The sequence below is a fragment of the Rhinopithecus roxellana genome, chromosome 15, assembly GCF_007565055.1.
Source record: "Rhinopithecus roxellana isolate Shanxi Qingling chromosome 15, ASM756505v1, whole genome shotgun sequence".
Lineage (NCBI taxonomy): Eukaryota > Metazoa > Chordata > Mammalia > Primates > Cercopithecidae > Rhinopithecus > Rhinopithecus roxellana.
In genome coordinates, this window is record NC_044563.1 from 53983701 (window position 1) to 54045334 (window position 61634).

The 61634-nt window shown below is 43.2% G+C and overlaps 1 protein-coding gene across 2 annotated transcripts; it reads left to right on the plus strand.

The window, feature by feature from the left end:
• Positions 1-20853: 20853 nt before the first annotated feature.
• ALG8 (ALG8 alpha-1,3-glucosyltransferase) lies at positions 20854-58886 on the plus strand. Of its 2 annotated transcripts, none has more exons than XM_010365770.2 (13): positions 20854-21020; positions 33521-33599; positions 36431-36624; positions 39454-39563; positions 41378-41445; positions 46590-46716; positions 46993-47096; positions 48213-48333; positions 51381-51520; positions 54023-54162; positions 56519-56616; positions 56922-56994; positions 58637-58886. In XM_010365770.2, exons 1-13 carry the CDS (start codon positions 20926-20928, stop codon positions 58866-58868), a joined length of 1581 nt encoding a protein of 526 aa, XP_010364072.2. In that variant the 5' UTR covers positions 20854-20925; the 3' UTR covers positions 58869-58886. The 2 variants fall into 2 exon arrangements, with proteins under 2 accessions (XP_010364072.2, XP_030774271.1); XM_030918411.1 differs by lacking the exon at positions 20854-21020 and adding an exon at positions 21102-21790.
• Positions 58887-61634: the final 2748 nt, after the last annotated feature.

A 61634-nucleotide genomic window follows, 5' to 3' on the forward strand; every position in this document is an offset into this window, starting at 1 on the left:
CCAGGAGGCTGAGGTGGGAATGAGCCGTGATTGTGCCACTGCACTCCAGCCTGGGTGATAGAGCAAGTCCCTGTCAAAAAGAAAGAAAAAGAAGAAAAAGGGCCAGGCACAGTGGCTCAAGCCTGTAATCCCAGCACTTTGGAAGGCCAATGCAGGTGGATCACCTGAGGTCAGGAGTTCGAGACCAGCCTGGCAACATAGTAAAACCCCATCTCTACTAAAAATACGAAAATTAGCCAGGTGTGGTGGTGCACGCCTGTAATCCCAGCTACTCGGGAGGCTGAGGCAGGAGAAGAGCTTGAACCCAGGAGGTGGAGGTTGCAGCGAGCTGAGACTGCACTACTGCACTCTAGCCTCGGGAGCAGAGTGGCACTCTGTCTCAAAAAAAAAAAAAAAAAAAAAAAAAAAAAAAAGAAAAGAAAAGAAAGAAAAAGAAAAGAAAAAAGAAGAAAATTCAGACAAACCAGAAAACACTTCCTCTCCAAAGGCCCCACCATTTTAAGCAAAAGGGAGGAGGACCCCCTTGGTGAATTCTGTCCAGCTTCACTCAGTGCCCTGCTGGCTAGCAGCCCCAGCTTGAGTGTGGAGTGTTTTGTTCTGCTGTTTTGAGGACCGGGTAAAACACATCTCAGGATTGTTTTTCTGTTTTTCCCTGTTGCCTCATGACTTCAGACAAGATGAGCCAAAATTCACTCTCCCACAGCACTCTCAAAGAAGTCCTCTTTGGGATGAAATAAATGTAAGACAGAATTAAGAAAGGCTCAAAGATGCATGAAGCCTTTTCCAAACGTTCCACACACATTTGGGATGATGTGAGAGAGAGCAGGGCTGGGTGTCAGGAGCCCAGGAGTCTGGCCTCAGCTCTTTCTCTCACTGGCTGTGATGTGGACAGGTCCCTCTGCCTCTCTGGATTTGTTTCCTTGTGTGTGAAGCAGTGGAGTCAATTACTCATTCAACTCATTCATGTTTGTTGAAAACACGAAGGAAAGACATTCCACAGACAAAGCACTGTGCTGAGGGCTGGGGATACGGAGCCGTGAGTCAGGGTCCTGTTTCAGATGACCTCCCCGTCCAGGACTGGGAGCAACTTGTAAGGGGAACAAAGTGGAGACAGGGACAACCTCCTTCCCCTGGTTGGAGAAGCAGGTGGGGTCAGGGATGCAGTATCTGAACTGGGTTTCAAAGGGCAAGTAGAGTTTGCTAGAGCCAGAAGTTGGGGAAGGGCATTGCAGCAGAGCAGAGGCTCAGCGACTTGAAAGAGCAAAGCCACTCTGCAACAGAGGCAGCAGAGAGGAGTGGCTGGGAATGGTTCAGCGTCCAGGCAGACCACCTGGCTTCAAGTCCTTGCTCTATCAGGAAGTTGTTTCACCTTTCTGGCTCAATTTTCTCACCAGACCAATGAAGATAATAATAATACTTAACTGATAGGGTTCTGTGAGGATTCGGTGAATTAATGCACATAAAGTGCTAGAACAATGACGGGCACACACTCAGTGAACGATGATGATCAATATTACCATTTTTCTTTTGTTTGTTTTGTTTTTGTTTTTTGAGAGAGAGTCTCACTCTGTTGCCCAGGCAGGAGTGCAGTGGTGCGATCTTGGCTCACTGCAACCTCCACCTCCTGGGTTCAAGCTATTCTCCTGCCTCAGCCTTCCAAGTAGCTGGGACTATAGGCATGCACCACCACACCTGGCTAATTTTTGTATTTTTAGTAGAGACGGGGTTTCACCACATTGGCCAGGTTGGTCTTGAGCTCCTGGCCTCAAGTGATCCGCCCACCTCGGCCTCCCAAAGTGCTGAGATTACAGGCATGAGCTACCACACCCAGCCCAATATTACCATTATTCTATGTAGTTAGTCTGTGCTAGAGACTAGCTGGAGTCTAGACTAAGAGAATGGCTAAAAAGAAGTACTGAACCCAGATTATGAAGAGTTTTGTATGTTATATTGATTCAATCCCATCACTGTCTATCTGGCCCTGGGGATAATGGTGCTAAATTGGAGCCATACCCTGCCTCTAAGTAACACCCCAGAGTAGGGATGCCAGGCCTTGCTGAAGGAGGGAGGCAGCCGAGGTGGAATAGAGTGGAGCAAACCCATGCAGGCATGTGCCTTTCATCATCATGCAGAATTTTAACAGTAAAGAGGTCTGCCCTGATGGAGCCTGCATTCAAATGTGGATGGAGGCTGGGCATAGTGGCTCACACCTGTAATCCCAGAACTTTGGGAGGCTGAGACAGGAGGATATGGGGATGAATTTGGACCCCAGATGTCATTGTAGATGCCATTTAAGCAAGGACTGACATGTTCTGCAGTGGAATTATCCCCTACCTATACTCACCCTCCTCTGCAGTGGTCTACTGCTGAGACCCCAGCATGCCTCCTGGTTAGGCCAGGAGAGACACCAGAAGAGAACCTTTACACAGGAACTTCATCCCCTTAATCATTCTAATTACCAAATCTTCCAAATTCTTCAAGGTCTAGTGCAGATGGACTCTCCTTAGTCCCCACTCCTGATATCCTATTGTTTGTTAATAACAATATAGGCCAGGTGTGGTGGCTCACACCTGCAATCTTAGTACTTTGAGAGGCCAAGGTCAGTGCATCACTTGAGCTCAGGAGTTCGAGACCAGCCCTGCCAACGTGGCGAAACCTCATCTCTACTAAAAACACAAAAAATTTGCTGGGCATGCTAGTGCACATGTGTAATCCCAGCTACTTGGAAGGTTGAGACTGGAGAATCACTTAAACCCAGGAGGATTCAAGCCTAGATAGTGCCACTGCACTCCAGCCTGGGTGACAGAGGGAGACTCTGTCTCAAAAAAAAAATTAATATTAATAATTACAACCTTACAAAAAGCCAGTTGCCATGCTAAATTATTTACAAACATAATTATTCAGTTAAATCTTCACAATGACCTGCTGAGATAGGTGTTATTATCTTCATTCTATAGATGAGAAAACTGAGGCTGAGAGTGGTGAAGCAATGTGTCCAAGGTCAGAGAGCTGGTAAGGGACCGAGTCAGGATTTGAGCCCACGTGTAGCCACTAACCACTGCCCTGCACTATCTCACCAAAGTGAGCATTTCCTTCTTGGAACTCCCTTGATTCTTTGCCTGGACTCTCTCAGGGCAGGATGATTTTCCAGATCTACTCTGGCTCCAACAGCCTAGGGTTCTGGGATCATCAGAGGGTGTGGTGATGGGACCAAGGGCCTTCTTGGTGGCTCTCTAAGAAGCAGCGCCAGGGCTTCTGGTGCTGGGTTCTTTTCTAAAAGCACATCCTCCCCCACTCAGCCCTTTGTGCAGGATGCATCGTTAGCATTCCTGGACCACGCTTCTGAATATTGATTGTTTGCAGGAGCAAGTCAGCAATTTGTGGTTTCCCGGCAATAGCTCTGTGTTCTATTATAGAACTTGACTTGTTTGCATTTCCATCATCTGGCTGGGCACAGGCCCGGGTCTGGCCTACCCTTTTGCCTGGTGACCTGGAGCTATTCTGATTGAGTCCTGTGGAGAGGTCATCTGCCCCAACTCCTCAGAGTTGGGACCACAGGACAGGGCACAAGGCCTAGCTCTGCCATCAGAAAGATCAGACTCAAACAAAATACAGCTCTTGCCAAGGAAAAAATCATGTTTATTTTTTTCAAATGCCCATTTTGGTATTTTAAAGGAAAACAAGTAGGTTTAAATCCAAGGTGGCAGTGTTGATAAGGGCATGGGGAAACAGCACTCTCGTATACTATTGGTTGGGTATAAACTAATGCAATCTCTTTGAAAGATAAATTGGCAGTATATATTGACATTTTAAATGTGCAGACCCTCTAATGCAGTACTTCTAGTTCTAGAAATTTATCTCTTCTTACACATTATGCAAACATGTATGTATGTACAAAGATGTTTACCCTTGTATTATTTATAATAGCAAAAAAGTTAGTAATCTAAATTACCATTAGTTGAGAACTTATTAAATAAGTAAATTAGTATTTAATGACACAATGGAATACTTTGCAGCCATTTTTTTTACTCTAAGAGACAGAGTCTTGCTCTGTCACCCAGGCTGGAGTGCAGTGGCGCGATCTCAGCTCACTACAACCTCCACCTCCTGGGTTCAAGCAGTTCTCCTGCCTCAGCCTCCCAAGTGGGTGGGACTACAGACACCTGCTGCCACACCTGGCTAATTTTTTTTTGTATTTTAGTAGAGATGGGATTTCACTGTGCTGCCCAGACTGGTCTCCAACTCCTGAGCTCAGGCAATCTGCCTGCCTTGGCCTCCCAAAGTGCCAGGATTACAGGCGTGAGCCACCATGTCCAGCCCTTTGCAGCCGTTTTTTAAAAGAAGTAGATTTGTACATGGTGACATGGAACATTCTCCAAGACATACCATTAAAATTTAAAAAGCAAGGTGCAAGGGGACAAAAGGCTGAGTGTGATTAGGCATTGAGCGTGCATGCATATAGAACAAAATTCTGGAAAAATAATCAGAAACTATCAGCAATGATTACTTTTGAGAGAAAGACCTAGAGTAACACAGACTAACTCTTCATTGACTGCCAGTTTGAACTGTTTCCCCATCCCCCATGTGCGTATATTACAAAGTATCCAGGTTGGAAAAATACATTCTTATTCAAACCAAACCCTGCTCTTCCAAAGTGTTGCAAAGGCCTCCCCACTGATTCCTACAGACTGAGAGCTAAGACCTATTAAGCCCTGTTGCTCTGCTTCATGGAAAGTTCTGCTACCTTATGTGCATTTTCATATAGGAGGTAAGGATCAGTATCTTGATTTTATAGCTGAGGAAACAAACTTGAAGAAATTAAGTGAAGGTTAGTTTAGTTTAGTTTTTTGATTGTTTGTTTTTGAGACAGGGTCTCACTCTGTCACCCAGGCTGGAGTGCAGTGGCACGATCTTGGCTCACTGCAATTCAAGAGCCAGGACTAAAGCTTCCTGGGTAGCTGGGATTACAGGCTCCCACCACCGCACCTGGCTAGTTTTTAAAATGTTTTGTAGTGACAGGGTTTCACCATGTTGCTCAGGCTGGTCTCCGATTCCTGGACTCAAGCAATCCACCTGTCTTGGCCTCCAAAAGTGCTAGGGATTACAGGTGTGAGCCACCAAGCCTGGCCGTGAAGTTTAGTTTTATGTGCCTACATGGCTAGGATATAGTACCCACTTCATTAATCAAACACGAATCTAGGTGTTGCTATGAAGGTATTTTGTAGATGTGGTTAACATGTACAGTCAGTTGACTTTTGAATAAAAGAGACTATCTTCAATAATCTTGGTGTGCCTCATCCAATCAGTGTAAAGGCCTAAAAAGCCAACTGAAGTCTTTCTTGGGGAAGAAACTTACTGTGGATTGCTGCTTCCACTCCTGCCTGAGTGTCCAGCCTGCTAGCCTGCCTTGCAGATTTTTAACTTGCCAAGCCAGCCCCAACGAGCACAAAAGCCCATTCATTGCAATAAATAAGTAAATATATACATATTTAGTACCAGTTATTTTTCTCAGGTAGAATCCTGACTGACACATTTCTTAAGGTCACAGGGTGAACAAATTTTAAGCGACAGAGTCTCGTTCTGTCGCCCAGGCTGCTGGCCTGGCCTGCTGGCCTGCCCTGCAGATTTCTGAATAAATTACACCGGTGGGGTTTGAATCTAAGGCCATCTGGCTGCAGAGGACTGGTCTCCCTACCAGATGCCAGAGTGAGCCTGATAAAACACACCTCCCCCAAGTGAATCCCTTCATCGAATTCAACACCTGCAGCAGAAAGTAAAAATTCCCAGCATGACTGTATTTTTTAAATCTCTTTTAGTTGCTCCATCCTAAAAATGTTACCTTTCTGAGATGGAGCAGGGATCCCCTTTTTTAGGGGCCTGCAGACTACTCCAGGCATGGAAATAAACTCCTGAGTTCCTTCAAGAGAAATTCTAAGCACATAGCTAGCCCTGGGCAGTAAATAAGTAACTTGTTAAAGTGTGCGGATTGTTTGAGCCCAGGATTTGGCTTCCCAAAGTGCTGGGATTACAGGTGTGAGCCACCATGCCTGGCCTAATGTTATTATTAATTGGCCAACACTACCACCTAGAGTTTCTTACTAGCTGGCTTTTTTTCCCCCCATCTGTTGCTTGGCTACATATATCTCCCCTCTCCCTCTTCTCTTTCTCCTTCCAAATCATAAAAGGTTACAGCCTGCTGGTGGCCATTCTGACAGGCTGGGAAGCGTAGGCTCCAGTTAGAAGCCAGAAACAGGCTCTTCCTCTCCTTCCAAATCATACCTGGGGACTCAGCTTTTCTGGAAAACATAGTAATAGAAACATTTACCCAGCACTTCCTCAGTGCATTGTCCTAAATTCTTTCCATGAATGAACTCTTAATTTTCAAAACAATCTTATGAGGTAGATATAAATATTATACCCACTTTATAGACAGGGAAAATTGCCGTTCAGAGAGACATAACAACTTACCTAAGGTCACGTTCTGGGAATTGGTAGAGTTGGGATTTGAGCCCACGTTTGTGAGATTCCCTAGCCTATTCCAACCATAGGAATATGGCATTGCATTGTAGTAAATTTGTGCACTCTAGCATCAGACTGTGTTCACATGCTGGACTCACAGCTGTGACTTACTACTGCCTTGCCTACCTAAGTGGCTCCTGAAAATACTTGGCCTTTCCATTGGAGGAGGAGACAAATGTGGGCAGTAATGTTTTTAAATAGAGTTTCCCCAATACCCAACATAGAACCTGCCGCAGAGCAGATGCCTCATAAACATTGGCTCAAAAAATAAAGATATTCAAGACACTATTGTAGGCACTGTGTGGGTTACAAAGGCAGTTGATTGATTGATTGTCCCTGCCTTCAAGAATTTGCAGACACGGAGAAGCTGATGCATACCATTTAATCTTCACAAAAACCCTATGTGATAAGAACTGTCACCCCCATTTTTATTTATTTATTTATTTTCTGAGATGGATTCTTGCTCTTTTGCCCAGGCTGGAGTAAAGTGGCACAATCTCAGCTCACTGCAACCTCCCCCTCCCAGGTTCAAGGGATTCTCCTGCCTCAGCCTCCTGCGAAGCTGGGACCACAGGTGGCTGCCACCACGCCTGGCTAATGTCTGTATTTTTAATGGAGACAGAGTTTCACATTGTTGGCCAGGATGAGTCTTGAACTCCTTACCTCAGATGATCCACACACCTCAGCCTCCAAAAGTGCTGGAATTACAGGTGTGAGGCATGCGGCCCCCCATTTTTAGATGATGAATTTGAATGATGAAAGCCAGGTGATAAAATGACTTCTAGCCCAAGTGCACTTCACATTGGTTCTATGCATTCACGGACCCACCCTGTGGCCAGTTTCTGGAAGTAGAGATCGGCAGATATATATTTAGCAGATATTAGAATTCTTGTGTTGTTTTACTGACCTGAGGAGGAAGAGTCTTTTTTTTTTTTTTTTTTTTTTTTTTGAGACAAGAGTCTGGCTCTGTCACCCAGGCTGGATGGAGTACAATGGCTTGATCCCAGCTCACTGTAACCTCTGCCTCCCGGGTTCAAGCGATTCTCCTGCCTCGGCCTCCCGAGTGGCTGGAATTACAGGCATGCCACTACCACACACAGCTAATTTTTGTAGTCTCTAATTTGAGTAGACATGGGGTTTCACCACATTGGCCAGGCTGGTCTCGAACTGCTGACCTCAAGTGATCTGCCCACTTTGGCCTCCCAAAGTGCTGGAATTACAGGCATGAGCCACCGTTCCTGGCCGAGTAAGAGTCTGTAGTAGAAAGGGCCAAGTGGAAGCCCTTGAAGTTACCCAGACACTTCACTGACCCCATCAGTAGAAATAATATTGCATCCCGGAAAGAACTGCAGAGATTAACACCATCAGAACAGACTTAGAGGATGCAAGCCTGTTTATGCCCATTTTATCTCTATTCAGATCACCTCTATGGCTTCTGCAGTAAAACAGACCCTGGCAGATGATGGTGGAATGTTCTGGAAAGGCTCAGTTAAGCATCAGCTCAGGAACAAATCCAGTGGTAATGATGAATAGACTATTTGTAGTAACCATGATCATATCAAGGGTAAGGCAATCATAAGGACTTCAGGGACAGTCCCACCACCAAGCAAGAAATCCAGGCCAGTCAAAGTGCTAGATGAGAATAAGAGAAATGTAGATTGAGTGGTAGAAGAAGCAGATAATGAATATCAATTACAGCTTTGGGATCAACTGCAGCAGCAAGTATTATAATTTGTTTCACTAATTTGCTTGGATTATTAAGTGTTTGCAGAGAATGCAGCCAGCTGCCACACTGAAGACGACCATATGACAAATTAAACTTAGACAAGGGCATAAGTGGGCTTGAATGGTGCAAGGGTTGGACTATGTCAAACACCTCTCGTGTCCCACTCCAAATCTTGTCAGTCTCACCTCTTATTGCAGCCATTGTGCAGCAATGACCACCTTCATGAAGATGTAACCTGAAAATGCCCAGCCTCAGGCCCATCTCATGCCTTTCATTTCCTGACTTCTAGTCTCTTTGAGCTGCCATGTGTGATGTCTGTGGAGTCCACTTAGCACTCATTTACAGGAAACAGAAACGTTCCCTAAGGTCAGTCTTGACCAATGGGAGAGGGAAGCTGATGGATAACCTTTTCTTCCTTTCTTCCCCTGAGCAAGACAGTCCTTAAATGCATTTTATGTGGTTTCTCAGAAGGTCTCTCATGCTTGAGTAATCAGTTGTCCTTAGTAGTAGTTAATATCTTATCCTTATATTTGTGCTCCCTATTTCATTCTCTGCAAGCATAGCTCCTGCTTCCTGAGATCACCACAGCAAATTAAACTACTCACACATAAGCCTTTGTCTCAGGCCCTGCTTTGGGGAGAATATAGGCTAAGACCATCCATAAACAGAATTGAGAGGGAATTTTAGACTTCTGCCTTCAGGGACTGGGGGTTGGAGTCAAAAGTTTTCCTCTATTGTGCATCAAGGTTAAATAAACAATGCTGTTGGTCATAAAATGTCATCCACATTTTCTTCCTATGAAATAGGGTCACTTGATGATAATCAGCAGTCCCTTTGCTTTTAGAACATTTTGCTTTCATCCTTCTCCTGGCTGATATTAATGGTCTATATAAAATTTAGATTGATATGATCTGATGCCGATAAAGAGGGATTCAGGCTGCGCACAGTAGCTCATGACTGTAATCTCAGCACTTTGGGAGGCCGAGGCAGGCAGATTGCTTGAGCCCAGGAGTTTGAGACCAGCCTGGGCAACACGGTGAAACCTCAATTCTATAAAAAATACAAAAACTAGCCAGGTGTGCTGGTGCCCTATAGTCCTAGCTACTCCGGAGGCTGAGGTGGGAGAATGATTTAAGCCTGTGAGGTCAAGGCTGCAGTGAGCTGTGCCCCCTGCACTTTGGCCTGGGCAACAGAGACTCTGTCTCCCCGACCGTCCCCCCTGGCAAAAAAAGAGAGAGAGTGGGATTCAAATACCAAGGTGCACCTCAATAAAGTCTAGATTCCTCTGGGCTTCTGATCAGCGCACCACAAAATTCTGAACACTCATGAAGACAAGATAGGAGGCTGGGTGCAGTGGCTCAGGCCTGTAATCCTAGCACTTTGGGACACCGAGGGGGGCAGATCACTTGAGGTCAGGAGTTCCAGACCAACACAGTGAAATCCTGTCTCTACTAAAAATACAAAAATTAGCCAGGTGTGAGGGCGGGAGCCTGTAATCCCAGCTACTTGGGAGACTGAGGCAGGAGAATCGCTTGGGCCCGGAAGTGAGCAGAGATCATGCCACTGTACTCCAGCCTGGGTGACAGAGCAAGACTCCATCTCAAAAAAAAAAAAAAAAAAAGACAAAATAGGAGACGCCACAGCAAACACTTCCAAGTCATGGGCAAAGGTCTGGAGGCTAAATAGGAGAAGAGATTTTTTTCTTTTCCTTATTTAGTCTCTCCTCAGAACACAAATTGGGAGCTTGAAGAAAGAAATAGTGTAATGGTTACAGATGCAGATGCTGGCATCTGATGGGCTGGGTTGAATCCTGGCCACATCACTCACCAGCAGTGAATACCCGAGTGAGTTCCTTAACTCTCCAGTGCTTTATTTCCTCATAATGTTTACATAAATGAGATGACTTACGTATCACACTTCACCCAGTGTTTGGTATCTAGTAAGTGTATGCTATTAATAATAATTGAATCATTGTTACTATTCATATCCTAGTTCACATGGAGCTTGGCAACAATGAAATCTAAGGTTGTGTGAGTTATATCTGGTTTTTTTGTTTTTTTGTGTGTTTTTTTTGCCATCCTTTAAGTTACCTCAGAACCCCTAAAAGCAAAGATTACTAAAATGTGTGTCCTGGCCCCACCCCAATAACAAAATATAGGAAAGGAGCTGTGGAACATCCTTTGGCACTCAAATTAAGATCTTAGTTTTCCAGCCTGGCCAACATGGTAAAACCCTGTCTCTCTTAAAAATACAAAAATTTGGCCGGGCGCGGTGGCTCACACCTGTAATCCCAGCATTTCAGGAGGCCGAGGTGGGCGGATCAGGAGGTCAGGAGATCCAGACCATCCTGGCTAACACGGTGAAACCCCGTCTCTACTAAAAATACAAAAAATTAGCCGGGCGAGGTGGCAGGTGCCTGGAGTCCCAGCTACTTGGGAGGCTGAGGCAGGAGAATGGCATGAACCCGGGAGGCGGAACTTGCAGTGAGCTGAAATCGAGGCACTGCACTCCAGCCTGGGAGACAGCAAGACTCCATCTCAAAAAAAAAAAAACAAAAACAAAAATTAGCCGGGCGTGGTAGCGCGCACCTGTAGTCCCAGCTACTTGGGAGGCTGAGGGAGAATCGCTTGAACCTGGGAGGCAGAGGTTGAAGTAAGCCAAGATCACGCCACTGCACTCCAGCCGGGTTGACAGAGCGAGACTCTGTCTCGAGTAGGGGCGGGGTAGGGGAAGAATTATCTTAGTTGTGCCGGGTGCGGTGGCTCACGCCTATAATCCCAGCACTTTGGGAGGCTGAGGCGGGCAGATCACTTGAGGTCAGGAGTTCAAGACCAGCCTGGCCAACAAGGTGAAACCTCGTCTCTACTAAAAACACAAAAAATTAGCTGGGTGTGGTGGTGCGCACCTGTAATCCAGCTACTCGGGAGGCTGAGGCAGGAGAATCACTTGAACTCCAGAGGCAGAAAGTTACAGTGAGCAATGATCATGCCACTGAACTCCAGCCTGGGCTACAGAGCGACATTCTGTCTCAAAAAAACAAACAAAAAAAAAAAACCCAAAAAAAAAACAACAGAGATCTTAGATGTTGGCTAGGCACACTGGCTTACACTTGTAATCCCAGCACTTTGGGAGGCCAAGGAGGAAGGATTGCTTGAGGCTGGGAGTTCAAGACCAGCCTGCGTAACATGACAAGACCCATCTCTATAAAAAAAATTGAAAAATTAGCCAGGTGTGGTGGCACGTACCTGTGGTCCCAGCTACTCAGGAGACTGAGGTGGGAGGATAACCTGAGCCTAGGAGTTTGAGGCTGCAGTGAGCTATGATCATACCACTGCACATACATACATACATACTTACATTAGTTGTTGACACAGAGGCTTAGTGATACCAATGAGCTAAGAACGAATGAAAACTGATCAGTCAGTCCTTGGAAATCCTGGCCTCTGAGGACTCATGGCAGATAGCTCCAGCTGAAGGCCTCAGTGAAAAAGCAGTTATGACCAAAGCCTTGCTAAGAATACTACACGGGGAGCCGAGATCACGCCACTGCACTCCAGCCTGGACAACAGAGTGAGACCCTGTCTTAAAAAAAACAAACAAATACTGCATGAGGTTTCTACTTCCTTCAGAAAGCCTATACAAAGTTTCGGAAAATTTCAGACACAATAAACCTGGTTAAGGAAGCGGGTGTCCATATGCATGCAAGTGAATGCAGGTACACGCATTCACACACACAAACACATAGACACACACTCCTGCATGAGGGCCCAGCATAGGAAAAGATTGATGGGATTTCATTTGTAAATTGGATGGAGGGAGAATGAAGGAGCTTATTCAACGTGCAGTTTTACTAGGCATTAAAGGAGGGTGAGGAATGCAATGGTGTGGCTGAATAAGAATCATGAGCTAGAACAATTCCAGGTGGGCCCTCTGCTTTGAAAGCACTTCTTAACCAGGCAGGTGGGTTTTAATAATAAGCTACCCAGCAGGCCAGCCAGGTCCCCAGCATGAAGCATCAGGTGGCAAGCAGGTGGGGATTAGAATGAGGTGTGGTTGGCAGAACAAAAAGGAATAACAAGAAACCTCCTTCTTATTTTTCAGCTGAGGTACAGAGAGGAAAAGTGACCTGCCCATGGTTACATGCAAGTGAGAGGCAGAACTGGGACTAGAATTAGGACTAGAACTTCAGTCAGCTTCTTTCTTTTGCAGAACAAAGATCCCTGGGAACCATCAGGTCAATTAATATCAACTGATTCTTTTTTTTTTTTTTTTTTTGAGACAAAGTTTTGCTCTTGTTGCCCAGGCTGGAGTGCAATGGCGTGATCTCAGCTCACTACAACCTCTGCCTCCCAGGTTCAAGTGATTCTCCTGCCTCAGCCTGCCAAGTAACTGGGATTACAGGCACCCGCCACCATGCCCGGCTAATTTTTTCTATTTTTAGTAGAGTTGGGTTTTCACCATGTTGGCCAGACTGGTCTCAAACTCCTGACCTCAGGTGATCCGCCTGCCTCGGCCTCCCAAAGTGCTGGGATTATAGGTGTGAGCCACCTATGCCTAACTGATTCATTATTTTATTCAGTATTTTTAAATCAATCATTCTCATTTATCACAAATTCATGTATTCAACAAATGTTACTGAAGGCCCACTATATCCCAAGCTCTGTGCAGGGATCTGGGACAACCAACTCAGACCAGACCTGATTCAGACCCATAGGTGAGGCACACTCTGTTATAGACCGAATGTTTGAGCCCCCTACCCCAATTGATATGTTGAAATCTTAACCTCCAATGTGATGGTATAGGGAGGTGGGGGCTTGTCGAAAGTAATTAGGTTATGAGGGTGGAGTCCTCAAGAGTAGAATTAGTGCTCTTATAAAAGAGAGCCCACCTGGCTGGGCACGGTGGCTCACACCTGTAATCTCAGCACTTTGGGAGGCTGAGGCAGGTGGATTGCTTGAGGTCGGGGTTCAAGACCAGCCTGACCAACATGGTGAAACTCCATCTCTATGAAAAATACAAAAATTACCCAGGCATTGTGGTGGGCATCTGTAATCCCAGCTACTTGGGAGGCTAAAGCAGGAGAATCACTTGAACCCTGGAGGCAGAGGCGGCAGTGAGCTGAGATTGTGCCATTGCATTATAGCCTGGGTGACACAGCGAGACTCTGTCTCAAAAATAAATAAGTAAATAAAAATGAAAGAGAGCCCAGAGAGCTCTTTCACTCTCTTTCTGCTATGTGAGGATACAAGAAGTTGGCAGTCTGCAACCTGGAAGACAGCCTTCACCAGACCCTCTTCCTGGACCTGGATCTCAGACTTCCAGCCTCCAGAACTGTAAGGAATAATGTCTGTTTGTTGTTTACAAATCATCCAGTCTGTGGTACTTTGGTATAGCAGCCTGAACTAAGACATGCTTATAAACATACAAGATGACTGGAAAATTATTTTCCTGTTGGTCTAAGAACTCCTCTTGGGAAAGGAATTGTCTTGTTTGGAATAACACCTTCATAAGGTCTTGGGTAGAAGGAGAGGCCAAGAACAGAAAGTGCCCTGGAACCTACTCTACATGAGAAAAGCTTTTGAAGAGGTTTGTTGCTTCAGAGAGTGAGTGAAGACCAGAGAAATGGGGAGACTGGAACTGCACCAGGAAAGGGCAACAGGGAGACACCACATGACCAAAGAGTCAAAGAGGACTGGGGAGGGCCAGCCTGATGCCTAGAGATTTAAAGGATTTGCTGGGTGTGCTGTGCTCTTCAGTAAAGTCTCTGTACTCATAAATACTGTGTATGAGCAGGTTTTGCCTGGAAAGCAGTGAAGGAGCTGAATCTCCCATCTGTGTTATAAGGTAAGAACACAGACCACAACTGAGGAAGTAGGGAGTCCAGGAGAAAAGAGGTGATGTGAAAACGTATGCCTCTGAGACTCTGCAGAAATACAAGGGAAAGCCTTGGCTTCCACAGGCTGTCAAATTGAGACTAAATGGTTGGGCAAAGTCAGTTTTATTTAGATTTGAAGAATCTTGGAGGGCTTAGCTGTCACTGGGGTTACAATTATAAATTCTGAAAAGAAACCCGCACAAAATGCTTTGGGAAAATTTCATAGATCATTTGAACTGGGTCATGCAGGATTTGTCATAGGATAGGAGGAGCCTGTCATACAATAAAGGAAAAGGGCATTTGGAGCCGGGGGCGGTGGCTCACGCCTGTAATCCCAGCACTTTGGGAGGCCGAGGCGCGTGGATTATGTGACAAGGAACGGAGGGCTTCTGTTGGTCTTGGAAGTGGATACTACAGCTCCAGTGGAGCCTTCAGTTGACTATAGCCCCTGATGTCATCTTGGCTGCAACCTCAAGAGACACCCTGAGCCAGAACCACCCAGTTAAGCCACTCTAATTCCTGACCACAGAAACTCTGAAATAATAAATGTTTCTAGGTTGCTAAGTTTTGGGTAACTTGTTATGCAGCAATAAATAGCTAGGATGGCATATAAATGCAATACTACTCTTTTTTTTTTTTTTTTGAGACGGAGTCTTGCTCTGTCGCCCAGGCTGGAGTGCAGTGGCCGGCTCTCAGCTCACTGCAAGCTCCGCCTCCCGGGTTCACGCCATTCTCCTGCCTCAGCCTCCCGAGTAGCTGGGACTACAGGCGCCCACCACTTCGCCCAGCTAGTTTTTTGCATTTTTTAGTAGAGACGGGGTTTCATTGTGTTAGCCAGGATGGTCTCGATCTCCTGACCTCGTGATCCACCCGTCTCGGCCTCCCAAAGTGCTGGGATTACAGGCTTGAGCCACCGCGCCCGGCAATGCTACTCATTTTTAATTTTAAACTTGGAACTGGACTGTTTCTTTCTCTTTTTTCCTTTTTTGAGACAGGGGCTCACTCTCTTGCCAAGGCTGGAATGCAGTGGCGCACGATCACAGCTCACTACAGCCTCTATCTCCCAGGCTTAAACAATGCCCCCACCTCAGCCTCCCCAGTAGCTGGAACTACAGGCATGTACCATCATGCCTGGCTAATTTTTAAATTTTATTTTTATTTTTAGTAGAGAAGTTTTTGCTATTTTGGCCAGACTGGTGTCATACTCCTGAGCTCAAGTGATCTTCCCACCTCAGCCTCCCAAAATGCTGGGATTACAGGCATGAGCCACCACACTGGGCCCATTTCTTTGAGTTTAATTACCCTCCAAGTGACATTATAAACAATCACCCCAAAGTCTAAAAACATATAACTTATTCAACTAATCATAATCTTGAAGACCCTATAAAACTGACATCGGCCCCTTTCTGCAGTTTCTCCCCATGTCTCAAATATACTCATTGCAGAAAAGGGCCAATGTCAGTTTTATAGGGGTCTTCAAGCTGAAAAATCTGAGCAGATTGTTGAAGTGTTTCATAAACCATCTGATCTGGCCTCTTTTTTTTCTGTGAAATCAGTCCATTCTACTCCAGTTCCTGGCCATTGCTGGTGACTGGAAAGCTTTCCTGACCACAAGTTTCTCTGAAAGGGAGAGTGTCCAGATTTTGATGATCTCACAATCTACCACCACTCTGTGGGTTCTGATTGTCTAGAGACTTGTTTTCATTCTTAATTCTTTTTTTTTTTTTTTTTGAGAAGGAGTTTTGCTTTCACCCAGGCTGGAGTCCAGTGGCACGATCTTGGCTCACTGCAACCTCTGCCTTCCGGTTTCAAGCAATTTTCCCGTCTCAGCCTCCTAAGTAGCTGGGATTACAGGTGCCCACCACCACGTCTGGCTAATTTTTGTATTTTTAGTAGAGAGGGGGTTTTGCCATGTTGGCCAGGCTGGTCTCGAACTCCTGACCTTGTGATCCACCCGCCTCAGCCTCCCAAAGTGCTAGGATTACAGGTGTGAGCCACCGCACGCAGCCAATTCTTTTATTTTTTAAAGCTGAACCAAAGAGGCATGGTGGCACATGACATGCCTGTAGTCCCAGCTACTGGGGATAAGCAGAGACTCAAGTAGGAGAAAACTGGGTTGGAATCCTGTTTTAGACATTCATGCCATTCAACAAACATAGAGCATATCTGTTGTGTCAGCTGCTATGTGGGTTGCTGCTACTACAATAATGAATAAAACAGAAAAGGTCCCTGTCCTCATGGAGTGACTAACTAGTGAGATAATTAGATAATCACACACGTAGTATAATTGCATCCAGCTGACAGGTGCCCAGGGTAGGATAAGGGGAGGTTGGGGAAGGTTGTCTTGGGGAAGCAGTGCTTGCTATAAGAGCTAAAGGATGAAGAGCTAACTAGCCTAAAGGGAGAAGGAAGAACATTACAGAGGGAAGGTCGTGTATAAAGGGCAGTGACAGGAGGGAACATGGCATGTACCAAAGGCTGAAAGCAGGTCATTGTGCCTAGAGTGGCAAAGGTGGAAGAGGAAGGCATGAATGTGAGAGACAACTAGGAGGTTAATAGACAGGACCTGGCAAGAGCAGTGAGAAATACTTTTGCTGGAAGAAGAGGCAACCTGACCAACTGTGGCTTAAACACCTAAGGGTGGTGTGGGCATGTGTGAACCGGACCCAATAGTACCTTAGTTTTTTTTTTTTGGACAAAGATAGAAATTGACCCTTCTGGTCTTAAAGCTGGAAAGTTATATTTATCTGAGTTCCTTCCTCAGGAAATGACCTTCAGGTCTCTCAAAAAAAAAAGTATCAAAGAACTGAAACTCAACAGATCACAGCATCCAGACAATGAGATTCCAAGCCCCTCATTCATCATGATTGCTTCCTTATTCCTCCCTAGTTCCTTTTTTTTTTTTTTTTTAATACATTATTACATTCCTTCCCTGCTATATAAACCTAGTTTCAGTCAGTCAGGGACCCAAGTTTGAGATTTATCTCCCATCTGTTTCTCTGCAGCACCTGATTAAAGCCTTATTCCTTGGCAATAATTATCTCAGTGATTGGCTTTCTGTGAAGCAAGCAACAGGAACTAGATCGGAACCCCTGGTGTTTTGGTAACACGTGTGTGTGTGTGTGTTCTCACATAGTAAGTCTGGAGGTAGAGGGATTTGTTTATTAGCTCAGTGATGTCAGGGTCAGCATGAGGCAGTTTTTCCTTACAGCTGAGTCTAGCTTTATGCCTCATGTTCAAGTCTAAAGCAGAAAGAATGAGAAAAGGGGTACAATTCATGACAACTGTCTCTACCATTTTTTGTTAGAACTCAGAAAATTCACTAGAAATGAAGTTAGGGAAAAAAACCCTAGAAAAATAAGATTCCTGTTTATTGTTGGATAACATTGTTTCACACATATATCAAACAGGTTGAAAAAATAAGATTTGTTGCTTTTGCATTTATTTATTTTTGAGACAGAGTCTTACTCTGTCACCCAGGCTGCAGTGCAATGATCTCTGCTCACTGCAACCTCTGCCTCCTGAGTTCAAGCAATTCTCATGCCTCAGCCTCCCCTGTAGCTGGGATTACAGGCACCCGCCACCATGCCTGGCTAATTTTTGTATTTTCAGTAGAAACGGGTTTTCACCATGTTGGCTAGGCTGGTCTCAAACCCCTGACCTCAGGTGATCTACCTGCCTAGGCCTACCAAAGTGCTGGGATCATAGCATGAGCCACCATGCCTGGCCTGTTTTTGCTTTTTTTGAGACAGTCTCACTCTGTCGCCCAGGCTGGAGTACACTGGTGTGATCTCGGCTCACTGCAACCTCTGCCTCCAGGTTCCAGCAGTTCTCCTGCCTCAGCCTCCTGAGTAGCTGGGACTATAGGTCCCGCCACCATGCCCGACTAATTTTTGTATTTTTAGTAGAGATGGAGGTTCACCATCTTGCCCAGGCTGGTCTTAAACTCCTGACCTCAGGTGATGCACCCACCTAAGCCTCTCAAAGTGCTGGGCTTACAGCCATGAACCACCTCACCTGATCTATTTTTGCATTTTTTTATGCATTTGTTTGTTTTTCTTCCTCCTTTGAGATTCTAATGAAGGTCACACTACAAGTAAAGTCAGAAGTTGGGTGAAGAACACTCTGAAAGCTGTTTTGGTCATCCAAGATCGTTAAAAATGCCTGACCTCTAAAAATATGTACAAAGATATAAAGTAGAAACAAAAAATATAGACCAATTTTCCTTTTAAAAAATGCTTTTGGCTGGGTGTGGTGGCTCACGCCTGTAATCCCAGCACTTTGGGAAGGCCAAGGCAGGTGGATCATGAGGTCAGGAGTTCAAGACTAGCCTGGCCAACATGGTGAAACTCCATCTCTCCTAAAAATACAAAAATTAGCCGAGTGTGGTGGCATGCGCCTGTAACCCCAGCTACTTGGGAGGCTGAGGCAGAGAATTGCTTAAACCCAGGAGGCAGAGGCTGCAGAGAGCCGAGATTGTGCCACTACACTCCAGGCAATAGAGTGAGACTCCATCTCCAGGAAAATAGAAATGCTTTGAAGAAAAAATGCAAGGCCTTGGAAGTTTTGGTTCTTTTTTCCTCTCCTGTTACAATTTCACATTACAGTTTTAGATGGGTGGTAGAAAGTGCATGTCACCTTCGGTGGCACTGTCTGCAGTGGGTGGGCCTCTCTACTGGTAGGTGACCACCTTTAGATACTGAGACAGCAAGTATGAGTAGCCTTCTTTTAACTTTTCCTTTTTTGCTGTCTGGTCATCCTCATTGGTCTTCTGCTTCTTGGTGTCAAGATCATCTTCATCATCATTTTCAGCTGCCCATTTGACCGTAGCTATTACAGGAAAGTAATCGATTGTAAGGATGGAAGGAGGTTGGAGTGATGTGAGGAAGGGGCCAAGGAATACAGGCAACTTCTAAAAGCTGAAAAAGGCAAGAAAAACCATCTCCCTGCAGAGCCTCTGGAAGCAACCGATCCAAGTGACACCTTGACTTTAGCCCAGTGAGACTGATTTTAAATTTCTGGTTTACAGAACTGTAAGAGAATAAATTTGTGTTGTTTTAAGCTACTAAGTTTATGGTAATTTATTACAGCAGAAATAGAAAATTAATGCAAAGTGCCTTTAAAACATCTAAGTAGCTGGGCATGGTGGCACACAACTGTAATCCCAATACTTTGGGAGGCTAAGGCAGGAATATCACTTGAGCCCAGGAGTTTGAGACCAGCAAGGACAACATAGGGAGATGCCATCTCTACACACACACACACACACACACACACACACACACACGTTGCCACATCCCTGTGGTCCCAGTTACTCAAGAGGCTGAGGTGGGGAGGACTGCTTGAGCCCAGGAGGTCAAGGTGGCAGTGATCTGTGTTTGCACTATTGCCCTCCAACCTGGGCCACAGAATGAGACCCTGTCTCTCAAAAACAAAACGAAAACATCTACATGAGGTCAGGTAGCCAACTGGAGATCAGGGTCTGGAAGTGAGAGGAAGCTAAGCTATAAATCTGTGCATCATATTCACATGGGCGGCGGTTGAAGCTGTGGGAGGGCATAAACTCATATTAGGGAGGTGACACTGTCACCTACTTGTTGTGCATCTTTCAGCAAGATAATTAACTGATCTGACACATTATTGGGCATTTATTCTGTCCTGGAATCATATCAGGCAATTTACATGCATCCTTATTTAATCCTCACAACCACTTTATGAGGCTGAAACTTTTTTTGAGACGGAGTTTCCGCTCTGGTCTCCCAGGCTGGAGTGCAATGGCGCCATCTCAGCTCACTGCAACCTCTGCCTCCCAGGTTCAAGCGATTCTCTAGCTTCAGCCTCTTGAGTAAGTGGAATTACAGGCGCCCGCCACCATGCTAGGCTAATTTTTAAAAAATTTTTTAATTAAATGTTGGCCAGGCTGATCTCAAACTCCTGAACTCAGGTGATTCGCCCGCCTCGGCCTCCCAGTGTTGGGATTACAGGCGTGAGCACCGCGTCCGGCCAGAAACCATTTTTATCTATTTTCAAAAAAACAATAATAATAAAAATAAAAAAAGAAACTGAGGTTTAGAGAATTTGTCCAAGATCACACAGTAAAATAATGAGACAAGTCTAATTCCATTGCATGTGCCTCAGTCTTTACGAAATCTGCGACTTCGTTGGGACTACTGAATCAGAATCTGAATTTTAACATGAACCGTAGGTTATTTGTACATTAAGCGTTAGGACTAGCCTCTACCCTGCTTCCAGAATGGGTTCCGCTCAAGGAGGAGCTGAGCCAAGAGCCTCGCTCAGAGTTCTAAAAACAATGTTTCTCACCTCTGTATCTTTGCACATGCCATTCTCTAGCTGGATTTAATACTCCGGTGCAGGCATCCAGGTTAGGAGCCCCCGCAGTGCTCTATTGTACTTTTATCTACTGTAACTCTGGGGCAACAATCCTGGCTTCTCCACTAGTGCGTGCACGTCTCTAGCGTTTTTTTTTTTTTTCTCACCTAAGTATCCCCAATACTACACAGTGATGACCCAGACCAAACGACCACTCTTTCTATGCAAGTATGAACTAGACGATAAAACTTAAAAGTGGGTACAAAGGCCAATGCAAAAACCCTTCCTGCCCGGGGTGAAACGCGGCTGTAAAGAAAAAGTGGGCGGGAGGTTTAAATAGCTGAGCAGTCCTCTGACTGGCTGCGCGGCTCGCCGCATGCGCGCAGCTCGCAGGCTCCGCTTCAGAGGGCCTTCTCCGCATGCGCGGGATCCCGGATGTGGATCAAGTTGGTAGGAAGCGTGCGGTGCCGCTACAATGGCGGCGCTCACAATTGCCGCGGGTACTGGCAATTGGTTTTCGGCTTTGGCGCTCGGGGTGACTCTCCTCAAATGCCTTCTCATCCCCACCTAGTAAGGGACTCGCACGGCCAGGGGCTGGGCGGGGAGGCCCCGCGGTCGGTCAGGGCGGGAGAGAGAGGTATGGATATCCCTAGGTATAAAGAGAAGGAACTTCAGGTCGTGTTTGTCGCTATCCTGCCTTTGCTAAGCTTTCCGTTTCGCCGTTTGTTACTTGACTTAGCCTCAGCTGGCTAGGTTCAGACCTGGCGCTGTCGGATTTGGAACAAGTCACTTTAATGTTTCTGAACCTCAGGGTCCTCATCCTTAATATGCATTTAAGAGCCATTCAGCCAGTATTAACAGGTGCCTGAGGTGCCAGGTACCCTTCTAACTCCCGGGAGATGCGGTGGTGAGCAAGACATTACTGGTCCTTGCCCTTGAAGTTGGTGGGTGGAACTAGACAAACAGGAACGTTTCAGATTGTGATAAAGGAAATAGAGGGTTACTAAGTGGCTGGGCGCCACTCCTTTAGAAGGTGATGTTTGAGTTGAAATTCAAAAAATGAAAAAGAATAAGTGATGTGGAAAGCAGTTCAGGCATAGTAAAGAGTAAGTTCAATGGCCCTGTGGCAGGAAAGAAGTCAGAGCATTCTGGGAACACAAAGTGCCTCTTGTGGCTGCAGAGCATTGAGGAAGAGGAGTGGCACAGGGTGGGGTGCCCAGGGGACAGATAACACAGGGTTTCGAAGACCACAGTTAGACTGCTGTGTAAAAAATGGATGTAGGGCCAAGACTGAAAGCATGGAAACCAAGAAGCAACCATCAAATGGTGGTGTGTATACAGTAGGTACTCAATATTTGTTAATATTAGCTTCCACCCTCCCTTCATCCTTCCTCTTTTTACTTTTTCTCCCTCATCCTTTTCTCCTTTCCCTCCCACTTCCTAGTTTAGGGTTTGTTTTATTGGTATCCTTTGATTCAGGCTCTTGGTGATTTCTTGTTGAGTATGGGAGAGTCATATGTATTGAATGTAAGTCCATACTGATGTGTATATGTAATCATATAAGTGGAATGTGTATGTAGATTCAGTAAAATGATTAACTGTAGGTCTGTGCATTAAGAAGATATTTCTTGCTTTAGTTGCCTCAGGCTAGAAATGTATCCTCAGAGTTGTTTTTTTGTTTGTTTGTTAATTATTTTGTTTTTGAGACAGGCTTGTCCCACCTTGTCACCTAGGCTGGAGTGCAGTGGCACGATCTCAGCTTACTGCAACCTCTGCCTCCTGGGTTCAAATGATTCTCCTGCCTCAGCCTCCTGAGTACCTGGGATTACAGGCGTGCACCACTGCGCCAGGCTAATTTTTGTATTTTTAGTAGAGATGGGGTTTCACCATGATGGCCAGGGGCTGGTCTCAAACTCCTGACCTCAAGTGGTCCACCTGCCTCAGCCTCCCATAATGTTGGGATTACAGGCGTGAGCCACCATGCCTGGCCAGAGTTGTTATTTTGAATACTGCTCTTGGTCCAGTTTAAGAATGTATATAGCACTCACTTTGGCAGCACATGTACAGGAATACCTCATTTTTTGCACTTTGCTTTATTGCACTTCACAGATACTGCATTTTCACTTTTTTTTTTTTTTTTTACAAATTGAAGGCTGTGGTAACTCTCCATTGAGCAACTCTATCAACGCCATTTTTCTAACATCATGTGCTCATTTTGTGTCTGTGTAACATTTTGGTAAATCTTGAAATATTTCACACTTTTTCATTACTATTATATTTGTTATGATGATCTGTAATCAGTGATCTTTGATATTACTATTCTGATTGCTTTGGGGCAACACTATGGTGAATTTAATAAATGCTGTGTGTTCCGACTGCTCTAACAACCAGCTGCTCCACCATCTCTCTCCCTGTCCTCAGGCCTCCCTATTGACTGAGATACTAATAATAAAGTTAGGCCAATTAATAGCCCTACAGTGGCCTCTAAGTTTTCAAGTGAGAGGAAGAGTCACATATCTGTGACTTTAAATCAAAAGCTCGAAATGATTGAGCTTGATGAGGAAGGCATCCTGAAAGCCAAGACAGGCTGAAAGGCCCATTGTGCCAAACAGCCAAATTGTGAGTGCAGAGGAAAAGTTCTTGAAGGAAACTAAAAGTGCTACTCCAGTGAATACACAAGTGATAAGAAACTGAAACAATCTTGATGATATGGAGAACATTTTAGTGGTCTGGATAGATCAAACCAGCCATAACATTCCCTTAACCAAAACCTTATCCACATCAAGTCCCTAACGCTTCAATTCTTTGAAGCCTAAGGGAGGTAAGGAAGTTGCAGAAGAAAAGTTGGAAGCTAGCAGAGGTGGGTTCATGAGGTTTAAGAAAAGAAGCCATCGACTGGGCACGGTGGCTCATGCCTGTAATCTTAGCACTTTGGGAGGCCAAGATGGGCGGATCACCAGAGGACCAACATGGAGAAACCCTGTCTCTACTAAAAATACAAAATTAGCCGGGTGTGGTGGAGCATGCCTGTAATCCCAGCTACTCGGGAGGCTGAGGCAGGAGAATCACTTGAACCCGGAGGTTGCAGTGAGCTGAGATCGCACTATTGCACTCCAGCCTGGACAACAAGAGCGAAACTCCATCTCAAAAAAAAGAAAGAAAAGAAGCCATCTCCATAATAAAGTACAAGGTGAAGCAGCAAGTGTTGATGCAGAAGCTGCAGTAAGTTTTCTAGATCTAGCTAAGATCACTGATTAAGGTGGCTACACTAAACAATAGATTTTCAAGGTAGAAGAAACAGACTTACATTGGAAGATGCCATCTGGGACATCTAGTTGAAACCAGTTCTCATTTACTGTTCTGAAAATCTGATGGCCCTTAAGACTTACGCTAAATCTACTCTGCCTATGCACTATAAATGGAACCACAAAGCCCTGGATGGCAGCACATCTATTTACAGCATGGTTTACTGAATAAGCCCACTGTTGAGACCTACTGCTCAGAAACCATTTTTTTTTTTTTTCTAGAGACACGGTCTTGCTCTTATCTCCCAGGGTGAAGTACAGTGGCACCATCATGGCGCACTGCAGCCTTAATCTCCTGCGCTTGAGCAATCCTCCTCCCTCAGCCTCCTGAATAGCTGGAATGAAGACAGATGCCACCGTGCCCAGCTAATTTTTTTTCTCTATTTGTCTGTCATCTATCTATCTATGTGTGTGTGTTTTGGTTTGGTTTGTTTGTTGTTGTTGTTGTGTTCTTTTTGGTAGAGACAAGGTGTCACTGTGTTACCAGGCTGATCTCGAACTCCTGGGCTCAAGTGAGCCCTTCCAAAGTGCTGGGATTACAGACCTGAGCCACCTCATTGGTCAATATTTTTCCTTTTTCTTTTCTTTTTTGAGGCAGGATTTCACTTTGTCAGGCTGGAGTGCACTGGTGTGATCTCAGCTCACTGCTGCCTCTACCTCCTGGGCTCAAACAATCCTCCCATCTCGGCTTCCCAAGTAATTTGAACTACAGGTGCACACACTATGCCCAGCTAACTTTTTGTATTTTTTGCAGAGATGGGGCTTCACCAACTTCCCCAGGCTGGTCTCAAATTCCTGACCTCAAGTGATCCACCTGTCTTGGCCTCCCAAAGTGCTAGGATTACAGACATGAGCCACCACACCCAGCCATTATTTTTCTTTTTTTTTTTTCTTATTTATTTATTTTTGAGATGGAGTTTCGCTCTGTTTCCCACACTGGAGTGTAGTGGCACGATCTCAGCTCACTGCAACCTCAGCTTCCCGGGTTCAAGCAATTCTCCTGCCTCAGCCACCCAAGTAGCTGGGGTTACAGGTGCACACCATCATGCCCTGCTAATTTTTATATTTTTAGTAGAGATGGGGTTTTGCCATGTTGGCCAGGCTGGTCTTGAACTCCTGGCCTCAAGTGATCTGCTCTCTTTGACCTCCCAGAGTGCTGGGATTACAGGCATGAGCACCATGCCTGGCCTTTTTTTGAAATTTATTTTTGGAGAGATGGGGTCACTGCGTTGCCCAGGCCAGCCTGGAATTCCTAGGCTTAAGCGATCCTCCTACCTTTGCTTCCCAAAGTTCTGGGATTATAGACATGAGCCACTGTGCCCAGCCTTAATGTTGTTTTCATGCCTGCTGATGTAATATCTATTCTGCAGTCAGTTGACTAGTTGCTTTTTTTTTTTTTTTTTTTTTTTTTTTTGAAACAGGGTCTCACTCTGCCACTCAGGCTGGAGTGCAGTGGCATGATCTCAGCTCACTGCAACCTCCACCTTTTGGGCTCAAGCAATCCTCCTACCTCAGCCTACCAAGTAGCTGGGACTTAAGGTGTGTGCTACCATACCCTGCTGATTTTTGTATTTTTAGTAGAGATGGGTTTTCCCAATGTTGCCCAGGCTGTTCTTGAACTCCTGTGCTCAAGCGATCTGCCTGCCATGGCCTCCCAAAGTGCTGGGATTATAGGCATAAGCCACCATGCCCAATCAGTTTTGACTTTTAAGTCTTGTTATTTAAGAAATACATTTCATGGCCAGGTGCGGTGGCTCAAGCCTGTAATCCCAGCACTTTGGGAGGCCGAGACGGGCGGATCACGAGGTCAGGAGATCGAGACCATCTTGGCTAACCCGGTGAAACCCCGTCTCTACTAAAAAATACAAAAAACTAGCCGGGCGAGGTGGCGGGCGCCTGTAGTCCCAGCTACCCAGGAGGCTGAGGCAGGAGAATGACGTGAACCCGGGGAGGCGGAGCTTACAGTGAGCTGAGATCCGGCCACTGCACTCCGGCCTGGGCGACAGAGCGAGACTCCGTCTCAAAAAAAAAAAAAAAAAGAAAGAAATACATTTCATAAGGCTATATCTGCCATAGATAGTGATTCCTCTGATGGATCTGGGCAAAGTAAATTGAAACCTGGAAAGGATACACCATTCTAGATGCCATTAAGAACATTCATGATTCATGGGAGGAGGTTGAGATATCAACATTAACAAGAGTTTGGAAGAATTAGATTCCAACTCCAGTGGATGACTTTAAGGGGTTCACGACTTTGGTAGAAGAAGTAACTACAGATGTCATGGAAATAGCAAGAGAACTAGAAGTGGAGCCTGAGCGTGTGATTGAATGGCTGCATGATATGTCATGATAAAACTTGAGTGGATGAGGAGTTGCTTCTCATGAATGAGCAGAGAAAGTGGTTTCTTTTGAGATGCACTGTGCTAATGAAGATGCTGTGAATATTGTTGAAATGACAACAAAGGGTTTAGAATATTATATAAACTTAATAATCCGTGGCAGGGTTTAAGAAGAAGGATTGACTCCAATTTTGAAAGTTTTACTGTGGGTTAAATGCTATCAAACAGCAGTGCATACTAGAGGAATCTTTTGTGAAAGGAAGAGCCCATCAATGTGGCAAGCTTCATTGTTGTTTTAAGAAATTGCCACAGTCTTGCCAGGCACGGTGGCTCATGCCTGTAATTCCAGCATTTGGGGAGACCGAGGCGGGCAGGTCACCTGAGGTCAGGAGTTCAAGACCAGCCTGGCCAACATGGTGAAATCCTATCTCTACTAAATATACAAAAATTAGCCAGGTGTGGTGGTAGGCACCTGTAATCCCAGCCACTCAGGAGACTGAGGCAGGAGAATCACTTGAACCCAGGAGGCAGAAGTTACAGTGAGCCGAGATGATGCCATTGCACTCCAGCCTGGGTGACAAGAGTGAGACTCCATCTCAAAAAAAAAAAAAAAAACTGTTTGCCACAATCACCCCAGTCTTCAGCACCCATAACCCTGATCAATCAACAGCCATCAACATTGAGGCAAAACTCTCCATCAGCAAAAAGATTAGGACTTGCCAAAGGCGCAGATGATCATTAGCTTTGTTTTAGCAATAAAGTATTTTAAAATGAAGGTGTGCACTGTCTTTTTAGACATAATAATATTGCAGACTTTATAGTATAGTGTAAACATTTTTTTTTTGAGACGGAGTCTTGCTGTCGCCCAGGCTAGAGGGCAGTGGCATGATCTCAGCTCACTGCAAGCTCCGCCTCCCGGGTTTATGCCATTCTCCTGCCTCAGCCTCCCTAGTAGCTGGGACTGCAGGTGCCCGCCACCACACCCGACTAATTTTTTTTTGTATTTTTAGTAGAGATGGGGTTTCACTGTGTTAGCCAGGATGGTCTCGGTCTCCTGACCTCGTGATCCCACAACATCTCTAAGGTATGCCTGCACTAAAATTGAATGATACAGGAAGCTTAGCATGGTCCGTGTAGAAGGATAAGCAAATTTATGAAACACTTAATATATTTTAAAAAGAATGTTTTTAATTGTAGTTAATGCTCTGCTTCTCAAATCGGAAACTGCTGGGATGTGAGAGGGAAGCTATAGGGTAAATGCAGATATGTTCAACAAAACATTTGCTAACTGCTTTATTATGTGCCAGGTATTGTTGCTAGGCTAGAAGCCAGGACAAAATAGATATGATCCCTGGCCCCGTGAAGTGTGTAGTTCAGTAAGTATAACAGTACCAGAAACAAATCAATGCAAATATATAGTTAAATAACCACAATTTGGATTAAGTATTAGGAAGAAGAGGCTGGGCATGGTGACTCATGCCTGTAATACCAGCACTTTGGGAGGCCGAGGCGGGCGGATCATGAGGTCAGGAGAGCGAGACCATCCTGGCTAACACGGTGAAACCCCGTCTCTCTAAAAATACAAAAAATTAGCCAGGTGTGGTGGTGGCCGTGTGTAGTCCCAGCTACTCGGGAGGCTGAGACAGGAGAATGGTGTGAACCCGGGAGGCGGAGCTTTCAGTGAGCCAAGATCGTGCCAATGCACTCCATCCAGCCTGGGTGACAGCGCAAGACTCCGTCAAAAAAAAAAAAAAAGGAAGAAGAAGGACAACAGGATCCTATTGGGACCAAGAAGGAAGACATACTTTCGATTAGGTGTCAGAGAATGTCTCTGAGGAACTGAATTAACTGGAGGCCTAAAGTATGAATGAGAGGGCCATCCATGCAGAGTTTGTGGTGTGTGCACGTGTGTAGAACTTACCCGAAAGAGCACACTATAAATATAGGCCCTGTGGTGTGAAAGTATTGGCCTATTTGGGCAACTGTGATAAGGCCAGTGTAGTTGGCATGGAATAAGCAACAGAGACAGAAACATGCACAGTGAAATTGGAAAGATAGGCACCAAATCATGCCGGATCTTAAAAAGCCAGGATGAAAAATTTAGATTTTGATTGTATAAACTCAGTGGAAATGATTTGCATTTATAAAATATTTTTTGACTGCCATATAAATGATTGGAGGAGGCAGGAGAGTCACGAAGGCTAGGTGCCCTTTGAGAAAGTCTACATGAGAGAAGATGCTGACTTGAATTGGAGTGGTGGCATTAGAGATAGAAAAAAACAAAGATTTATTTTGCCTTGAGGTTAGGAAGGATTTGCAGAGAAAATAACAACTAACTTGGGAAGTATTTGGTGGTTTCAGAGCCATAGCTAGGGAGTCAGACAGCCCTGGTTAGAATCTGGCTCTGCTACATACTGGCTAAATGACAGGGCAAGCTGCTTCTCTAAGCCACTGGTGAAATGGTAAGAGTTAAAGAACCTACCTCAAATGGAGTGTTGCAGGCAGAGGGAAAAGGTGAATGTAGAGTAAGACAAAAACAAGTGAGAGGATAGTGAGAAATGGGCTGAAAAGGTGAATAAGCGAGATCCAAAAAGATCTTTTAGGCTATGTTAAGTACTTTAGATTTTATCTGGAGGGCAGAGGTCAATTAAAAGGGAAATATGACATTCGTGATTTAGAAATACTATTTTGACTGCAGTGTGAAAGCTAGATTAATGAAGGGCCTGAGTGAAGATGCGGAGTTCCATTTAAGAAGCTATCATAGGACAAGTAAGAGATGGTAGGTTTTTGTTTGTTTTAATTTTTAGAGACAGGGATGGGTGCAGTGGCTCACACCTGTAATCCCAGCACTGTGGAAGGCCAAGGCAGGCAGATTGCTTGAGCTCAGGAGTTTGAGACCAGCATGGGCAACATAGTGAAACCCCATCTCTACAAAAAAAATACAAAGAATTAGCTGGAGATGGTGGTCAAAAATTTTAGAGACAGGGTCTAACTCTGTTACTCAGGCTAGAGTACAGTGGCACGATCATAGCTCACTGCAGCCTCAAATTCCTGGGCTCAAGCCATCCTCTGGCTTCAGCCTCCTGAGTAGCTGGGACTACAGGTGCACACCACCATACCAGCTAATCATTAAGTTTTTTGTAGAGATGGGGATCTCATTATGTTGCCCAGGCTGGTCTTGAACTTCCAACCTCAAGCTATCCTCCCACCATGGCCTCCCAAAATACTGGGATTATAGGCATGAACCACTGTGCTCAGCTGATGGTAGATTTTTTTAATGCAATTAAAAAAATAGTTGTTTGCTATTTATCATTATGTCTCTAGTCTTAGTTTTGCTTTTTTTTTCAAGTGTCATTTCAGCAATTAAGATTACTTTTACAGATGGGTGCAGTGGCTCACACCTGTAATCCCAGCACTCCAACAAAAGTGAAGCTCCAACAGTTTTGAATAGGAAACAACAAAATAACTAAAGTAACCAAAAAAGAGACTGAAAAAAATCTATATAGTACAACTATATAGGAAAAGAAAGTGTCCCCAAACTCACTCAGATGTTGTAAGTGCTACTCCAAAGAGAGTAAAAACGACATATTTATAAAACAAGAACAGATGCTATGAAACAGGAATTATCAGAGAAACTGTAGTTAATAGAAAATGTTATTGCCAAAATTAAGGACAAATTGAGTAAATCTTTCAAAAATATGAGAGAAAAGATAAAAATTATAAGTTCAATCTAGGGTATCTAGCATCCATCTAAAGTTTCAGGAAAAAAACACAGGGGAGGAGATGAGCAAATAATAAATTTCCCAGAGCTAAAGGCACTACATACTCAGCATAATTAATGAAAAAAGACCCTCACGAAGACATTAATCACTAGACATTTCATACTGCTATGGATGAAAAGGAGAAACAGGAAACTTCCAGAGATGAAGGGAAAACCATAAAGGAAAGAGACTTAACCAACATCAGCATTTTATACTAAAAACCAATGGAATAAGCTTGCAAAGATCAGTGGAAACAAATTTCAACCTACAATTCCATACAAAATCCAGTATAAAATACCAGAAGTGCAAATCATAAATGTACAGCTCACTGAATTTTTGCAAAGTGAATACATCTGTAAATAGTGTACAGATCAATAAGCAGAATATTATCCCTCGTGTGTCTTTCTAGCCACTCCCTGCAACCCCACCCCACCAAGGGTATTGATATTCTCACCTTTTTTCTTTTTGAGACCAGGCCTTGCTCTGTCTCCCATGGCTCCAAACTTGGCTCACTGTAGCCTCAGCCTCTTGGCCTCGAGGAGTCCTCCTACCTCAGCCTCTTGAGTAGCTGGGACTACAGGGGTGTGCCGCCTTGCCTAGCTAATTTTTAAATTTTTTGTAGATATGGGGTCTCACTGTGTTACCAGGCTGGTCTCGAACTCCTGAGCTCAAGTGATCCACCCGCCTTGGCCTCCCAAAGTATTGGGATTACAGGTGTGAGCCATCTTGCCTGGCCTCTGATGTTGACTTTTAACTGCATAGGTTAAATTTTGCCTGTTTTTGAATTTTTGTTTGGGTTTTTTGGTTTGTTTTTGAATTTTATACAAATGTAATCATACAACCTGTTCTCTTGAGTCTGGCTTTCACTCAACATTAAGTTTGTGCATTGTTGTGTAATTATAGTTTTTTCATTCTTTTTTTTTTGAGACGGAGTCTCGCTCTGTCGCCCAGGCTGGAGTGCAGTGGCCGGATCTCAGCTCACTGCAAGCTCCGCCTCCCGGGTTTACGCCATTCTCCTGCCTCAGCCTCCCGAGTAGCTGGGACTACAGGCGCCCGCCACCTTGCCCGGCTAGTTTTTTGTATGTTTTAGTAGAGATGGGGTTTCACTGTGTTAGCCAAGATGGTCTCAATCTCCTGACCTCGTGATCCGCCCGTCTCGGCCTCCCAAAGTGCTGGGATTACAGGCTTGCGCCACCGCGCCCGGCCATAGTTTTTTCATTCTTATCAGTAGATATCACTGGTTCTCAAACTTTTTAGTCAGAATCACTTCTTAAAAATAATTGAGGGTCACAAAGAGCTATATGTTTATGTGGGCTGTATAATAGATAATTACCATTTTACAAGTTAAATTGTTCAAGCACAAGAATATACAAGCACAAATGTCACTGGCCATCAGAGTGATGACGTCATATTATGTAGCCTCTAGAACATCACTGTATACTTGTGAGAGAATGAGTGAAAGTAGGACAAATCACATCTGAATATTATTATGAAAATAGTACATATTTCAAACTCCCTGAAAGGGTCTCCCTGCGAATTCCTGAATCACACTTTGAGAACTGCTGCCTTACAGTATTCCATTGTGTGAAAACACCACAATTTATTTAGCCATTCTGCTGTTTGTGGACATTTGAATTATCTCCACTTTTTGCCTGTTGCAAATAGTTTTACTTTGAACATTCCTTTTTTTTTTTTTTTTGAGACAGAATCTCGCTCTGTCGCCCAGACTGGAGTACAGTGGTGCGATCTAAGCTCACTGCAAGCTCCCCTCCCGGCTTCATGCCATTCTCCTGCCTCAGCCTCCCAAGTAGCTGGGACTACACGTGTCCGCCACCACGCCCGGGTAATTTTTGTATTTTTAGTAGAGACGGGGTTTCACCATGTTAGCCAGGATGGTCTCAATCTCCTGACCTCATGATCTGCCCGCCTCGAACTGCCAAAGTGCTGGGATTATAGGCGTGAGCCACTGCGCCTGGCCCCATTTTGCACATTCTTATAGTATATGTCTTTTAGTGAACATACTATGCATTTCTGTTGGGTATACATACTTAGACTTGAGATTGATGGGTCATCAATTCAGTTTTGATTGGAGATTTTGAAAAATCTATAGGAAATGCAAGTGAGATTGTTAACAGGAAATTGGAGGTGTCTGTCTCTACAACTTAGGAAAGAAGCCAATATTGCATATTGAAATTTGGGAGTAGGCCGGGCGTGGTGGCTCCTGCCTGTAATCCCAGCACTTTGGGAGGCCGAGGCTGGCTGATCACGAGGTCAGGAGATCGAGACCATCCTGGCCAACATGGTGAAACCCCATCTCTACTAAAATACAAAAAAAAAAATTAGCCAGGCGTGGTGCCCTGTGCTTGTAGTCCCAGCTACTCAGGAGGCTGAGGCAGGGGAGTCGCTTGAACCGGAGAGATGGAGGTTGCAGTGAGCTAAGATCACGCTACTGTACTGCAGCCTGGCGACGGAGTGAGACTCGGTCTCAAAAAAAAAAAAAAAAAATTGGGGAGTCATCATTATACAATTGACAATGGAACCAGAAAGTTTGCATAAGATTGTCTAGAGCAGAATAAGTTGCGTAAAAAGGGGACCAAGAACTGAACCTAGGGGAATATCAACATGTCCCTGGTGAATATAGGAAGGGAAAACCATGATTGAGACAGAAGGGGTTAGCTGGAGGTAGGAGAAAGTTGTCATTGTGGAAAGGTTGTGTAAAACATTGGAAAGCGTAAATTGGGCTTTGCTGTGGAACTCATTGTTGACTTTGGTGAGGGGATATTCAGCAAGAACGTGTTGAGCCTGTCCATGTGTCAGGTGCTGTTCTAAATGTGGAGGGGCAGTACGGCAGTGGACAAAAAGGAAAACATTTTTACTGAAGATGGGTGATCCTTAGATCTATATAGTGACGGGCAGAGGGAGAATTTGGAGAAATGGGAAAGGCAAGGCAAGGATCTTTTCCCACCTTCTCTGTCAGATGAACTCCTACTCAAACTTACGTGTTGGTATACAGGTAACGAATTTTGTTAGAATTATTTGTGAGCAAGAGGAAGTCACTTCTGAGCAAAGGCCTGAGGGCCGCCTGTAAGAAAAAGGTTGGGCTAGATGAGGGGCAGTGGCTCACGCCTGTAATCCCAGCACTTTGGGAGACTGAGGCAGGTGGATCACCTGAGGTCAGGAGTTTGAGACCAGCCTGGCCAACATGACGAAACCCCATCTCTACTAAAAATTAGCCAGGATTGGTGGTACACACCTGTAGTCTCAGCTGCTTGGGAGGCTGAGACAGAAGACTTGCGTGAACCCAGGAGGCGGTGGTTGCAGTGAGCTGAGACGGGCCCACTACACTCCAACCTGGGTGACAGAAGGAGACTCTGTTTCAAAAAAGAAAAAGAAAAAGTCTGGGCTTCTTGTCAGCCCTTTAGATAGTTCTGAAACCCTTTTCACTGACTTGTAGATTGCTCAACAACTTTCCAGAAGATCTGACTTCCAGATAAGTGAAGTTAAGGATTATGTAATGTAATACGTAACACAAATAGAGTGTCTCTATAGGACAGTGAACTGTGACTACTTAGGGAATGTCAGTCCATTTAAAAGCATAGCTATGGGAATTAGAAATGGATAAATATTGCAAAATCTCATTTTATTCATCTAATTGTTTTGAGTAGCCATTCCACAGATTTTGAAGTACACCGCAACTGGCTTGCTATCACTCACAGTTTGCCAATATCACAGTGGTATTATGAGGTAAGTTTTAATTTTCACTTTTTTTTTAAGATTCATATATAAACTAGGTAAATATTACTGATATTAAAAATGTTTTCTGGCTGCGTACAGTGGCTCAAACTTGTAATCCCAGCACTTTGGGAGGCCGAGGTGGGTGGATCATGAGGTCAGGGGTTTGAGACCAGCTGGCCAACACAGTGAAACCCCGTTTCTACTAAAAATACAAAAATTAGCTGGGCGTGGTGGTGGGTGCCTGTAATCCCAGCTACTCAGGAGGCTGAGGCAGGAGAATCGCTTGAACCTGGGAGGCGGAGGTTGCATTGAGCCGAAATCATGCCACTGCACTCCAGCGTGGGTGACAGAGTTAGATTCCGTCTCAAAAAAAAAAAAAAGTTTTTTCTGCAACCATAGATCTAATTAATCTTTATAAAAATTGTGATCTCTTCTCAGTTCTGTCCTCTTGCACTACTAGTGAATCCCCTTACTTCAAAATGAGTTTCTCAGTCTATAAATTGGGAGGTATAGTATCTACCACACTTTTTGAAAGAACAATGGACTGGGAAATAGGAAGAATTGGATTCTTAGGCCTGGCTCTGCCACTATCTAGTTACACAGAGAAAAGATACTTCATGTCTCTGGGCCTTAGTGTCTCATCTGGCACATGAGGATTTGGAGTGAATTATTTCTAAGATCCTGTCTGTTGCTAATGTTTTGTGATTTTATGAGGAAAGGAATAATCAAATGTGATGTGTAGACATCAGGTAATATACAATTCATATATATGTATTATATATGAATATATTATTTATAAAACTACACCTGTATTTTTATTTCTTTTTCTTTTCCTTTTTTTTCTTTTCTTTTTTTTGAGACAGAGTCTCGCTCTGTCACCCAGGCTGGAGTACAGTGGCACAATCTCAACTCACTGCAACCTCCGCCTCCCGGATTCAAGCGATTCTCCTGCCTCAGCCTCCCAAATAGCTGGGACTACAGGCGCCCACCACCACGCCTCAGCTAATTTTTATATTTTTAGTAGAGATGGGGTTTCACCATGTTGGCCAGGCTGGTCTCGAACTCCGGACCTCAGGTGAGCCACCCACCTTGGCCTCCCAAAGTGCTGGGATTACAGGCGTGAGCCACTGCACCCAGCTTGTATTTTTGTTTCTGGTAAGAATTACTAAACTGTGTGTAATACTTTATGAAAAAGAGACATCACCAGAAATTTCCTGATCAAAAGCAGTACTCTGCTGACAGGGAGTTGGTTTTTTGTTTGTTTGTTTTCTTTTGAGATGAAGTCTCACTCTCACCCAGGCTGGAGTGAAATGGCACGATCTCAGCTCACTGCGACCTCTGCCTCCTGGGTTCAAGCGATTCTCCTGCCTTAGCCTCCTGAGTAGCTGGGATTACAGGCACCCACGACCACACCCAGCTAATTATTATTATTATTATTTTGTATTTTTAGTAGAGACAGGGTTTCACTGTGTTGGTCAAGCTGGTTTTGAACTTCTGACTTCAGGTGATCCACCTGCCTTTTCCTTCCGAAGTGCTGAGATTACAGGTGTGAGCCGCTGTGCCCGGCCCACGGAGTTTTTTTTAAGGCAAATTTTGTGCGAGTTTTCTGTGAGTTTCAATACCATATATACAGTATTTTATATGTACATATAAAATGGAATAGCATAACCCATGAGGTAGATCCTACTATCCTTGTTGTATAGGTGCGAAAACTGAGACTCAGGCCGGGCACAGTGGCTCACTCCTGTAATCCCAGCACTTAGGGAGGCCAAGGCAGGTGGATCACGAAGTCAGGAGATTGAGACCATCCTGGCTAACATGGTGAAACCCTGTCTCTACTAAAACTACAAAAAGTTGGCCGAGCATAGCGGCGGGTGCCTGTTTTCCCAGCTACTCCAGAGGCTGAGGCAGGCGAATGGCTCGAACCCGGGAGGTGGAGCTTGCAGTGAGCCAAGATCGTGCCACTGCACTCCAGCCTGGGCAACAGAGCAAGACTCTGTCTCAAAAAAAAAAAAAAAGAAAACTGAGACTTACATAAATCTAACAAAATATACGATTCTAAAGCTTGTATATTTTCATATGATTTCTGTTTTCATTTACTTATTAGCAACTGTTCATTTAGCTAATGGTTATTTGATCCCAAACAATATGTCAGGCACTTACTAAATGCTGAGGATACAAAATGAAAAGGATAGTTTCTATTCTCCAGGATCATATAACTTAGTGAAACAAAATATAATAGCATTTGTGTACCATTTTGTTGTTTATAAATATGTTTCATATGTATTATCTCATTTAATCTTCATAATACCTCATTTTACAAATAGGGAAATTGTGTCTCTAAGGCAGAATTTGAACCTAAGTTAGTGAATTATTTGTTATTTAGATGAGTAGAACTATGTCATAACCAAGTTTGTCAACTCCAGGTTTCAAATTAATTTCCTTTAAGTATAGTTGACTCTATTTAAGGAAATTGAAGACCATGTTAAATAATTTAGAAGACAGGTTTTAGTGTTCTGTTCAGTCTTACATAGGAATTGTTCTGTTAATTTAGGGCACATTTTAAGTGCAACTGCATTTCACTGTGGTTTTTTTTTTTTTTTTTTTAATTAAAAATAGAGACAGGGTTTCACCATGTTGCCCAGACTGGTCTTGAACTCCTGGACTCAAGTGATCCGCCTGCCTAGTCCTCCCAAAGTGCTGGGATTATAGGCATGAGCTACCACGCCCAGCCTCATTGTGCTGTTTTAAAGACCAGAGAATGAAAAATTTTAAATCTTTGCACCATCCTTGTTTATTCAGTTACTTAGGATATGTTTGGTCTTCTTTTTTTATCACAGGCAACTTCAGAGTGGACATTGGATTACCCCCCTTTCTTTGCATGGTTTGAGTATATCCTGTCACATGTCGCCAAATATTTTGATCAAGAGATGCTGAATGTTCGTAATTTGAATTACTCCAGCTCAAGGACCTTACTTTTCCAGAGATTTTCCGTCATCTTTATGGATGTACTCTTTGTGTATGCTGTCCATGAGTAAGTCTGGAGCATGTCATTTTGTATGGAAGATATTGAAGAAATACTACAGTGTTAAGTAGTATTAACTTATTCCTGATTTAGGAGGAGCAAAGTTTATATGATAGCAAATGCTAGAACATTGAAAAATTGTATTGTGCTTTAAACTACATGTTTAAATCTCTCTAGCTGAATCTTGTGGAAGAAATGGGGATAAGGTGGAGTTACAAGGCAGAGGTGGAACAAGAGATTATGAATGTTGTGAAAAGAAGTAGTCCCAAGTATAGTTCTAGGGCCATTTCTCCCACCCAGAATAGCTCCATATGTTTTTCTTTGCTTCCTTGCAGCAGGCCCCCAGAGGCTTCCGTCACCTACATTATCTTGGGGGATGCACACGGTACATGCACAGTAGCGCACACGTATGCATTGTGCTAACCACCAAAGCCTTCCTTTCCGGAGCTTTCATTCTAGTAAATGCAAGAAATTTCACTGAGTGCTTTTAGTTGTTTCTGTATGCTTTCCTTCATGAAGACTCTTTATTATTTTCAATTATGCTTATGTTTTAAATTTTTATGTTTTATAACTTCTACTTATAAGTTAATTTTAAGTATTGAATACACATATATAGAATGTCTTGCACAGTGACTTCCAAGTACTAAGTTTCAGTTTCAGTTAATGTCAGTTTCCATTCTTTCCTAATTTTTTTTTTTTTTTTTCCCAAGATGGAATCTTGCTCTGTCACCCAGGCTGGAGTGCTGTGGCACGATCTTGGCTCACTATAAAACTCCGCCTTCTGGGTTCAAGCAATTCTCTTGCCTCAGCCTCCTGAGTAGCTGGGATTACAGGTGCACACCACCATGGCCGGCTAATTTTTGTATTTTTAGTAGAGACAGGGTTTCCCCATGTTGGCCAGGCTGGTCTTGAACTCCTGACTTCGTGATCCACCCACCTCAGCCTCCCAAAGTGCTGGGATTACAGGCATGAGCTACTGTGCCGGTCTCATTCTTTCCTAACTCTTAAGCTTGCTGATGTGATTGTGACAGAACAGTGACTAGTGTTCATTTAATGACCCTTGTCATAAATGGATCGTTTCTGTTTGTGAGGCCCTCTACACTGAACCCTTGCCCCAGTCAGTAAAGAGTCCCTTGGGAATGTCTTAACCCTTGCACATTCTCATTGAATAATCCCGTTTGAAATCCTTCCTTTCAATCTGTTTATGACCTGGCAAGAGTTGAAAGGGAAAGTAATTTTTAGTATACTCTTTTTAACTCAAAATGTTTGAATTCAAGCTTCCAGGGAAAGAGTATACCAGCACAAAGGGAGAGAAAATAGAATTCATTTCCATCTGCAAAGTAGAGGGAATAGTTAAAAAGGTTGTTGAAAGGCCAGGCATAGTGGCTTATGCCTGTAACCCCAGCACTTTGGGAGGCCAAGGCTAGTGTATTGCTTGAGCTCAGGAGTTTGAGACCAGCCTGGGTACCACGGTGAAACCCTGCCTCTACTAAAAATACAAAAATTAGCCGGCTCTGGTTGCCAGGAACTGTTGTCCCAGCTACTTGGGAGGCTGAGGCAGAGGATCTCTTGAACCTGAGAGGTCAAGGCTGCGGTGAGCTGTGATTATGCCACTGCACTCCATCCTGGGCAGTAGGCTGAGACCCTGTCTAAAAAAAAAAAAAAAAAAAATTGAAATCTGTGTGTCAGTTCCCAGAACCAAGCATGATATACAGATTATTAACTTACTGAATTTTCTCAATGACCCTGTAAGTTTATTGCCTCTTCATGAGGGAACTGAGGCTCCATACGGGAAAAGGAGGATACCTTTGCTAGTCCCCCTTTAATTGCATCTATTATTTGTTTTAGGTTTATAATGTTAGAATTTGCCACTATTCAAATGTAACACATTTTAAATATCGTCTTTTTATAGAATAATACATCCCCATTGTGAAAACTTTGGAAAAGCACACACACGCAAAGTAAAAATGATTCATACTCCCCCACCTGTACTAACCACTATTAACATTTTGGTGTATGTTAGTTTAGTCTCTTTTCTGTGTTCGAATATAATTTTCATAAAATAAAAATAGGATCTTACTGTTTTGTCACCTGCTGTTGTCACTTAGTAATATATCTCAACATTTAAATGACATGCATTTTTACATAAGGGTTTTTAAATTATCATTTGGACCGTCAGGAGCTGCACATTTGCAGTTCTGTTCTTAATTTGGCTGGTATTATGATACATAATTTAGAGTGCTAAATCAGCCTGGTCTGCAGTTTCTACTCTTAAGGACTGAAATAATATATGCTCTCTCAATTTTCAAAATCCTTACTTTGGGGTTTACGTGACTTTTTATTTTTAATTTTATTAAATGAAGACTTTGTTTTAGATCAGCATAGCTTAGAAAAAGACATGGAATAGGCCCTGAGGTCCTTGTTTGTGCTACCCCCCCTTTTTTTTTTCCAGTGACAAGGTCTTACTATATCTCCCAGGCTGGCCTCAGACTCCCAAGCTCAAGTGGTCCTCTCACTTCATCTTCCTGAGTAGCCAGGCACCTGCCACCCTGCTCAGCTTGCTGTGACCTTTTTAAGAAATCAAGAATGGCATGGACTTTGGGATGCCAGGGCAGGAGGATCGCTCGAGCCCAGGAGTTCAAGATCAGCCTGGGCAACATAGTGATACCCCATCCCTTCCAAAAAAAGAAAAAGAAAAATTGGAAGAAAAAAAAAAAAAAAAAAAAAGAATGGCATGTAATTTGCCAGGAATGACTAATGTATCATAGCTTACTCTGCAGCAGTGATGTTCCAATGGAGAGCAAAGTTGTTTGTGTCTTTCCTAATGTCTCACTGTAGGTGCTGTAAATGCATTGACGGAAAAAAAGTGGGTAAAGAACTTACAGAAAAGCCAAAATTTATTCTATCGGTATTACTTCTGTGGAACTTTGGGTTATTAATTGTGGATCGTATCCTTGATATTCTATGTACTATTCCCTTACTTATTCTGATATATACTAATATAAGATTAATGTTTTCTGTAATAATGATTGGAGATGTGAGCTGCTTCTGAAAATGGGTGTGGGGTGGGTTAGTAGGCTCACTTAACTGTGTGGTCTCTGCCCAACTTCACTGGACTCTGAGGTTAGAGTATTTCATTTCTGAAAAATTAGTGGGATATGTGAGAACCAGCTAAATCATCAATAAAACAATGTACTGAGATTGTGAACTATTTTTAGATTAATCTGATATGTATATTAAATAGTTTTATAACATGTTATTCCAAATACCTTTAATTGGAAAAGGCATATCACAGTGTGCATGTGGGAATGGTCAGGCATTCGTGCTTTTCTACCATCTTGGCTTACCACATATTAAAAGGCAAATTTTTAAATTCAAGGCTTCTGAATGTAATTAAAATCCTCATAATGGATGCTGATAGTTGCAATTTTCATAAAGGTAGCCTGGTGTGGAGGAAAGCACCCAGACTCTGGTTTCAATGTAACCTGAACTCAAATCTTAGTTGCCATTAGCAGCTTTAGGACCATGAGTGGATGAATGTCTCTGAGGCTTAATCTCTTAATCTCTAAAGTATCTCTAAAGAGGATAATTCTAAATACCTCACAGGTTCATTGTGAGGCTTAATACATAAGATGGTATATGTCCTATAAACGATGCAATGCTGCATGCAGGTGGCCTTACTAGCAGTTAGGCCCCTTCCCTTCTCATCCCTAATTGTAAAAAACAAATAAAAAAACGTCTTGCCTCTTAGCTGTGGGGCCTTTAAGGTAGAAAAGGTAGGAAAAACCTGGGAAAGTTTTGTTTTTCTTCTTAAACATAAATTTCTTTTTAAATGAAAAAAATGTGTATATTTTAAATCATCATCTAGTCTAAGATATCATTAAACATAAGTTTCTTTCCTTTTTTTTTTTTTTCTGAGACAGTCTTGCTCTGTCACCCAGACTGGAGTGCAGTGGCACAATCTCAGCTCACTGCAATGTCCGCCTCCTGTGTTCAAGTGATTCTTGTGCTTCAGCCTCCCAAGTGGCTGGGACTACAGTTGTGTGCCACAACATCTAAGTTTTGTATTTTTGGTAGAGATGGGGGTTTGCCATGTTATCCAGGCTGGTCTTGAATGCCTGCTCTCACGTGATCTACCCATGTCAGCCTCCCAAAGTGCTGGGATTGCAGGTGTGAGCCACCACGCTTCCAAATGTAAGTTTCAACTGAAGATTTGACTATGGTGTTTGCTTTGGCAAAATGGGAATGATACAGAGATTAGCAAAACTAAAAATATGTATTTAGGCCGGGTGCAGTGGCTCATGCCTGTAATACCAGCACTTTGGGAGGCCAAGGTGGAGGGATCACAAGGCCAGGAGTTCGAGACCAGCCTGGCCAACATAGTGAAAGCCCGTCTCTACTAAAAATACAAAAAAATTAGCCAGGTGTGGTGGTATGCGCCTGTAGTCCCAGCTACTCAGGAGGCTGAGGCAGGAGAATCGCTTGAACCCAGGAGGAGACGGAGACTGCAGTGAGCCGAGACTGCGCCATTGCACTCCAGCCTGGGTGACAGTGAGACTCCATCTCAAAAAAAAAAAATGTATTTAAAAAAAAATTTGACTCTGTTTATAGAAAACTTATTTATGAGCAGTCCACATTAGTAGTAGTATTTTTTTGTCTTTAATTTTGCTGTTAAAGCATTTGGAATTTCTATACTCCATCAGCTGGTATAGTTCATTATGAATTTGGTATCCTCTGTTGTCTTTCCTTGACCTAAGTCCAGATATTCATTTTCAGTACAATGGCTTTTTATTTGGATTAATGCTACTCTCCATTGCACGATTATTTCAGGTAAACATAATTGTTAAATTAGATTTTTTCTCTTTTAGATAAGTTTTTAGATTGTAAAAGGAACAGTGTAGTGGGTGATGGGTAAATTTATTTGACTGTTTTGAGTTGCCAAGTGCTATAGACACTTTTATTGGGTATTTCTTACAAATTCCATCTTCACTTTTGACTGTGATTTTCTTCATTTAACAGATGAGAAAATTTTACTCCAAAAACTTATTAGCATGTGGCAGGCCTGAATTAAATTGAGTTTTTGTTTGTGTTTTGAGACAGTCCCACTCTGTCGTCCAGACTGGAGTACAGTGGCGCAATCTTAGCTCACTGCAACCTCTGTCTCTTGGGTTCAAGCCTCATGAGTAGCTGGGATTACAGGTGCGCACTACCACACCTGGCTAATTTTTGTATTTTTAGTAGAGACAGGGTCTCGCCATGTTGGCTCGAACTGCTGACCTCAAGTGATCCTCCTGCCTCGGCCTCCCATAGTGCTGGGATTACAGGCATGAGCCCCTGCCCTAAATTACATTTTCTTTCTTGTCTTTTTTTTTTTTTTTTTTTTTTTTTTGAGACTGAGTCTCACTCTATCGCCCAGGCTGGAGTGCGGTGGCGCGATCTCGGGTCACTGCAACCTCTGCCTCCCAGGTTCAAGCGATTCTTGTTCCTCAGCCTCCAAGTAGCTGGAATTACAGGCACCCATCACCATGCCCGGCTAATTTTTGTATTTTTAGCAGAGATGGGGTTTCACCATGTTGACCAGGCTGGTCTCAAACTCCTGACCTCAAGTGATCTGCCCGCCTCAGCCTCCCAAAGTGCTGGGATTGCAGGCATGAGCCACCATGCCCGGCCCCTAAATTACATTTTCTTTGTCTGGTTGGGATCATTTATGTATGAATGAAATCTCTAGCAGCAGTCTTTACAATATAATAACTATGATGGTGGTACTTTACTATCAGCAGCATTAAGATTAATGTAATAGAAGGGGATTTGGAATCAGAAGAACTGTGTGTAATCCTGACTAATGTTAATGAGCTATGCAACTCAGGGCTTACTCGAATACATGGCTACTTAAGATTACATACATTCCATATGTCTTTTTTTTTCCAACGTCTTGCTCTGTCACCCAGGCTGGAGTGCAGTGGCGCTATCATGGCTCACTGCCTCCTCAAACTCCTGGGCTCAAGCAGTCCTCTCACCTTAGCCTCTTGAGTAGCTAAAACTACAGGTGCACGCCACCATACATGGCTAATTTTTTTTTTTTTTTTTTTTTTTTTTTTTTGGTAGAGAAGGGGGTTTCACTATCCAGGCTGGTCTTAAACTGCTGACCACAAGTGATCCTCCCACTCTGGCCTCCCAAAGTGCTGGGATTACAGGCAGGTCTTGAACTCCTGGCCTTGAACAATCCTCCTACCTCTGCTTCCTGAGTCTCTGAGATTACATATGTGTGCCACCACACCTGGCTTACATATATCTTATTGAGTAAATTTTAGAACCATTCTGTGAAGTTGTTAGAATTATTATTCCTCCTATAGAGGAGGAAATCAGAAATTCAGATTTCGGGGCCATCCCTTTGTACATGGAATCAAAGTCTTTGGGAATGGGGCTTAAGAATCTCTAAGGAATTTTGATACACCGTCAGGCTTGGGAACTATTAACTGAAGGCAAGTTATTTAACCCTCCTAGCTTCATTTTCTCCATAAAATGAAATTTACCGTACATTCTTAGTTGTAAAATGGGACTACTTACTTCACAGGGACATTGGAAAGATCAAATTTGATAATCTAAAGTTCTTTGTCAACTATAAATGTCTGGATAAACTTTTCTCTTTGAACCATAAAAAGCCATATAACAATTAGAATATAATTGGTGTTCAGTGAATATTTGTTGGTTGCTTGTTGAACAAATAAAATTTGACTATGGAATCAGCTAGACCTTACCCAGATCTTTAAAAAGTTATAAAATTGAAGAGAGACCTGGAAGCATTCCCACTCTTTTTTGTTATTACTCCTAAAGCTACCTATTCTAGACCGTACCTGATGAGAGAAGGAACCTGGCCTTTCATGGTCCCTGTGGCAGTTTCCTCTGCAGAACATCAGGACTGTTATCTCATTTAATCTTTCCAAAATTCCTGTGAGGTGGGTAGATTTCATTCAGACTTTCTTCTTCTTCTTCTTTTTTTTTTTTTGGAGACAGTGTCATGCTGTGTCACCCAGGCTGGAGAATGCAGGTGGTGCAGTCACAGCACACTGTAACCTCAACCTCCTGGGCTCAAACAGTCATCCTGCCTCAACCCCCAGTTAGCTGGGACCACAGGTGCACACCACCACACCAGGCTAATTTTTGTACTTTTTCAGTAGAGATGGGGTTTCGCCATTTTGCTCAGGCTGGTCTTGAACTTCTGGGCTCAAGCAGTCTGCGCATCTCAGCCTCCCAAAGTGCTGGGATTTATAGGCGTCAGCCACCGCACCCAGCCAAAGTCTTACTATAACTTCTTAGTTATAGTAAGCAGCTGGTTTTGTTTTGTTTGTTCTTTTTTTTTTTTTTGGAGACAGAGTCTTGCATTGTCACCCAGGCTGGAGTGCAGTGGCTGTGATCTCAGCTCACTGCAACCTCCACCTCACACGATTCTCCTGTCTCAGCCTCCTGAGTAGCTGGGATTACAGGCGCCCCACCACCACGCCTGGCTAATTTTTTGTATTTTTAGTAGAGACAGGGTTTCACTATGTTGGCCAGGCTGGTCTCGAACTCCTGACCTCAAGTGATCCACCCGCCTCGGCCTCCCAAAGTGCTGGGATTACAGGCGTGGGCCACCGTGGCTGGCCTTTGTTCTTTTTCCATCACAATACCTTTAGTTTTCCTAAGTAGTGTTAGGATCAAGTGCAGTAACTGGTGCCTTCAGCCTGATAGTGCTATATGTTACCTAATCTACAATATAAAATTTAATTGATATTTTTGGTAGCATAGCATCATATATATTTGTTCATGTTCTCATTCCCAGCCTTCTTTGGAAATCAACTCCAGCTATTCTGAAACTGTGAGGGGTGAAGGTGATTTAATTCTCTGGGTTCTAATTCCTAAGTGAGAATTTGCAGTCTGTTATTACTGATGACATGTAGGATATGATCTCAGCATAAGGCTTAGTACTTGATAAGTCTTTGTTGGAATAATGAATTTATGAACACACTATGCTCAGTATAAAACCTAGCTGGGCTGGCGCAGTGGCTCATGCCTGTAATCCCAGTACTTTGGGAGGCTGAGACTGGTGGATCACTTGAGGTCAGGAGTTTGAGACCAACCTGGCCAACATGGTGAAACCCCGTTTCTACTAAAAATACAAAAAAATTAGCCAGGTGTGGTGGTAGGCACCTATAATCCCAGCTACTTGGGAGGCTGAGGCAGGAGAGTTACTTGAACCTGGGAAGTAGAGGTTGCAGTAAGATGAGACCACGCCATTGCAGTCCAGCCTGGGCAACAAGAACAAAACTCCGTCTCAAAAAAAAAGCTAGCTGGAATCACTTGCCTATGTTTTTCCTTATATTGGTTATAGGATATTTACCTTGGGCCAGGCATGGCGGTTCACGCCTGTAATCCCAGCACTTTGGGAGGCCAAGGCGGAAGGATCACTTGAGGCCAGGGTTTGAGACCAGTCTAGGCAACAAAATGAGATCCCATCTCTACAGAAAATGAAAGAATTAGCCAGGTGTGCTGGTATGTACCTGTGGTCCCAGCTACACAGGAGGCTGAGGCAGGAGGATCTCTTGACCCCAGGAGGTCAAGGCTGAAGTAAACCAAGATCAGGCTGTTACACTCCAGCCTGGATGACAGTGAGAAGAAAAAAAATTTTTTTTTTTTTTTTGAGACACAGGCTTGCTCAGTTGCCCAGGCTGGAATGCAGTGGCAAGATCATGGCTCACTGTAGTCTCAACCTGGGTTCAAGCAGTGCTCCCACCTCAGCCTCCCAAGTAGCAGAGACTACAGGCACATGCCACCATGCTTAGCTAATATTTGTATTTTTTTGTAGAGACAGAGTCTCACCTGTATTGCCCAGGCTGTTCTCAACTCCTGACCTCAAGTGAGCCTCCTGCCTTGGCCTCCCAAAATGCTGGGATTCCAGGTGTGACTTTAAAACATCTTATTATAGAACATTTAAATCATACAAAAGTAGAGAAAATAGTACAATGATCCACACACACACGGATTATTTTAAAACACATCCCAGATACTATATTTGTATTTCAGAATACATCTTTAAAAGTAGGTATTTGGCTGGGTGCAGTGGCTCATGCCTGTAATTCCAGCACTTTGGAAGGCTGAGGTGGGTGGATCACCTGAGGTCAGGAGTTTGAGACCAGCCTGGCCAACATGGTGAAACCCTGCCTCTACTAAAAAATACAAAAATTAGCCGGGTGTGTTGGCACACGCCTGTAGTCTCAGCTACTCAGGAGGCTGAGATAGGAGAATTGCTCGAACCGAGGAGGCGGAGGCTGCAGTGAGTCAGGATTGTGCCACTGTACTTCCGCCTAGGCAAGACAGAGCGAGACTCCATCTCAAAAATAAAAATAAAAATAAAAGTAGGTATTGTTTATTTTTATTATTTATTTATTCATTTTGGAGATAGGGCCTCACTCTGTCACCCAAGTTGGAGTGCAATGGTGTCATCATGGCTCATTGCAGCCTCAGCCTCCAGAGTAGCTGGTGCTACAGGTGTAAGCCATCGTGCCTAGCTAATTTTTTAATTTTTTTGTAGAGACAGGGCCTCCCTATTTTGTCCAGGCTGGTCTTGAACTCCTGGGGTCAAGCAATCCTTCCTCCCTGGCTTACCAAAGTGCTGGGATTACAGGTGTGAGCCACCACGCTCAGCCTAATTTTAGTTTTTTTAATAACCTTTTTGTAGAATAATTTTAGCGTTCCAGAAAAGTTGTAGAAATAGTACAGAGGGTTCCTATATACCCCTCACCCATTTTCCCCCATTACCACCTTACATAACCATGGTACATTCATCAAGACTAAGAAAGCAGTATTGGTGCATTTGAATTTCACCCGTTTTTCTTTTAATGTCGTTTTTCTGTTCCAGGATTCAATCCAGGATACCACATTATTGCATTTCATTTACCCTGAATTTTAAAGTGATATTTCCCTTTTAAATCTCCTAGAAAAGGCATATGGAAGGAGCATTTCTCTTTGCTGTTCTCCTACATTTCAAGCACATCTACCTCTATGTAGCACCAGCTTATGGTGTATATCTGCTGCGATCCTACTGTTTCACTGCAAATAAACCAGGCAAGTTTTGGTGATAATAGCAAAAACATTTTTGATTTTTTCCTTACTGTGTTGACTTGGTGGCTTGCTTGATAAGAAGGTTTTATGGAGCACAGCAGATACCTCGGCGGCTGATCTCGTAAGCCCTTTACCCATTCTCGCTTTTCTTTGCTCTTGCCACATCATGAATAGGTTGCTGTACTATTGTGGGATACTTCTAGTTTTAGCACATGATATAGGTTATGGTTAATGTTCCTTTCCATCTTCCTGGTTACTGATAATGTTCCTTTTCTGTAGATGGATCTATTCGATGGAACAGTTTCAGCTTTGTTCGTGTTATTTCCCTGGGACTGGTTGTTTTCCTAGTTTCTGCTCTTTCATTGGGTCCTTTCCTAGCCTTGGTGAGCCTTTTTTTTTTCTATTAATACATGTTCTTTGTTGGTGTTTAGAAAACATAATAAAGCCAGGAATATATAAAATAAGTAAAAGCTACTTTTTTCCTAGTCTTCCTACCCAACTTGACTCCCCAAAGATAGGGTAGTATTCCCTTTTTTTTTTTTAAAGATGGAGTCTCGCTGTATCGCCCAGGCTGGAATGCAGTGGCGTGATCTCAGCTCACTGCAACCTCCACCTCCTGGATTCAAGCAATTCTCCTGTCTCAGCCTCCTGAATAGCTGGGATTACAGGCGCATGCCACCACGCCTGGCTACTTTTTGTATTTTTAGTAGAGACAGGGTTTCACCGTGTTCGTCAGGCTGGTCTCGAACTCCTGACCTCAGGTGATCCACCCGCCTCAGCCTCCCAAAGTGCTGGGATTACAGGTGTGAGCCACCGCTCCTGGCCCAATAGGGTAGTATTCTTTCAGACATTTTTGTGCACATTCAAATATGTATATATGTATACATATATATGTTTATACGTTACACATACACACACACAGAATTGATCTTCATTATTTGTATATTCTGTACTTGTAAGTTTACCTACTTGATAAAATGTATTTGTAACAAAATCAATAATTTTGTAGTCTTACATGGACAGCAAACATTCTGAAGTGCATAGAATTTAACAGATGTTCAGATATTTTATTTTTTCCTCTTCTTCCTTGCCCTGAAATCAGCTAATTAATTTTAATTCTTACTAAAACTGAAATGCATCACATCTTTTGTAGTCTTCCCAGCTCTCCCCTTCACCCTAGTAGACATGGATAAGCTGCAGTCTGTGTTTTGCTTTATAGCTTGTAAATTCTTCCATTATTATACTTACAATAGTATGGACTGGTATTCAAAGTATTTTTATGTATATTGTCCCACTGGACAGTGGACAAAGTGAGACCAAAAAAGGTTCTGTGAACTTACATTGTGGTGAGTATACAACCACTTACCTGAAGGAATAGAGACTAGAACCCAGACCCCATAACTTTCTACACACTATACCATAGAGAGTTCCCTAGTTCTCTTTTTGAATTTGAAAAAGATTGATGACTGTTTAATTAGTTTCATTTCTCTTTTCAACAGAATCAGCTGCCTCAAGTCTTTTCCCGACTCTTTCCTTTCAAGAGGGGCCTCTGTCATGCATATTGGGCTCCAAACTTCTGGGCTTTGTACAATGCGTTGGACAAAGTGCTGTCTGTCATCGGTATGGTAGCAAGCATTTTTAACTCAGACTCTGAATATTGAAAGAACTAGGCACATGGAGAAATGGAAGAACCTTTGTGTTTTGAATGTGGCCGAATTGTTTGTTCTCCAGTCCTGCATTTCAGCCTTCAGGATGAACAGGGGGAGCAGTTCTTGGGACTGAGGCTTTAGTGCAATAAACAGACTGTTTTCCTTATAAAAGCTCCTTGTGGTAATGAGGTTACTGATCCTTTCCTGTGGAAAAAGTAAAATATTTAGACACTCTATAAAGGTAATTTTTGCCTTAATTAAAAAATTATTTGGCAGCAGCAGTTAACCCTACTTTTTTCCCCCTTTCTCACCATTGCTATTCAAACCCGTACTTATTTTTAGAGACAGGGTCTCACTGTGTCACCCAGGGTGGAGTGCTGTGGTGTTGAGATCATAGCGCACTGCAGCCTTAAATTCCTGTGCTCCAACAATCCTCTTGACTCAGCCCCCTGAGTTGCTGGGACCACAGGTGCATACCACCACACCTGGCTGATTTTTAAATTTTTGTTTTTTAGAGATGAGGGTCTCACTGTGTTGCCCGGAGTGGGATCAAACTTCTAGTCTCAAGTGATCCTCCCACCTTGGCTTCCCAAAGTGCTGGGATTACCAGCACAAGCCACCATGCCCAGCCCACCCCACTTTTAAACCTAAACATATAAGAACAAGAAAGAAGAATATGTTAAGTTGTGACTCTGGGTATTAAACCAATAAGGAAAATAACCCTGCATTTTAACATGAGATGAGAAGAAATGAAAAACCCAGGCTATGCTTTTTAAAATTTGAGTTATAATGAAAAATAAGTTATGCTTTGAGATGGTTCTACTAAAAATAACTCACTCTGGGTAACACAGTCTTTCATTTGTGAATACAACCTAGCTTGGTGAGAAAATGTCATGATCAAGAGTGGTGGTCAGCAAACTTTTTCTGTAACTGGCCAAATAATATTTTGAGCTGTGCAGGCCACACCCAGTGTGTGTATATATGTGTGTCTGTGTCTGTATTTGTGTATGCACACATTTGTTTAAAACCACATAAAAGTAAAAACCATTCATAGCTTCAGTGCTGTGCAAAAACTGGGCACAGGCTAGATTCGGCCCTTGGACTCCAGATCTGGAATCTGATGACTTGGTTTGGAGGCTCACCTGCGTAAATGGCTATTGCAATGTGTGGCATTGACAAGTCATTTGCTTTCTTTCGTCTTACTTTCCTCACTGTACGAAAGGCATGCTAGTACTTTACCTGTTCCCATACGGTGTGTTGTGAGGAACAGAAGCAAAATTTTAAAATTTTAGGTTTAAAACTAGGTTATCAGCAGCAGGGACTTTGGAGCCAGACAAACCTGAGTTCAGTTTTACCACCTGTTAGTTGTGTGACTTTGGGCAGGTTACTTCATCTCTGTACCTCGGGGCTAAAAGTAGTAAGTGCAGAGCCCTGGGCGCATGATAGACACTCCATGCATGGTGGCCACTCTTACTGTTTTTGATAAGTACTTGGAGGAAATCATACACTGTGTATGTGATGACCTATACATTGTGTCACCATGTTGCTCACTGTGAATCTAGCCTTGATGTACATGGCATTCTTACAGAGTAATTCCTAACATTTATATTTCAAAAACAGCTTTAGACAGCCAGCACAGTATGAGGTACAAGGGTCAGTTGCCTTGTCTGAGTCTGGAAGCTACACTGTACCTCACTTGTGTGTTTGTCTCTTTGAAGATGTTTTACATGGAAAGTCAGTGTCAGAGTTAGACAACTTTGTTTTAGGGAGATAGTTAATAGCTGTAAGAGAATCAGCAGGCCAAAGGGGAAAGGGGAAGAGGTTAGTAAGTAGAAAATATTTTGGTAGTCTACATCTTTCCCACATTGCACTCATTTTCACTGGCATTTGACAGGGCCCTATAGGGACTCAGACTGTCGCTGTCTGTCCTATTATCCGGAGCTTGTTGAGGCTTGTATTGTCATTCTCTGATTTGATTTATTTAATAGCCAAGTATTTATTGAGCTCCTATGTACTGGGGATAGAAATGAACTCATCATCATTCCTGCCTTCAAGGAATACAGTATAGTAGAGGAAATGAGCACATAAACAAGTGCAGTGCCTTGTGGTGAACACTGCTAGAGTGAGCTCACTCGGCTGGGCGCGTTGGCTCAGGCATGTAATCCTAGCACTTTGGGAGGCCGAGGTGGGCGGATCACCTGAAGTCAGGAGTTCGAGACCAGTCTGGCCAACATGGTGACACCCTGTCTCTACTAAAAATACAAAAATTAGCCAGGCATGGTGGCACATGCCTCTAATCTCAGTTACTGGGGAGGCTGAGGCAGGAGAATCACTGCAACCTGGAACGTGGGAGGCAGAGGCTGCAGTGAGCCTAGATGGTGCCACTGCTTTCCAGCCTCTGTCTCTTGGTGACAGAGTGAGACTCCAGCTCAAAAAAAAAAAAAAGTACACTCACAAGAAAATCAGTTCTGCTTATTGATTTAGGAACTTTCTCAGATGATTGAATTGGAAGTTAATGAGCAGAGGGATACAGGTGTTAAGAGTGGTATATTGAGGACCCACAGTTATTTCATTGTGGCCAAGCTGCATTTAACAAAGTAGAGATGAGATTGGACAGGTGGGAAGGGGCAACAAGACCATGGAAGACACTGGATACTATGTTTAGGAATACAGGGTTTCTCCTATAGAGACGAAGGATTCAAAGTTCCTTCATGACATGCTCAGACTGTTCTAGAAGCTTGCTTTCAGAGGTGAGAGCAGATTACCATTTGTGCCACCTGCTGGCAAGTTTCCTATAAGCTGCTCAAATTCCCTGTTCCAATGCAAAGAGCTGCTTTATGTATTATAATCTTGAGACCAGAGGCATTTTGGGTAGAATAGTATAGGACTAAATTGATGAAAGCTTAGCTTAGAAGCATCAATAAGTTAGTAGCTTACTTTTTTCCTCAAGGAATTACTTGTTAATATATGGTATCTCGCTGATAAAGATAAAAATAAAACAAAATGTCTGTTTAATAGGTTTGAAATTGAAATTTCTTGATCCCAACAATATTCCCAAGGCCTCAATGACAAGTGGTTTGGTTCAGCAGTTTCAACACACAGTCCTTCCCTCAGTGACTCCCTTGGCAACCCTCATCTGCACACTGATTGCCATATTGGTAAGAACTCAACAGATGGTACTCATTTCTTAAGTTTTCTCTGCTTTCCTTTTGTCTGGCTGATTAAATTTCAACTTTCAAGCTCTTCCAACTGTAGGATAAATTTCATGCCTGTAATCCTTCTGCAGACTGAAGCATTTCCTAGCAATTCTTAGAGTAACTTGGAACACCATAAGGAAGGATTACCAGTAAAGCCTCTGTGAGAGATTCTTGCCAGTGGCTGTTAGACCATCTGTTCACCGTGGGGGAAGGGAAAAAGAAAAGCCCAGGGAGGAAGAGGCATGGATCATGCTGCGAAGAAAGAAGGAAATGTTTGTGGCAGGGACATCCAGATTTGGTTTGTTTTTCTCATCCTTAGCTAAATCATCAAAATTCCAAATGTATCTGGACAGCGTGGATGTTTTGTCTTGATGGTGATAATGAGTTGAGAGAGTCGACAATGGCTTTTTGAGCCTAAGATGAGTCTAATATGAGTAAGATGCTCTTAGAGGCCTCATTCTAAGTACTTTAGAAATTTTCGTTTATAAAATTTCATTAGTGATTGCAGTGACTTCAATTTCATGGTATAATTTTAGTAGAATTCAATATAAACAACTCAATCCTTTTGATAATTACACTCATCTTTAGTTTTGGTTTCTGAATGTTTCAAACCTGCTAGCTAGCAACCACCTGACTCCACTTAATTACATGGCAGTACAGGTATGTAGATAATTAAGCTCTGTTGGCCTGTTTGTTCACAGATTTTAATTGAGGTAAAACGTTTTTCCTAAAATTTCAGCCTTATGAGGTACATATAGTTTCTATGGCCTTCCAGCCCATAAAACTAGATATTTGTTAATATGGTAAATCTAATTTATTGGCTCAAAAGTATCTATGGACTTCTGTAGTTTGACCTATTAGGTTCATTAATAAGTGAACTATTAGTAAACTATGAAGATATAGTAAGTTGTTAGACGGTAGATCACAGAACTTAATTATTAATTTTAATAGTATAATTAATTCTTTTTTTTTTTTTTTGAGAGACAGAGTTTTACTCTGTCGTCCAGGCTGGAGTGCAGTGGTGATTCTCCTGCCTCAGCCTCCCGAGTAGCTGGGATTACAGGCGCCTGCCACCACACTCGACTAATGTTTTTGCAGCTTTTTTGTTTTTGTTTTTGTTTTTTGAGACGGAGTCTTGCTCTCTCGCCAGGCTGGAGTGTAGTGGCACGATCTCAGCTCACTGCAACCCCCACCTCCCGGGTTCAAGCGATTCCCCTGCCTCAGCCTTCTGACTAGCTGGAACTATAGGCGCACATCACCACACCCGGCTAATTTTTTTTTAAATTTTAGTAGAGACAGGGTTTCACCATGTTGGCCAAGATGGTCTCGATCTCCTGACCTCGTAATCCACCCACCTCGGCCTTCCAAAGTGCTGGGATTACAGGTGTGAGCCACCACACCTGGCCTTTTTTGTAGTTTTTAGTAGAGACGGGGTTTCACCATCTTGGCCAGGCTGGTCTTGAACTCCTGACCTCGTGATCCACTCACTTCAGACTCCCAAAGTTCTAGGATTACAAGCATGAGCCATCACGCCTGGCCAATTTTTTTTTTTTTTTTTTTTTTTTTTTTTTTTTTTTTTTTTTTTTTTGAGATGGAGTCTCGCTCTGTCACCTAGGCTGAAATGCAGTGGTGCAATTTCAGCTCATTGCAACCTCTGCCTCCCGGGTTCAAGTGATTCTCTTGCCTCAGCCTCCAGAGTACCAGGGAATACAGGTATGTGCCACCATACCCAGCTAATTTTTTTTTGTATTTTTAGTAGAGATGAGTTTCACTCATTGGTCAGGCTGCTCTTGAACTCCTAACCTCAAGTGATCTGCCTGCCTTGGCCTCCCCAAGTGCTGGGATTATAGGCATGAGCCACCATGCTCAGCCAGTAGAATTAATTTTAATGAGTTAACTATATACATCAAGGCCAGGTGTGGTGGCTGAAACCTGTAATCCCAGCACTTTGGGAGGCCAAGGCGGGCAGATCACGAGGTCAGGATTTAGAGACCAGCCTGGCCAAGATGGTGATACCCTGTCTCTATTAAAAATACAAAAATTAGCTGGGCGTGGTGGTGGGCACCTGTAATCCCAGCTACTCGGGAGGCTGAGGCAGGAAAATCACTTGAACCCGGGAGGCAGAGGTTGCAGTGAGCTGAGATCGTGCCACTGCACTCCAGCCTGGGCAACAGAGTGAGACTCCATCTCAAAAAAAAAAAAAAAAAAAAATATATATATATATATACACACACACACACACACACACACACACACACACATCAAATGCCAATTTTTTCTGAGTTGTTGCTTTTATGTTAACTTTTGTTAGACTGCACAAAGTGATCAATGATTTGATTTCATGAAGAATTGTCTGAGATCTGCTGTCTCGCAGAGATGATGCAAATTGTATTCACCTGAATTCTGTTTCTGTAAAGTCTATTTCAAATGATACTGAAGTTTATCTTTGCCTGTTGTTTCTAGCCCTCTATTTTCTGTCTTTGGTTTAAACCCCAAGGGCCCAGAGGCTTTCTCCGATGTCTAACTCTTTGTGCCTTGAGCTCCTTTATGTTTGGTTGGCATGTTCATGAAAAAGCCATACTTCTAGCAATTCTCCCAATGAGGTAAGCAGATAGCTCCGCCAGTGAGCATTTCGGCTTATTTCACAATATTCCTATTTTCTATTTGCTCTGTCCCTTCTTGTCATGTTCACCAGGATAGGCAAAAACAAAGATGTATAGGAACAGATTTCCTTCTACTAGGACAGGACAGGGATGCTTAACTTGGGATTCTTGGACCCATGAAGGTAGGCAAAAATGCATGTACTATTTCTGTTTCTGCCTTTTTGGAAAGAAGCACTGTAGTGATTAAGTACCATGAAAGCTGGCTTTTAGATCTGATCATTGAGGGGCAGTATGTTATAGAAAAAGCCTGGGCTGGCTGGGCGCGGTAGCTCACACTTCCAAAGCTCAGCACTTTGGGAGGCCGAGGTGGGCATATCACGAGGTCAGGAGATCGAGACCATCCTGGCTAACATGGTGAAACTTCGTCTTTACTAAAAATACAAAAACTTAGCCGGGCGTGGTGGCACATGCCTGTAGTCCCAGCTACTAGAGAGGCTGAGGCAGGAGAATCACTTGAACCCGGGAGGAGGAGGTTGCAGTGAGCTGAGATTGTGCCACTGCATTCCAGTCTAGGTGACCGAGCGAGACTCCGTCTCAAAAATGAAAAAAAGAAAAAGCTTGGGCTTTGGCGTCATCCCGTCTGAAAATAAGGTCCCATGGTTCCTTGTTAAGTGTTGTTAGTCAAAGTAAGGATTTAGTCTCTTCTGGAATAATACCTGATACTGTACTACATTTCAGATTTTCCAGAACTGTTTTTGTTTTGCATTCTTTCTTTTGAGCCTCACAGTAATCTTTAAGATAAAGGGCCAGGCATGGTGGCTTACATCTGCAATCCCAGTATTTTGGGAGGCTGAAGTGGTGGGTCACTTGATGCCAGGAGTTTGAGATCAGCCTGGCCAACATGGCAAAACCCCATCTCTACTAAAAATACAAAAATTAGCCAGGCATGGTGGTGTATGCCTGTAATCCCAGCTACTTGGGAGGCTGAGGCATGAAGATCCTTTGAACCTGGGAGGCGAAGGTTGCAGTGAGCCAAGATGGCACCACTGCACTCCAGCCTGGGGCAATAGAGCAAGACCTGTCTCAAAAAAAAAAAAAAAAAAAAAAAAAAAAAAAGATAAAATAAATGGGTATTATTCCCTTTTTTTTTTCTTTTTTCTTTTTGGTAGAGACAGGGTCTTGCCATGTTGCCTATGCTGGTCTCAAACTACTGGGCTCAAGCAGTCTTCTACCACAGCCTCCCAAAGTGCTAGGATTGCAGGTGTGAGCCACCAAAACAGGCTTATTCTCTGTCTTAACATCTGAAGAATCTAGGGCTCAAAATGTTTGTGACTTATCCGAAGTCATACAGGTCGCAAGAATTAGAGTTAGGACCTGAATCTTATGATGTTGAGTCTATGATGTTTTCACTATGCCATGCTAAAAAAAAAACCATTTTAAATGTAATAGTGTCCAATTTAGGCATAGTTGAAACCCAATAGATAGATAAATGGTAATAATAGCCTTTTTCTTGATATTTTTCTTAAATCTTGAGAAATCATTTAAGCTCTGAAAGTACATTAAGCAAATTTGTCAGGCCAGTATATGGCTTGTCTGGGTTCATTTAGCCGCTTGGAGTTTCCAAATTAAAAAGTAAAGCAAAAACTTTTAATGTCTTTAGTCTGAATTCACACCGAACATCAGCAGGTAAAGGGCATTGTCCAACAGATGAGCTATAGGTTGGAAATGAAACTCCAAGTCCTGTTTCCCTGACTGCCACCACTAGGCAGCTCCCAATCCCACAACATTCCTGTCTTTGGAGAAGGCGATTACTCAGGGAAGCAAGATTCTTTTTTTTTTTTTTTTGGAGGCAGGGTCTCGCTCTGTCACCCAGGCTGGAGTGCAATGGCACGATCTCAGCTCACTGCAACCTCTGCCTCCCAGGTTCAAGTGATTCTTCTGCCTCAGCCTCCTGAGTAGCTGGGATTACAAGCGCCCACCACTATGCCCAACTAATTTTTGTATTTTTAGCAGAGACGGGTTTTCACTATGTTGGGCAAGCTGGTCTTGAACTCCTGACCTCAGTTGATCCTCCTGCCTCGGCCTCCCAAAGTGCTGGGATTAGAGGCATGAACCACTGTGCCCGGCCAGAAGCAAGGTTCTTTTATGATACCCCTGATTCAGTTTGATACATGCTATTGATTGCTTAAAGTTTCCTACTAGAAAATTAATATTCTCAACTAAATTGAACTTGTGGCAAAATCATCATGTTCTTTTATGCCTAAGCCAATTCTAATGTAATAAGAGATGCAGTTTATTTAAGCTATTTGCAAGTGTAATATCAGTTGTTGTTTTAAGAAATTATTTTTATTTTTAGCCTTTTGTCTGTGCAAAAAGCAGGAGATGCTTCGATTTTTCTGATTCTGACCACAACAGGACATTATTCCCTCTTTCCTCTGCTTTTCACTGCACCAGGTAAACAGCTTCTTTTGAGAAAGATATATTTGACTATCACACCCTTTTCATCAAGGCCTAGAGATTAATACATCTGATTTAAACAACCCTAAAATCTCTTGGAAGGAGAGAGATCATTCATCTTCTTAAATAAAACCTCCAATTTCCCCTAATTCTCAGCATCTCTGGATGTCACAAAAATGTAAAATTAAACTTAAAAAACATTATTAGCATTATATAGCTGTGTCAGTGTGCTTATATTACTTTCAGCATCATAAGTCTTTCTCTCATCAGCTCAATTCTTTTTTTTTCTGTTCTTTTAACAGAACTTCCCATTAAAATCTTACTCATGTTACTATTCACCATATATAGTATTTCGTCACTGAAGACTTTATTCAGGTAATCCAAAAAAAAAGTTTAAAAATTATACTTACTCTTGTGAAATGTTTACACCTAAATGGTCAGATAAGCTTTTTAAATTTTATTTTTAAGTTATAACAGTAATACGACAACATTACAAAAAACATTGGTAAATAGAGGGAGAAATCACTCAATCCCATCACTCAGGTGAGACAACATAGTTTGTGTCTTTAGTTTGGGGGATTATTTGAGGAGGACTACTTAAAATAAAATCGTGTATGAAAACTCAAAAACTGAATGTAAAATATGCTTTATGAATAAAGCTATTAAATACAGATGCATATGGAAAAAACTAAAAGTTACTATGTGCAAATTTTTTTTTGTTTGTTTTTTTGAGATGGAATTTCACTCTTCTTGCCCAGGCTGGAGTGCAATGGCATGATCTCGGCTCACCACATCCTCCGCCTACTGGGTTCAAGCTATTCTCCTGCCTCCGCCTCCCTGAGTTACTGGGATTACAGGCATGCGCCACCATGCCCAGCTAATTTTTTTTTTTTTTTTTTTGGAGACAGAGTTTCATTCTTGTTGCCTAGGCTGGAGTGCAATGTCGCGATCTCCACTCACTGCAACTTCCACCTCCTCGGTTTAAGCGATTCTCCAGCCTCAGCCTCCTGAGTAGCTGAGATTATAGGCATGCGCCACCAACACACCCAGCTAATTGTTTGTATTTTTAGTAGAGATGGGGTTTCACCATGTTGGCCAGGCTGCTCTCAAGCTCCTGACGTCAGGTGATCCGCCCACCTTGGCCTCCCAGAGTGCTGGGATTACAGGCGTGAGCTGCCGTGGCCAGTTAATTTTGTATTTTTAGTAGAGACGGGGTTTCTCTATGTTGATCAGGCTGGTCTTGAACTCCCAACTTCAGGTGATCCATCCACTTCGGCCTCCCAAAGGTCTGGAATGACAGGCATGAGCCACCGCGCCCGACTGTGTGCAAATTTTTACTACAGAATTATAGGTGGAAACTTTTTCTTTTCTTTTTTTTTTTTTTTTTGAGACGGAGTCTTGCTCTGTCTTCCAGGCTGGAGTGCAGTGGCCGGATCTCAGCTCACTGCAAGTTCCTCCTCCTGGGTTTACGCCATTCTCTCGCCTCAGCCTCCCAAGTAGCTGGGACTACAGGCGCCCGCCACATCGCCCGGCTAAGTTTTTGTATTTCTTTAGTAGAGACGGGGTTTCACCGTGTTAGCCAGGATGGTCTCGATCTCCTGACCTCGTGATCTGCCCGTCTCGGCCTCCCAAAGTGCTGGGATTACAGGCTTGAGCCACCGCGCCCGGCCAACTTTTTCTTTTCTAAACTGTATGTAATGTTAGCTATAATTTTTTTTTTTTGAGACAGAGTTTCACTGTTGCTACCCAGGCTGGAGTGCAATGGCACGATCTTCTGCCTCAACCTCCCAAGTAGTTGGGATTACAGGCCTTTGCCACCCTGGTTGGCTAATTTTTGTATTTTTAGTAGAGATAGGGTTTCTCCATGTTGCCCAGGTTGGTCTAGAACTCTTGACTCTGGCCTTGGCTATAATAATTGACAACAAGACAGTGCAGATGGGGAAGCTTTAGCTAGGAAATGTTTGCTAAACCAGGATGACTCATCTAAAATCAGACTTTTCTCTCCTTTTTCCTTCAGAAAAGAAAAACCTCTTTTTAATTGGATGGAAACTTTCTACCTGCTTGGCCTGGGGCCTCTGGAAGTCTGCTGTGAATTTGTATTTCCTTTCACCTCCTGGAAGGTGAAGTACCCCTTCCTCCCTTTGTTACTAACCTCAGTGTACTGTGCAGTAGGCATCACATATGCTTGGTTCAAACTATATGTTTCAGTATTGATTGACCCTCCTGTTGGCAAGACAAAGAAGCAATGAATAAAGGAACTGCTTGGATGTGTGCCAAGCAATTATTTCATGGGAAATTAACCAGAACTTGAAGAAAGTTGCCAGTGGCATCAGCCATTCGTAGAACAGTTTAGAGCACCATTGTTCTTCCACACTTGTTCTTGCCCAGCCTAGCAACCTGATTGTCACCATGGTGAGAAGCCACTGGCCCTCCATAAGCACTGAAACACATCTGAAAAAATATCTCGCCTTTCCCTGTTAAAATTGTCTGAGATCATTCAGACTGCTGTGCTTGCTCAAGCCAAACGGGGAGTCTGATTAACTGCATAATTACTTGTAGCCTATGCTAACCGTTGTGAGGATATAAAACATAATTAGAATCCTGTGCTAAGGAAATATAAATGAAATGCCATTTTGTATGCACAAAGAAACTTCTGGATTGTTACCAGCTGCTACATTTTCCTCTTGGCATGTACACAGGCAGATGGTGTACTGTCCCCATTCTGTACACCTTGTTCCAGATTTTTTTTCTTTGAAATTATACAGTGACAATACTCACAAAGCCAAGGAGAGTAGTTAAGGTACTGGTTTGGCCAGGCAGCAGAAACTACAAACCACAGCTACTTTACATTGATTTAAAGATATCTCGTGCAGCTCATTTATTCTAACAGCAAGCACTGCAGTTTTTATAAGGTGGCCACTTAAACCTTTCATCATGTGCAGGAACTGAAGTGGTTTTTGCAATCTGGTTCTTATCCTTTCCCTTCCTTAAGAGTACTTCATATACGCTTTTTATCCAGGACCCCATTTTGCGTAATATCTGCCACACATTCAAATTCAGCCAACATTTATCTAGCCAACAGTAGGAACTTTCACCATGTTATTTTATTTCTATTTTATTTTTCAGCCCTCAGGCAGAATTCATACATTTTATTTACCCATTATCCCCTAAGATCAGAGAGACTCCAAGGTCAATGGCATTCTGAGATGGAATCCAGCTATTCCATCTCTTCCGTCTACTCCATTTTCTAAGACTTCTTTTGGGTCTGTTATTGCAGAGACAAAGATGGGGATCTTGCCAAAGGGGGAGGGAAGTGTAGCCCCTCTAACCTATTTTTCTCCCCACAGTCTCTTCTCCACCCTGTGTTCCAGCTGGCCTAACAGCTTCAAACTCCCCATGTGCCATGCTGTCTTGTACCTCTGTTCCCTTTCATTCATGCTGCTTCCTCTCCTCTCTGCTGACTTTTCTACCCTGTCATCTGATTATATGAACTTCTTCAAGATTAGCTTAACTGCTGCCATGTCTATGAATATAAAGGCAGAATGGTGTAGTGATTAAGAGTGGGGCCTTAAAGTCGTATGGCCTGGTTGTAAATCTTGCCTCCATCATTTTTTTTTTAAATCTGTAGGCAGGTTATTTAACCATCTTTTATCTGAATGTTCTCATCTCTAAAATGATTACATAAAAGATTTAGAACACTGCCTGATTCATTTTAAGTGCTCAGTCAATAGCATTGCTATTTATGTGAATCTTTTCCTATCCCTCTACCTTCTTCCCTCCTCCCCAAGAATTGAGTTGCTCCCACCATGCCAGGAGTCTACTGATACCATTAACTGCTGTAATACTGTATTATGCTTGTTTACCTCTTTTCCCCAGGAGACTAGCAGTTTGAGAGCAGAAGACCACACTTGTCTTCATAGCCCCAGTTTTTAACACAGTTTAATGAATGAATGAAGCACACCAAACAAGCCATGATTAAAACCTAAATATTTTACTAGTACAAGCTAACACAAAGGACCAGCATAGTTCCTCACATCTTTGCTGTTGTCCAAGCCAAAAAAAAAAATAGAAGATGAATTTGGATGCATTTCAACATGACCAAATTTACTTTGTTGTTTGTTATTGTGAAAGTGATGTGATTCAGAATAGGAAGAGCTCATCTACTGTAGAGATTTCCAGAATGTTCTGTAGAGCACTGGAGGTTCTTCAGTGTTGCCTCAGAGGCCCTGGGCTCTGTGCATAGTGAATCGCTTTGATCTCTTTCATATATTCACGTGGCTTCATACATTTTCATTTGACTTCAAAGTCCAAATATAGTCTTGAAACAGTTCAGCTGAGCACAGTGACCCACACTTGTAATCCCAGCACTTTGGGAGCCTGAGGCAGGTGGATCAGTTGAGCCCAGGAGTTCAAGACCAGCCTGGGCAACATAGTGAGACCCTTTGAATACAAAAAATCAAAAAATTAGCCAAGCGTGGTGGCACATGCTACTCAGGAGACTGAGGTGGGAGGATCACTTGAATCCTGGAAGTCGAGGCTAGGTGAGCTGTGATCATACCACTGTATTCCAGCCTGGGGTTAAGCAAGACCCTGTCTCAAAAAAAAAAAAAATTTTTTTTCAATGTCTTATATTACCAGGAGGGAAATGGCTCCAGACTGAAGAATACCTTGTTGGTGCCAACACAGACTAGAATCTAGATTTCTTGTCTACAGCCCAGGATTCTTTTATTCTTTTCCAAGCACTATACTTTGTAATCATGTTTTAAAACTTTACAGAGATATGGGTGGTTTTCAACAACAAATTCCTAAATTTCAGCAGTCAATAAATGAACTGCTGGTGGCGTCTGGTGGCTCATAGCACTTTGGGACGCCAAGGCAGGAGGATCACTGGAGTCCAGGAGTTCAAGACCAGCCTGGGCGACATAGTGAGACCTATCTCTACAAAAATAAAAATTAGCCAGGCATGGTGGCCTGTGCCTGTAGTCTCAGCTACTCAGGAAGCTGAAGTGGGAGAA

Coding starts and splice junctions, on each gene's coding strand:
- ALG8 (XM_010365770.2), top strand. CDS start 20,926: ATGGCGGCGCTCACAATTGCCGCGGGTACTGGCAATTGGTTTTCGGCT. Junction 47,097..48,212: donor TGGGTCCTTTCCTAGCCTTG/GTGAGCCTTTTT, acceptor TCTTTTCAACAG/AATCAGCTGCCTCAAGTCTT. Junction 56,995..58,636: donor TCACTGAAGACTTTATTCAG/GTAATCCAAAAA, acceptor TTTTTCCTTCAG/AAAAGAAAAACCTCTTTTTA.